The 71454-nt window shown below is 36.5% G+C and overlaps 6 protein-coding genes and 1 pseudogene across 6 annotated transcripts; 6 read left to right on the top strand and 1 right to left on the bottom strand.

The window, feature by feature from the left end:
* Positions 1-24425: 24425 nt before the first annotated feature.
* Positions 24426-27906, bottom strand: LOC137708401 (oxygen-dependent coproporphyrinogen-III oxidase, chloroplastic-like). Its single transcript, XM_068447464.1, has 8 exons — positions 27222-27906; positions 27041-27116; positions 26364-26458; positions 26144-26227; positions 25278-25365; positions 25041-25165; positions 24848-24946; positions 24426-24732 (listed from the first exon to the last, which is right to left on the bottom strand). The coding sequence occupies exons 1-8, from the start codon at positions 27750-27752 to the stop codon at positions 24664-24666; spliced, it is 1167 nt and encodes a 388-aa protein (XP_068303565.1). The 5' UTR covers positions 27753-27906; the 3' UTR covers positions 24426-24663.
* A 3634-nt stretch (positions 27907-31540) lies between these two features.
* LOC137708438 (uncharacterized) lies at positions 31541-35476 on the top strand. Its single transcript, XM_068447517.1, has 7 exons — positions 31541-31939; positions 32044-32191; positions 32356-32547; positions 33067-33195; positions 33818-33987; positions 34691-34821; positions 35169-35476. The coding sequence occupies exons 1-7, from the start codon at positions 31726-31728 to the stop codon at positions 35247-35249; spliced, it is 1065 nt and encodes a 354-aa protein (XP_068303618.1). The 5' UTR covers positions 31541-31725; the 3' UTR covers positions 35250-35476.
* Positions 35477-36362: 886 nt separating this feature from the next.
* LOC137749419 (non-specific lipid-transfer protein 1-like) lies at positions 36363-37165 on the top strand. Its single transcript, XM_068489513.1, has 2 exons — positions 36363-36767; positions 36916-37165. Exons 1-2 carry the CDS (start codon positions 36424-36426, stop codon positions 36923-36925), a joined length of 354 nt encoding a protein of 117 aa, XP_068345614.1. The 5' UTR covers positions 36363-36423; the 3' UTR covers positions 36926-37165.
* Positions 37166-39741: 2576 nt separating this feature from the next.
* Positions 39742-46790, top strand: LOC137708629 (auxin response factor 6-like). The gene is made up of 15 exons (XM_068447748.1): positions 39742-39882; positions 39958-40394; positions 40917-41029; positions 41687-41785; positions 41865-41921; positions 41999-42157; positions 42261-42345; positions 43022-43112; positions 43223-43387; positions 43462-43584; positions 43715-43790; positions 43944-44091; positions 44193-45409; positions 45603-45793; positions 46217-46790. The coding sequence occupies exons 2-15, from the start codon at positions 40340-40342 to the stop codon at positions 46419-46421; spliced, it is 2784 nt and encodes a 927-aa protein (XP_068303849.1). The 5' UTR covers positions 39742-39882; positions 39958-40339; the 3' UTR covers positions 46422-46790.
* Positions 46791-46881: 91 nt separating this feature from the next.
* LOC137708630 (wall-associated receptor kinase-like 2) lies at positions 46882-51145 on the top strand. Its single transcript, XM_068447749.1, has 3 exons — positions 46882-48467; positions 49242-49310; positions 49511-51145. The coding sequence occupies exons 1-3, from the start codon at positions 47579-47581 to the stop codon at positions 50716-50718; spliced, it is 2166 nt and encodes a 721-aa protein (XP_068303850.1). The 5' UTR covers positions 46882-47578; the 3' UTR covers positions 50719-51145.
* Positions 51146-57522: 6377 nt separating this feature from the next.
* LOC137709105 (wall-associated receptor kinase-like 1) lies at positions 57523-58768 on the top strand (annotated as a pseudogene).
* Positions 58769-63077: 4309 nt separating this feature from the next.
* Positions 63078-65781, top strand: LOC137709540 (protein DETOXIFICATION 41-like). Its single transcript, XM_068448623.1, has 8 exons — positions 63078-63392; positions 63645-64189; positions 64561-64647; positions 64784-64840; positions 64962-65200; positions 65300-65418; positions 65511-65597; positions 65692-65781. Exons 1-8 carry the CDS (start codon positions 63078-63080, stop codon positions 65779-65781), a joined length of 1539 nt encoding a protein of 512 aa, XP_068304724.1.
* Positions 65782-71454: the final 5673 nt, after the last annotated feature.

The following is a 71454-nucleotide window of genomic DNA, read 5'->3' as shown; positions in this document are numbered from 1 at the left end:
AAACGCTCGTAATTGCATCATCTACACTTAAACGATGGTTACATGGTTGTTTAGATTTTTAAAATCCTCCAAATCTCATGAATAGTGTTTTTTTATTTGAGTGCAAAATTAATAATTATTATTGTAGAGGTTTGAAAATGTAAAAAAAAAAAAAATATATATTGAACCACTCATAATAACAAGCTTTACAACTTTGTTGAAGGGGTCAACTCCGAAATCTGACACCACAATCCATAAACCTTAGATTTAATTTTAACCGTTCATTGTTATTTACGCTTTATTCTACTCATCGAATTTCATTTTTTAGATTTTCTTTTTTGTAAAGTGATCTTTAAGCTGATGTAGAAAAATGAACGGTTCGGATCGTTGATTTGACATTCCGATATTTACGGTTAACTAAAATATGAGAAGATGTTATATAGTTTCTAGAGACTTTTATAAACTTTGAGCTATATTTTCACTAATGGTAAAACTCTGAATGTAATATTAACGATCCGAACCATTCATCTTCTTGCATCTTCTAAGAGATCATGTTTTCAAAAAAGAAAATCCGAAAAAACAAAATTTGGTGAGAAGAATGGAGCATAAATGTAAACGACAATCAACGGTTAAATTTAGATCTATAGTTTTTGTGATTATAGTGGCGTATTTTGGAGTTGAGTCTTTCATGAAAATTGTAAAGCTTGTCATTACGAGCGTTTATATATATTTTTTATATTTTTCAGATTTTTACATTATTTAAAAAACCTTACTTAAACAATAGCCATAGATTTAATCTCATTTATATGAGATTAAATCTTTACCATTGGATTCTATCTCACTTATATTATTATATTTTTTGGGACAAAAATACCCCTCCCCTTTTCAATAGTTTCACCATCTAATCCCAGAAAAACCTAATCTTCTATAATCTCATCACATTTCACAGCCATACTCCGCAGCCGCGATCGTAGTGGGACGGAATCTCAACGTCTCTACATCTTCACATCTTCCTCACTTTGCCCCTCCCATCTACTTCATCTTCCTCGCTTCACCCATCCCACTAATCTTGTCTCGAGTTTTTCGCCCTTCGGAGAAAACCCAAATACCACAGCCCAATTGAAAATCGGCCTGCGAGATCAATAAAGAAGCAGAGAGGGTCGGTCGTCCTCAACGTTGAAGATCAGCAGTAGCAGCAGAAGCAGCAGCGGCTTTGCTCTCAACGTTGAAAGTATAGTTTTTGCTTTTACGCACAAGTGTTCAATCGTATTTTGATAGATTATGTTCGGACCCTAGATATCTAGGCTGATTACTGTCAAATGTTTTTGAAATGCAGAGCTCAAAGGCGGTGAAAAGAAACGAAGAAGAAACTATCTAAGTTTTCCTATAAATTTCCAAATCATGTTACTACGTTGTTGAATTATGATGAATCCCTGTCCGCCATTGTGTCCTGTCTGCCATAGTGTATATGGTGTGAGCAGGGCGTGTGTGTATAGAATTCTTCTTTTTTGTTTAGGAAATCCGGTCACCAAGATGGGTTAATTGTTCATCATAGTTCTTGTTATTTTGAATCAGGGTCTCTTTTTTTTTTTTTTTTTTTTTTTTTTTCTGGTTTGCAATACAGTGCGTGTGGAAGCATGGTCAATTTACTGGTTGAGATTCGAGACTGCTGTTTGCACTCATTTACAAAGTTTTCTGTCATAAGAAGTTGTTTGCCTTGATATTCTCATGATGCCTTTTGCTTTCTACTTACACAAATCATGGCTCTTGCTCTAATTGTTTATGAAAGAATATATTTTTCTTATCAGGTAACGAGTTGGATCATATTACCTAATAGTATTAACGGTTTAATTTCGGGTCGGGTTATATTACCCGTTTATTTTAACAGGTATTACACGACATGATCCGTTAAGCTATCGGGTATGGCACGAAAACGACACGAACACGAGAAACATGACACGAATGCCAAGGTTGACAAAATATAAAATCGTAAAGGGTAAAATAGGCATAGAAAAAATTGAAAGTCGGTGAAAAATTTATTGTGAAAATATATAATTTTTAGGTTTTCGCTAAATACACTATCATGTAGACATGACATTTGTGTCGTATTTTTCGTGTTCATGTCATTTTTGTGTTATACCCGATATCTTAACGGGTCGTTTCATGTAATATTTGTTAAAATAAAGAGGTATTATGACTTGATACAAACTTGACCCGTTAATATTAACGGGTAATATGACCCAACCCGTTACTCGTTAAAGAAATTATATTTTAAACCAATAAATAATCAAATGAAAAACATAATACTAAATTAGTATATATATACCACATTGTAAGATTAATATTACTTCAAAACATAAAAACACATTTGTCTTTCAAGTGTCACATAAATATTAATTAGTGTAGAAGTATGGAAAGTATTGAAAAATATATAACTGCTCGTAATGACAAAATTTACAACTTTCGTGAAAAGCTCAACTTTGAAATTCATCACTATAATCACATAAACTATACATAGAAATTTAATCGTTGATTATCGTTTACAATTACGCTCCATTCTTTTTAACAATTTTTTTTTCTTTTCAGAATTTTTTTTTTTTTTTTTTTTTTAAACATGATCGTTTAGAGGATGCAGGAAGCTGAACAGTTCTAACCGTTGATATTACGTTCAGAGTTTTATCATTAGTGAAAATATTGTTCAGAGTTTATAAAGTCTCTTGAACCTATATAACATCAACTCCTATTTCAGTTAATCGTAAATATCCAAACGTGATATGAACGATCTGAACCGTTCATTTTCTACATCTGCTAAAAGAACATGTTTTCAAAAATGAAAATCTAAAAAAACGAAATTCGATGAGTAGAATAAATGGTAAACAACAATTGACGGTTAAATATAAATCTAAGGTTTATTGATTATGGTGTCGGATTTTGGAATTGACCCCTTTACGAAAGTTGTAAAACTTGTCATTAAGAGTGATTGTGTGTGTGTGTGTGTGTGTATTTTACAATTTTCACACTTCTACAATAATTATTATTATTAATTTTGCACTCAAATAAAAAAACAATATTCATGAGGGTTTGGATGGTTTTAAAAATCTAAACAACGATGTAACCATTGTCTGCACTTGGATGTTGCAATCATGATCATTTATATATACTTTGACATTTCTCACACTTGTACATATATAATTATGATTTTTTATTTATTTTGAACTCCCCTAAAAATAATATTCACGAGGTCTTATAGGGTTTTAAAAATTCAAATGATGATGTACCCATCTCAAAGCATAAAAGATGCGATCACGAGCGTTTGCTTATTTTTCACATTTTTCGCACTTGTAAATTAATTATTATAATATTTTTTTAATTACTTTGATATTTTAATTTTTTAATATATTTTATAATGTTTTAATCTCACTTTTAAGAGGATAGAACATGTATGAGTCTAATTGTATAAGAGTGTAAAAAACTTTGTAAGGTTGTTGACTCTAAAATTAAAAGTCTGTCTTTTTGCCTATACTAATACTATACTAGTTGATTTGAATTTTGGACAACATGTCAAATAAAATTTATCCCAGTAACGATAGTAAGAAACTCTCATAATAAGAATAAATAAATAAAACTTAATTTTTTTTTAACTTATATAGAATAATAATATAATGATACATATTTAATATACAATATATAGACTATGGCGATTGTATTTTATAGTAAATTTTTTTAGTAGTTTAACTTTAAACCATCAAAATATTTTTTTTCTTAACGGGTTGAAACGGTTTACCTACGTGTAAACGCATTAAGGACTCATTATTAACGGCTACTTAACGAGTGACCCGATAACAACCCAATTAGTTATCGTATTGACTCAAAACCTAATATTTTCGTGTCTTTTTAATGGATCGTGTAAGAAAGCTCTAATACGACATGATATTTTCGTGTCATTTTAATGGTTCATGTAAGAAATTTTCAGGTCTACAAAATCAAGCTTTCTAACTTAGAGAATTAGAATGCCTTACAATTTTTCTATAGTTTTTTTTTTTTTTTTTTTTAGTACAAAGACATATTTTACACTTTTTTTTTTTTGGGGGGGGGGGGGGGGGGGAGATAGGGGTTCGGCTAAGCCACACAATGGGTAACCTAAATTGGTATCGAATTCGCTATCCACAAGATTTGAACTTAAGACCTTTCACTTACAAGTTACAAGTAAAGAGGAGTACTGACACACCCCGACCCAGAATGTCCACTAGGACTCCGAATCGAGCTGTGTTGGCTGACACCTAGAAGGTGACGAAGCCATAAAGTGTAGTGATGTGGAAAAATGTGAATAAATTTAAACCTAAAAGTGCCTAAATACAAGAGTGCGCAGTGAGCGGGAATGATACCATTTCACACGTAATGACAGAGCATAAGTATAGTACAGTAAAATAGGGTGAGAATCAGACCATCGATGGTAATTGTCTACACCAAGGTTTGCTAATAATCCTCGTCGGTACGAAACTCTGCTACTAGAACCTAGAAGGGCAAAAAACAAGGGTGAGTGGGCTTGAAAATAAAGTTTTAATAAAAACCTTTGAAAACATTATAACCCCTCACCGTAAAACAAGTATAATTTCCAGAAAAATCATACTACGTATAAGTATGAAATCAAATGCATGCTAACAGTAAATCAAGAAGTACGCCACAACACTGTAACTCAATAGCAATACAAATATAGGCATGTGCTCAACAATCTATACTACCACGCAAGTCGGAGTCACCTAATGTGACCATGAAGGATAGTACTATTCGTTGTCACATACGAGTTGGAATTGCCTATTGCAATATGTACAACAAGGTTAGCACCTAACTTGGATCCAAGGTGAGCGTGCAATGCTGATGTGAACATCACGTGAAGGACTAGCCTGGCCCTAGGCTGAGCACTAACACCTGGGTGTAGCAATGATGAGCCGACTATATGAATATAAGCATGCCATACAATTCAATCATTTCAACCAATACCATAAACTTACCTGAACTTACCTGCACGTCCCGTAGGATTACTTTTTCTTTTCACAACAATACAATATTTATGAGCAGGTAAAATTCATATGAAAATGCCATAATCAAATATAAATCTCAACTATCACATCATTTTTAAAATTAGGCAAATCATGGCATAATATGCATAAATCAATTTAAAAGCATTTTTAGAAATTATCAATCACATACACACACACACACACACACACACACACTATAAAAAGGAAAAAACCCACTCACCTGAGGTCCGCGCCACAACTCCCTAGCACGAACATCGAGGCATCACGAACGATCGGTGTTTAGAACAATTATCAAATCACGTTTCATAATCCTTATCGATAGAACATGTAACTTACATAAAACACATCCCCAAGGACATTCTAGAATGATTTGAAACCCATTGACCAAAAGTCAACCGTCAGTCAAAGGTCAACGATAGGGTCCATAACTCTACGTAACTCAATTCGGAAGATCCGCACCTCAGATTTCTGATATGTACTTCCAAAGATCCACATTATGCTTCTAGAACATCATACTAAAGTTTCATTACGATCCAACAGTTGGATCTTCCCAAATTGGATTTGTTTTCGTAAAATAAAACGTTGACCGCCAATTGAATTTGCAATCGTCACATTCCGACTCCGCTGTAGCACGATATTGTCCGATTTGGGCCACGTCCTCACGGATTTGTTCCTGGGCAAGAGAACCTCACTACCCAAAACGCGTCATGCTAGGAAGAGAGGGGCATGTACATATAAAGCCAAGGACTAACCCTCACCCCGCCGATGCGGGATACTACAATCCACCACACTTAGGGAGACCATCGTCCTCGTCGGAACATCTGAACGGACAGTGAGTCTGGCTCTGATAAGTACCACCAGACTGTAGTTTTGAGTGATATTTATCCCTTTTAAAGATTTCTTTAAGGTGCTTTAACCAATTGTCACCTCAATAACTTTCTTTTTCTTTAATTTCCATGTCATTAACTCAAATGCATTTATATAGAGGCATAGCTTAGCAACTAATTGCCTATAATATAAGAAGGTTTTAATATTAAAATGGTCCCTGTGTTTTAGCCATTGTGTCAATTTAGTCCCTATGTTTTTAATTTTGCAAATTTGGTTCTTGTGTTTATCTTCATTAGCCAATTAAGGACATTTACATCTAATTTCTGTAAAAAAAAAAATTACAAATAACCATTAACTTATTTATAAAAATATTTATTTGATGTAAAATATTTAAAAATGAAATAAAATTAAAAATTAAAAGAAAATTTATTCTTCTCCCAACTCCCCTACATCCTCCCTAACATTACTCCCTGTTATGTCATAACCTTAATCATTTTTCAGATTGAAAGTTTTATCTCTTATATGTGTTACTTCTTATTGATTTTCATTTTTCTATAAAGAGAAAGGGTAATTATATCTTATATAATTTTCCTTATGAATTTTTTAAAAAATATTGAATGAAATGTCCTTAATTGGCTAACATAGACAAACATAAGGACCAAATTAGCCAAATCGAAAACATGAGGATTCAATTGGCTATATAGCTATAACACAAGGATCGTATAAGAATGTTAAAATGTTAAAATGGTCCCTGTGTTTTAGTCATTATGTCAATTTAGTCCCAGTGTTTTCAATTTGGTCAATTTGGTCAATTTGGTCCTTGTGTTTATCTCTGTTAGCCAATTAAGGACATTTACATCTAATTTCTATAAAAAATAATTTATAAATAACTATTAACTTATTTATAGAATTATTTATTTGATGAAAAATATTAAAAATTGAAATAAAATTAAAAATTAAAAGAAAAATTATTCTCCTCCCAACTCCGCGACCTCCTCCCTAACATTACCCTCTCTCTTTTTTATGTCACAACCTTAATCATTTTTCAGATTGGAAGTTTTGTTTCTTATATGTGTTATTTTGCATTGATTTTCATTTTTCTATAAAGAGAAAGGGTAATTATATCTTATATAATTTTTCTTATGAATTTTTTAAAAGATATTGAATGAAATGTCCTTAATTGGCTAACATAGACAAACACGAGAACTAAATTGTCCAAATCAAAAACACGAGGATTAAATTGGCTATATAGCTATAAACAAGGACCATTTTGACATTTAAGCCATATAAGACCATCTCCAAAGGAGATGTCAAATTTTAAAATAAAATTTGAATTTGACAGCTTATGTGGCACTTTGACATCTTTTAAAATTTTGTTCTCCACCCGATATGTCAAATTAAACTATTATTTTACTACACTATTTTATTTTAATAATTATATTATATATTTTAAATTTACATATATAAATAATTGATAATAAAAATTATTCGAATTAGACTGCAAATATTCTAAAAGTGAAATCAAAACCCCAAATCTGAAGTCTTTGATTGTTTGATTCACAGGAGAAGAGAAAGAGGGAGAGAAAGCGTGACGTGATGAAGAAGGGAGCACAGAGACCAACTGATTCCACAACGATCTACAAAGTTTTAGGCCTTTGTGGCGTCGCGTTGTTTAAAAACAAAGGAAAGCGGTTAGAGTCTGAGAGGTGGGTGGAAATTCTAGGCTTCTAGGAAGAAGACGTTCTGGAAATTGGACAAGATTTAATTTTGAAATTGGATTTGGGTCATTGGGGTTTCTTGATTTTTTTGCACAAGATTAATTTTGACTGTGATTTGTGTTTTAGAAAGCGCAGAACACAGAAAAGGAGCCCGATCTCAATCCCTGTAGCTGTTCTCGATCTTGAGGATACGAATCGATAAAAAGAAATTCATATTAACCCAGCCACTTTCATTGCCATGTTTTAGATTGAGATCTTGAGGTTGATTTTTGGGTTTGGTTCTAAGAAAAGGGAAGAAGAAGGCGAGGAGAATCGAGTAAGAGAGGAGATAAAAATAATAATAAAATATTTGAAGCTGCTGTCAAATTTGACAATAACCCCCTTACTGCCAATCCATGTCATAGCCACATAGGAATTGAAATTTCGGTTGGAGAATATTATTGTGGTCTTTTTTTTTTTACTGTTGTAGCCTATGTGGACATTTTAACATCTCCTTTGGAGATGCTCTAAGAATTTAATTTCGTCAATCCTCTTCTACGCAATAAATGACTTTCGTTTTAATAAATAAGATAAATTTTTTATTAAATTTATCATTATCAGTACTAAAAAACAAAGAGAACTTTCTATTAAAAAAGTCTCAATGAACAAAAGTCATTAACACATATTTTTCCTAAAAAACTTCATTAACTTAGTAAAGTTTTACGTATAGATACATAAAAAATATTCAAAATTTATGGTACATTGTACATTTGAAATTTTTTTTTTTTATCAATTTTTGGTACGTTTAGATTCCAAATGTACTAAGAAATCAAATGTGCCAAAAATCTAAATGTACCATAAAAAGAAATGTGCCTATTGTCAGGTAACATTTTTGGTACGTCTAAATTCCAAATGTACCAAGTAACCAAATGCGCCAAAAATCCAAATATACCATAAAACCAAATGTACCCATTTTCAGGTACCCTTGCGTATGTACAGATTCTAAATATATCGAGAAACCAAATGTACAAAACATCCAAATATATCATAAAACCAAGGGAACTTTCACGAAAAGCTCTCGGTACTATTCACTTTAACGAAAAACCACATTTTTACACTAAAAAATCAATCCTGGTAGTATTCACTTTACCCTTTATTTTGACCTTATCGTTCAAACTCAAAGTTTTCAATTCTTTTTCATTAATTTTCTTTAAAACCAAATGTGTATGTTGTTAGGTAACCGTTTTGTTATGGTTAGATACCAAAAAACCAAATCTACAAAAAAAATCAAATGCACCATAAAACCAAATGTGTCCGGAACAAGACGTAGCTATTTAATCAAACATACTTTTATTATTTTTGGGGGTATTTTCATTTAGATAATCAAATCTACAACTTTTTTATACATATTCTACTCAAATCACAAAAATAAAAATTATAATAAACAACAAAAAGAATCTGCCAGCACCGTAACAAGAGATGGATAATAAATGGATATATATAGGGATAATAAGGAAAAAAAAATAAGAAAACAAAATGCCCAATGATTCAGTGAAGAAGTCGTGAAAACCGAAACTTCTAAACAAAATTGAACTCTAAGGCCATCTCCAACCGAGGACTGGCCAAATGACTCATTTTAGCCCTCTGGCCCTCTAAGATATTAATATTTTAATTAACAGTACAGGACCATATTTGCCTCCATCTCCAACCGAGGGCCAAAGGGCCAAACATAATTTATTATTTAAATTTAAAAACTACAACAACTTAAATTCAAATCCAACAACTTAAATTTAAAAACTACAAATCAAATTTTAAAAACAACATTAACTTGAATTTAAAAACTACAACAACTTAAATTTAGTATCCATAATCAACATCATCTTCATCATCTGCTATTGTAGGAGTATAGTCAGAGGTAAACAACTGACGCCAATTCATAATTTCTTTTTTTTTTTTCCTATCAAAATAAGCCTTACTCATTGGAGTGTAATTCGAAGTGTTTCTTTCCATATTCTTATCATCCATCTCTTCTCGTATTTGTTTGGACCGTTTTTCATGCCTACTTTTCCTTTCTTCCGCCTCAAGGGCATTTTGCTCCGCCATTAATCGCAATGAGGCCGCCACTTCATGTTGAGCAGCGTAATCATCATTTGCCTTGCCCTTTTTCCTTCAACCTTCGCGTCTTGTTTTGTCCCCTAGCCCTAGGTATGGAACCTTCACCTGAAGATAGATTTTCTACCCTTGTTTGTTGAATGGTTGGAGATCCATCTTCATCCATATCTACAGCTGAGGATGCAGTTCTGAACACCGGCGTAGGAGCTCTATGTGGTGGATCTTCAAATAACCCCCACCCTTTACAAATTTCCTAACAACTGTGAAACTGAAAAGTGTCGAGTTGCTCTCCATATACAATTCCTCTGCTTGGCGTACCTAGAAAAAAATTAAAGGAAATTAATTTATGAAATTAAATGTAATATAATTAAATATTTAAAATAAATTGTGAAAACAATTACTTCGTCGTAGTAATTAGCGCCGCTTTTATGTCTACTTGCGGCTGCTAACAATGCTTGATGCCATTTGTTCAAACTTGGCTGAAGATGTTTCTTCCATCTTGAAGAACAACTCTCGTGGTTTCAAATATTCACTGGAGTGGAGCCTTCATAGAACTCTAAGTATTTTTTGGACACATGAGTCCAAACACCGTCATTTGTTTGACAATTCCCCCTCACACTATCTTTCGACTGATAGGATTAAAAGCACACCACAAAGTAGCACACAAATGTCCTATTGATTTTCCTTATTAACACTAAGATTTGTCAATTGTAGCATATGAAAATAAGAGTTTTTCCCACAGAAGATTATTTTATCCAACTACTTAAAAGTCACAAAAACTGGGTTACTGTCCCTACTGACCAGCCATCGAAAAATAATTATTAGACTCACTTATAATTATCTAAAGTCTACGAAATTTTATATGCAGACAATAGACACACAGAGCTGCACTCACAAAAAAGTTTGGGATTTTTGGAGTTGATTTGCTATTTAAATTAAATCGAACAAAAACAGAACAAAAACAGATTTTAAGTAGTTCACATATTAAGAAAAACGAGTTAGGGGAATTGCTATCCACCACCAAATAATCATACAAACATGTTATGTTTCATTCAAATTCCTTTTATTCCAGATGAAGATGCTCAAGTTGGCTCAGTGTTAGAACTCAACCTATTACTCTTTCTTATGTAGTATGTTAAGAGAATGACATTTTCAACTTAACTTAGTCCCTAGCATGCAATCTAGAATGACGTGTTCATAGATTTAACAAGTAGAAATCATTAAGAACGAAAAGAGTTTGAGTCATCACAAGGCATCGTAAGTACTAGCGTTGTCTTACTTATCCTAGAAATTGATTCACATGTTAATCGCAGTTAACAAGTACTACTCTAGAACATGTGTAGGTCCTCATTCGACAAGGGCAGGCACATACATATTCATAGCATTAGAATCCTAGATATGCTTACTAAGTATGCATCCGTACAAAACACATAAAGAATTCATCAATGAGACAAATAGTGAACTAATTTTCATCCATTCATAAAAGTAATTCAAACGAAATGTCATAACAAACTTGCAATCATATTTGGGGCTTCAAAACAGCCCCTAACTACTAAAAATTAGTTACACATAATCCTTAAATAAAACCCAAAGAAATACATAAGTTTGAGAAGATAAAATCTAAAGAAGAGAATGCCAAGAATTCTTCCTTCCTCTCCTTCCTTCCCCAACGCTGCTACCTTGTCTTTTTTCCTTCCTTTCCGCTGCAACTTGCAACCTTCTTTTTTTCTTTCTTTTCTATTTTTTTCTCTCCTTTGCCACTTCAACCTGTAGCCTTTTTTTCCTTGCTTGCTACCCTAGTTTCTTCTCCATAACTCACCCCACTAACAGCCATTTAGTGATGACAATAAGTGAGGGGAAATGGGAAAACAATTGCAACTATTTAGGTAGCCTTTATACCCATTACTCCCACTTAATTTTCCATTCCCTCTGATATTTGAATAGGTGTCAGCTGGCTTGTTCTTGGCTGTATCTGTTTTGGCTGCTAGATTTATTGGATTTATTGCTTTCAATGCTTTCTTGTCAGTTACAAACTGCTCAGCCTCTTGGGAACCTTTTAGTGTTAAAACGGCCATAACGTCTTCTAGAAACATGATATTAGCAATCCGTAAAATTCTCCAGAAAATAGACATCCGTAGCTTTCCAAGCATATAAGGCTCATTCTCTAATTCATTCTGAGCTGTCCGCAATTTGCTTCCAAAGTTAGCTGATCCGCACAGGCAGTTTTGACGAATTTGTTACTTAAAATTCCACTTGTGCTATTTTTCTTTTCTTTGCTTGACAAATCCCACAAAACACAAAAACAAAGTAAATAGCTCAAAAATATAAGGAACTAACTAAGAAAGACAAGTGAATTTGATGTAAAATATATATAAATATTAGTTTATCACTGACACCCATCTATAAGCCTTGCAAAGAGTTTCATCTTGTTTTCGGGTCCAAGCCCTACCTTTCATTGCAAACGAGGCCATTTGAAAATTATTGAAAAAATTGAAGGATAGATTTTTGAAAGAGGAAAGAAAATATGAGAATTGAAATGGTGTAGGAATGGTGAAAATTTTGTGAGGAATGGTGAATGAATGGTTTAGGTGCTTATAAGAAAAAATTAGAATTTTTGAGAATTTAAAAAAAAAAAAAAAAAGGGCCAAAAAACCTATTAAAAAAAATTGAATCCAACGGTAACTAGTGTCAACTAGCTGTTGGATTCAAATTTCTTTTTAAGCATTCATGTCGATTATAACTGACAAGAATTAATGTTTTTTTTGGCCAACCCATGCAGCCAACCCTCCATTCCTTTGGCCCTTTCAGATTATGTGGGGCCCTCTGAGATTCCATGAGCCCTTTGGCCTAGCCCTCGGTTGGAGGTAATTTTCGAGCTATTTTCGGCCATCTAGCCCTCTGGACCCTTCGGTTAGAGATGACCTAATGTCAATAACGGAAATTAATCACCAAAATTTTAGGAAAATGTTTAATCAAATTTTCAAAAGAAGCATATGTTTAGTTTAAGAAATTAAAAAACGAGGTGCCTATTAAAACGCACCTAGCATTTGCCTACACACTTTGTGTGTATAAACACATTTGTTTAGAAAATGAGGGGAGAGAGAGAGAGAGAGAGAGAGAGAGAGAATGCAGGGGAGTGGGAGGTTTTTTTTTTTTTTTTTTTTTTAATATTGAAGGTATTTTAACATTATCTATAGGTGAGGCTTTAATAAAAAACAGTAAAATTTGGACCTATGAAATTACATTATTGCCCCATTATTTTATTTTTTTTGTGATAGAAGACTACGTAGTTTTTTCACCCTCTTTTGATTGACAAAGAGGATTTCATTAATTAGTAGTTTAAGAAATTAAAAAACGAGGTGCCTATTAAAATGCACCTAGGCCGATACAACTCAAAATACCTACCCATTTAACCCAGCAAACGCTCTAGCCTCCTCCTTTCTCCCATATTATCTCTTTATCGTCCTCCCTTCCTCCCTTCACCTGCCCTGCTGATAACCATAGGTATACGGTTTTACACATAAGTTGTTGATTCCATTATTTTTCTCTTCATCTTTTCTAGATTGTTTAGATAAATTATACCTATATTTTTTTTTTTTGGGGGGGTGGGGGGGGGGGGGGGGTGGGGGTGATGTTTCTGCGCTTTTTTTTGTTGCTAGAACACTATCATTGATGATTGATGATTATTTATCTGACTATTCTTTCCTCATCCCGATTGTCAGATTTTATGAAATTTTTGCATGAACAATAAGAAGCCCTAGCTCTCGCGGCATGCTGATTGTATGTATAAGCTTTAGGGATTTTCTACTTTTCTTTCAATTTTTATTCTAATACTTTTCGTGGATCTTTTGCAGTTACAGGAGAAAGATTTGATCATCTAATTAACATGGCAGAAGGTGGCCTGCCGGAGCGACAGACGCAACTGATCCCAACGGATCATGGTGCCTGTATTTTCACAAATGATATCATCATCGAGATACTGTCATGGGTTCCAGGGAAATCCATACTACGATTTCGGCGTGTATGCAAGTCATGGCGTAACTTAATCTCAAATCCTTATTTTGTCAGAAAGCAGCTCAGCCATGCAGTTAGACGCATCAACAACAACAACAACGACAACTTGAGGCTACTAACGTTTACAAGTACAAGCAATCTCAAGTCCATAGACTATGAATCTTTATTGACATTATTAGCGAAGAACAAGCACGAAAATGTTAGTCGTGTAGTTGTTCCACGCTGCAGAAAGCACAAATTACCACTAGTAGAGCATCAAAGAAGATTCGTGCAGATTATGGGTTCTAGCAATGGCTTGATATGTCTACAGATAAAACTGCTTGGACGTTGTCTTGTGGAACACTTGTACTGGAAATGCCAACAAGTTACCAAGACCTACCTCTTCAGTTCTTCTTCCATCATTTTATGGGTTCGGTTATGATTCTGCGACTGATGATTACAAGGTCATTTGTGAAAATCTAACTCCCAATCGTCAATATGAAAATTTTCTTTTTACACTGAAGATGGGTTCATAGAGGAGTGTTGAAGGCCTCAATCATGTTGAATTGATTGGACGGGGTTCGTTGTTGAACGGGGCCCTACATTGGCTAGACAGGAAACGCGGTGAAGGTAGCCAAATAGATTCAAAATTAAGAATGATATCTTTCGATTTGGCTGAGGAAAACTTTCAGGAGCTAGTGCGGTTATCCATTGTTATTGAAGAACAATCGATGATTTGGGCGGATGTTGGGGATTATAGAGGTTCTCACTTTTGTGTTTTCTTACCCATTTCTGCTGCAGAAACAGGAGTATGGAAATATTATTAGGATTTTTCCATGATGTGAGTAATAATAAACCCATAGTTTAGAGTATGTAAAGAAAACAAATGGACTTATATTAATATTGGACTTGTAGTAATTTAATTATGATAAATTACAGAGGAGAGAAACAATAGAACTTGAACTTTTGAATTAGAGTTGGTTTCAAACTCTAAAAAAACTGACATGTAACTGCTGCCATGATAGGAGGGGCAGTTATCATTTGAGACAATAAATATAGCTTGGTCCCTCTTCTCAGATTACCATGTTCATATAGCACTAGTCCTATTTAAAGTGAGAACTATTACGAATCTAAGAGAAGAGAAGAACCTTGCTGCTAGTTGTCATGGTGAATCCTGCAAGTAAGCTTATTGTCTTGTACACTTAAATGGAATGCTTTTACTGAGTGATGATTTTGTGTTGATGTAGTTTATGGTTTGGTTGATGATGTTGATAAACAATGAATGTTTACATGTGGTATCAAAGTAGGTCAATCTGAACCATAAACTCATACTGACAATGATATATTTCAATTTAATTCATGATCCGCTGCAAGATTATTAAATCTTTCCTTGTGTTTTATACTGTAACCAATATTACTGCAAATGGTCTGATGAATTAACTGCTACAATGAGCATTCTGTGTCATTATAATTTTTTTCCAATTGGTTGCTTGAGTTCCAATCAAATGAGAACAAATTGAAATTGTTCATTTGAGGGCAATATATAAATATTTATACTATCTGTTGATGAATTTGCAAACGACATGAATGAGTCACCAAAGTGATGTGCATACTATTAAGCTTTTACAATTTCAATGTAGTAAAGTGGTTATAATTTGTATGCCTTATGAAGTCGAGAACTTTCCAAAGAAATAATCTACTGGGACTAGCTATGAATTATTGTACAGTGAAACATGGAACTTGCAATGTCTGTAACCCTACTTGCCCAAAGGCATTGTATTTACACAACTTCCAGTGTTTATGTTTTGCTGTGCAAGATTGGAAATTCATCTTTTGTATATATATAGACAGTTTCATGCTCAAAAGTGTGACTGGTTCTATAGTTGTTGGATGACAAAGAATATTAAGTTTCTTTTCTTTGTCACAAAACTCATGAATTTCGAATGAAATTTCTGTCAAAAATTGCAGGTTTCAATATGCTCAACTTGATGAACATTGAGAAACTTGACGGCAATAACTTTAAGACTTGGAAGCAACAAATTGAAATGCATCTGGGGATGCTTGAACTCAGTGTTGCTTTCTCCCAGCCTCAACCAACAGCCTTGACTGAAGATAGTACTGCTGCAGAAAAGGAGACATTTGCCAAATGGGAAAGGGCTAATCAAATGTCGTTGTTAATCATGCAAAATGCAATGGAGGAGCATATTCGGGGTGGTATTCCAAAGTGTGACCTGGCCAAGTCGCACATGGCCAAGATTGAGGAAAAGTTTAAAAGGTCTGATAAGGTTGAGACTGGTGTTTATCTTTCAGAGTTAATTAATGCTAAGCATGATGGCGTTGGGAGTGTTAGAGAGCATTTGCTCAAACTTGTCAACCTCTCTAACAAACTGAATGCAATGGACATTGCCATAGCTGACCAATTCCTTGTTCATTTGGCTTTATTCTCACAGCCAAATGATTATGAGCAAATTAAGGTGAGCTATAATACTCAGAAGGAAACATGGAATATCATGTTGGATTTAGTGGCCAAATAATGTGCAATTTGCCAAGAAAACTTTCGGTGCATAAAATAAACAAAGAAAAGTTTGGTGGACATCATTATGAGTAGACAGAATGATGATGTTTGTTGAAAAAAGTTGCTTTTGAATAAAGAAGAGAAAAGAGAGCTCATAATTGAGCTCATTTTGGTTTTGAAGGATACGGGAGAGCTCAATTGGTTTTGGAGGAGGGAGAGAGAGAAGGCGGGGCCTTTTTTTTATATTAAGGCATTTGGTTATGCCTTTGGTTGTGGGGGAGCGGCAGATGAGAGAAACCAGGGAGAGCATTCGGCTCTCCCATTTGAATATGAGCTGCTCCTTCCCACCATTTGTAATAATCCCATTTTGTTAGTAATCACTCAATCAAAGATGTTGGTGCTACTTGTGTAGCTTTTGGGAGAGAAGGATTTTGATATGTGTTTCTTCTTCTCCATTTGTTTCTTAGTTTGAGTGAGAGCTATTGGTTGTATGTGGGATTTGGGTTTGAGAGTTAAAACTCTATTTGTAATCTCCTTTTGATATTAGTGGAATTTCCTCGCCGTCTCGAAACTGGATGTAGGCTTACGCCGAACCAGTATAAATCCTTGTGTCTTTTGGATTATTTGTCTTGTCATATTTTGCCGTATTAGCTTTGGTTTCATATTTGAAGCTTCCGCACAACATATCAATGAACTGATTTCCATCTACTACCAAGAAGAAAAGAGAATGAAGAAGTCAAAAATTGACAGCGTCAATCTGATTCATGTTGGAAAAGGAAAGAATAAAGCTACTGGAACTTCTAAGTTTGACAAAGGGAAGTCTAATTGCACAGGTTCCAAACCAAATGCTCCACAAGGGTCAAAGAAATATGGTTCAACTTCTGCAGGACCTAATAAAGGTGATACTCCTTCCACTAGTTCTGGTCTTAAGATAAATAAACCCCACCTCAAGAGGTGTCATCATTGCAATTCTGTCGAGCACTTAAGGAAGGATTGTGCAGGATTCAAAGCATGGCTCATTAAGAAAGGTATAAAACAAATAAATGTTTTTATAACAGTCGAACCAAACATGGTTTTTATTCCTCAAAATTCTTGGTGGTTTGATACCGGTTGTTCCGTGCATATAACCAATCCTTTACAGGGATTTCAAAGCCAGGAGAGCCAAAATAAAGAGCATTACAGTGTTTATGTTGGAAATGGAAGTCGTGTCAATGTTGAGTCTATTGGTCAAGTTATGTTAAAACTCTCTTCAAGTTGTGTTTTGGTGTTAAATAATGTCCTTTATGTACCTTCAATGAGAAGGAATTTGTTGTCAGCTAACAAGTTTGTACAAGATGGTTTTTCATATGTTGGTGATGACTTAAGTATTCGTTTTTATTTAAAGGATCAGTTGGATAATTTGTTGGGTTATGCTTCTCTTAATTCTGATCTTTGGCAAATTCAGTGTACCTATTTTCATGAATGTCATAATGTTAGCCATTCAACCCCAAAGAGAATGCTCACTAATGATAATTCTTCTATGTTATGGCATAGGAGACTTGGTTATATACCCCAGGAGAGAATGATGAGATTGGTGAAATTAGGTTCATTGCCAAATCTAAGTTTTCACGACTTGGAAAATTGTATTGACTGTTATAAGGGTAAAACCACTTCATCAAATAACAAGTCAAATTCGAAAAGAAGCAGTGATCTTTTAGAAATTATTCATACTGACGTTTGTGGTCCATTTCCAACTAGAACGATTTGTGGCAACTCTTATTTTGTGCTCTTTATAGATGATTTCTCTCGGTATACATATCTTTATTTGATTTCTGAAAAAACACAGGTTTTAAATTGTTTTAAAATCTTTAAACTTGAAGTGAAAAACAATTGGAAAAACACATTAAGGTTGTACGATCAGACCGTGGAGGAGAATATTTTGGTAGGTTTACAGAAGCTGGCCAACAAAAGGGACCCTTTGCCATGTATTTGCAGCAAGAAGGCATAGTTGCTCAGTATACTACACCTGGTACACCCTCCCAAAATGGAGTTGCATAACGTAGAAATCGAACCCTAAAGGAGATGGTTAGGAGTATGTTTTCCCATTCACAACTCCCTGAGTTTCTTTGGGGAGAGGCTATAAGAACATCTAATTACATACTAAATCGTGTACCAAGTAAAGCTGTTTGTTCAACTCCTTTTGAACTTTGGACAGGAAGAAAGCCCAGTTTTTCACATTTCCATACCTGGGGTTGTCAATGTGAAGCTCGTTTATACAATCCCCATGAGAAGAAATTGGATATGAGGACTACAAGTTGTTACTTTGTAGGGTATCCTGAGAAATCCAAGGGCTATCGTTTTTATTGCCCTAATGCACACACTCGTTTGGCAGAAAGCAACAATGCCAAGTTCATTGAAGATGGTGGAGCTTTGTACTCACATTCAAGGAATAGTTATGTGTTTGAACAAATGGAAGAGAATAATCAGTCATTTATAAATGGTACATAACCTTGCCAACAACTATTCCATCAAACAGTGCAGTTTCACAAGTCCGTGGGCAATTTACTCCATTGCATGAGCATCAAGATGTCATTCACGACACTGACGAAATGTTAATCCCTCAAGCAATTTCAAGTCAACATGCAGCAACACCACCAATACCAAGTGGACATGCAGAATCATCTAATCCAACAACACTGATGCAGGCAGCTGCTCCTTTTAGGAAATCACAAAGAACCAGAAAGTCAGCATTATCAAATGATTACGTGACCTATTTGAACGAAGTGGAGTATGATTTTGGTGATATTGATGATCTCACCACGTATAATCCAGCCATAGAAAGTCCACAAGCCTCCTTATGGCATGCTACCATGCAAGATGAGTTGAATTCCATGAAAGCAAACGGTGTCTGGAGCTTGGTTGAAGGAATAAATGATGTGTAGCCAATTGGGAACAAATGGGTGTTTAAGACCAAAAGAGACAGCAATGGGAATGTTGAACAGCATAAGGCCAGGTTGGTGGCTAAAGGTTTTACCCAGAAAAAGGGACTAGACTACACAGAAACGTTTTCACCTATTTCCACCAAGGATTCCTTTAGAGTTATCATGGTTCTCACAGCTCACTTTGACCTTGAGTTGCATCAAATGGACGTCAAAACTGCTTTTTTGAATGGCAATCTTGATGAAACCATTTATATGAAACAGCCACAGGGATTCGTTGAAAGGGGGAATGAGAGTTATGTATGCAAGCTCAATAAGTCGATCTATGGACTTAAGCAAGCCTCTAGACAATGGTACAAGAAAATTGATCAGGTAGTGACTTCACTTGGCTTTGTAGAGAATAAAATTGACAACTGTATATATATGAAGTGGATAAGATTAGATTTCATTTTCATGGTTTTATATGTTGATGACATACTTTTGGCTAGTTCAAGTGTTCAATTGTTTAATGAAACCAAAAGTATGTTATCCAATAGTTTTGACATGAAGGATTTGGGTGAAGTACACTTTGTTTTGGGCATTGAAATTGTGAGGAATAGGTCAAGGAGAACCATTGGTCTTTCTCAAAAGAACTATATTTACAAAGTTCTTAAGAGATTCAACATGGCAAATTGCAGCAATGGTGAGGTACCTATAGGCAAAGGAGATAAACTTTCCTTGGCTCAGTGTCCAGTTTCAAACCTTGAGATTGAAGACATGAAAAGTAAGCCTTATGCTTCATTAGTGGGAAGTGTGATGTATGCACAAGTATGCACTAGACCAGACTTGGCTTTTGCATTGAGTGTCTTAGGGAGATTTCAATCGAATCCCGGTGTGGCACATTGGAATGCAAGAAAGAAAGTTCTAAGGTACTTGAAGAAGACCCGAGATTATGTTTTGGGGTTTCATAGAGTAGAAAATCTGGAAGTGGTATGCTACACTGATGCCGACTTAGGTGGTTGTGTGGATGATAGGATGTCAACAAGTGGATATATTTTTATGATGTGTTGAGGAGTAGTCTCATGGAGGAGTAAGAAGCAAACTACAAGGGATGTGTCAACAATGGAATCAGAATACATTGGTTGTTTCGAGACAATGAAGCAAAGTAATTGGCTAAGAAACTTAATTCGTGAAATGGAGGTTGTAAGGAGCATTGAAAAGCCTTTAAAGATCTATTGTGACAATGCTGCAGTTGTTTTCTTTGCTAAAAACAATAGAAGATCAAAGGCATCAAGGCTCATGGACATCAAATATTTGAAAGTACAAGACAAGGTCAAGGAGAAAATAATCGAGATAGAACATATTGGGACTTTCAACATGATTGCAGACCCACTGACAAAGGCCTTACATGTGACAGCTTTCCAACGACATGTAACTAATATGGGTTTGCAAGGATGTCTTGATAATGTTTGAATGTGGGAGTAAGGTATGATAACTTTACTTATATTGATGATTTGATGTTTATAAAGCTATGATGTTTGGTATAGCTTCAGACAACATTTCTTATATGTACTCTGCATTTTTGGTTATTTCATGTGCTTCATGGAATGTTACGTAATGCAGAAATAATGAAGGATACATAAAGGTATCAAGAGGACCAATCGAATGTGGGAGCAATACTGGTACCATTTAGCTCTCTACTGAAGCTCTCCAATTTATGATGCTTTCACTTGATTTGATCAGTTTGTAATTCTGGAGTACTCATATGATGTATTATGTATGAAGTTTTCTTGAGTTCAACTGATGAGTTATGGTGGATGATTGTAAAAGTCATTATGATTAATAAAAGTCAGTGATCACCTTCGTTTGCTTGAACATAAATGTTGTGTATGGTTTAATTATACTCATGTGGGAGAATGTTAGGATTTTTCCATGATGTGAGTAATAATAAAACCATAGTTTAGAGTATGTAAAGAAAACAAATGGACTTATATTAATATTGAGCTTTTAGTAATTTAATTATGATAAATTACAGAGGAGGGAAACAATAGAACTCGAACTTTTGAATTAGAGTTGGTTTCAAACTCTAAAAAAACTGACATGTAACTGCTGCCATGATAGGAGGGGTAGCTATCATTTTAGACAATAAATATAGCTTGGTCCCTCTTCTCAGATTACCATGTTCATATGGCACTAGTCCTATTGAAAGTGAGAACTATTACGAATCTAAGAGAAGAGAAGAACCTTGCTGCTAGTTGTCATGGCGAATCCTGCAAGTAAGCTTATTGTCTTGTACACTTAAATGGAATACTTTTACTGAGTGATGATTTCGTGTTGATGTAGTTTATGGTTTGGTTGATGATGTTGATAAACAATGAATGTTTACAAATATGGGTAATGGCAGAATACGGATTCGAGGAATCTGGGACCAAACTGATAGTGCTGAACGACATACCCTATATAAATCCACAGCTTTTATATGTGTTGGAGGATGATAAAGTTTTCATCGGCTCAAGTAGCGGTGACTTAATATTATACGATGCAATGGAAAAATGATATAGGAGTGCTATTAAGCCTAAAAAGTCTCTGTCTCTTCAATTAGCTATGTATTGTATGTAGAGACTTTGCTTTCGCCGGTAACTGGGAGGTAGTGCAAGCATCCAAAACTCAGCTGAGGGATATGAACTACTGCTTGACAGAACATTTCATGCAAAAGGCTGGTCAGCGTGATCCTTCAGGATGCTTGCAGAATCTAGTAAACAGAAGGAACTCAAGATACTTCAGTAATGGCTAAGGATACTTCGTCACTTTTGTCGAATTACTTCGAAACTTTTTAAGAAGTATATCCATTAATTAACTTGTTATCAAGCTGATGAATTTCATACAAACAGAGGGGATAAAAGAGGATGGCAAAACTTGAGATTACAACCATGAATTTCATACCCATGCACATAAAAATGATCTAAATCCTATGTCTTCTTAGAATTAAGAACCCTAAAATACCTTGCGTTCAGAGAATGACCTTCCTGTCTACATATTAATTTCCCTCAATTTATTTCCCTCCTCTCTAACGAAGATGATTGATGGGTGGTAGACGGCGGATAAAGAGGGGAAATTTGGAAAAATAACCAAAATTTAGAATCCATGCAGAAAGGTTTTTATCACAAATGGTCCTTTAGATTGACTAAACTCATTAATTTGGTCCCTCACTTTCAAAATCAATCAATGTAGTTCCTGACATTCATTACCTCACATCAATTTGGTCTTTCAGTTAAGAATTCGTCAACTATTCTATTAGTTTGTATGTGGAACCCACAAATCCAATCAAATGCTGCACATGTATATTACACAAGATAAGAGTTTTTATCGCAAATGATCTCTGACATTGATCCAACTCTTCATTTTGGTCTTTAAGTTTCAAAAATCGATAAATTTGGTCTCTGACTTTCACTACCACGCATCAATTTATTCCCTCAGTTAATGTGGTCTCACTAATCCAATTATATGGCTCAACGTGGATTAACTATAAGAAACTATTTTTTTTTTTTTGGTGAACCAAAAGAAGAGTATTCCGCGTTGACATTTTTCTCGCATCCCACAACCCCAATTGGAAAATAAATTCAATTTAAATTTGATAGGATTTAGGATTATAACCAACTAGAGAGAATGAGGAGTGAGTTCAAGAGGCCAAGTATTTTAGTGGTGTCATGGTGCCTTCCTTTTAATAGTTTCTTATAGTTAATCCATGTGGCGCCATATGATTGGATTAGTGGGACAAAAAATATTGACGAAACTTTAACGGAATGATTAAATTGATGTGCAGTATTGAAAGTCAGGGACCAAATTTATCGATTTTTGAAACACAGAGACCAAAATGAGAAGTTGGATCAATGTCAGGGACCATTTGCGATAAAACCCTTATTTTGTGTAATCCACATGTCACCATTTCATTGGATTTGTGGCTCCCACATATAAACTAACAAAATAGTTGACGGAATCTTAACAGAATGACCAAATTGATGTGCGATAATGAATGTCAGGGACGACATTGATTGATTTTGAAAGTGAGGGACCAAAATGATGAGTTTGATCAATCTCATAGACCATTTGCGATAAAAATCCCATGTAAAATTATAGCCACAATTTTAAGTTTATGATAATTATAACAAAAAATTGATACAAAAATACTAATATACCCTTAAAATAGAAATTGACAGATAAGGAAAGTGTTTGAATACAAATCCAAAAAAACTCGAACGCAAGGATTTTCTTAGTTTGATTTGTGTGTGATAAACGAAACTTGTTATCTGGTTAAGATGGTGGGGAGGTTTAATTTGTTTATCCAAACATCTTGCTCTTGTTTTCGAGGCAGAATGTCCTAAACAAAGGATTGAACATCATGGGTATCCTAGTTTTTTGGACATGGTTTCCTCTCCTCGTTTCGTGTTTGCCCAGTGAGAGGGTTATGTTTGTGCTAGCAGCATTTGCATTAACATCGCTCAAGCACATCCAGTTCACATCGAGTCATTTCTCCGGCAACACCTATCGAACATCATTTGTTTCCGCGAATGCCTCATGGACAACTGAGGAAGATTGCTCCAATTGTGAATACTCATGTCTGATACCTCTTAGAGAGCATGTCTACGTAGATTTACTGCGGCACCACCCCACCACACACGTTGATTCGTTTACATTTCGCAATTTTTTTTACAAGTTTGGGGCATCTAACTAGCATAGAAAAGAAGATGATTATCTATAAGCTGGGTTTTGTCGATTTCAAATTTAGTGTAATTTTTTATTTGGCATTTCTCTGCATTATATGATTTCGGTATGTTTTGTCTTTGAACTTGTTGTGGAAATGGATTCAAATATCCATTTTCGGAGTTTTTATTTTGATACAATTGTTATGTAAGGGTATATTAGTACTTTCATATCAATTTTTTGTTATAATTATCATAAATCTCAAAAGATATCTATAATTCTATTTGAGGTCCAAATTTTAGTTATTTTTCCAAATTTCCCAATAAAGAGAGTGGTGCCTAACATTGACTTGCAATCGTCAAACTCGTTTGTAATCCCTCGACACCTTTACTAGAATCCTAGGAAATCCGGCAAACCATGTGAATGGAGTTGAAGCAAGGGTGGTAGAGGTGCACAGCGTTTGGAGAAACAGAAAGTTGAATAAGATATTCAGCAAGCTAGCTGTAAGAAGAGAAGTAAGAAGAGAAAGAAAATCTCACTAACAAGACATGGAGAGAAAATACCGTATTCATTTCCGAGCCTCGTTTCCATTGGAAAAACAGTACATCGATCAACTTGTATATATTCAGATTATATTGCAGGATGTAAACAAGTTCGAAAATGGTTAATCATCCCGAGATTTATTCAACAAGAGTTTCTAATCTTACAAAAGTTGACAATTCACAACTTACATTGCCTTGTACATGTATTACACTTTGATCAAGATACCGACTGCTAACCTCTAACTCTCAAACTATTAAAGAAACAAATCAAACGGATTATGATAGAAAAAAAAAAAAGGAGGCGTGGGGAGAAGTAAAAATCACAAGATCAGACAATTAAAGATAAATTTCAAAACATTAAACCCATTCCCTTGGGTTGATGCAAGCATCTAATAGTTTCCATTCTTCGCTTCCCTCTTCTGGTTTCTGCACAGCAAACAATAAATTCACTCCCTCAATGATGACTTCAAAACTTCAAACTGTTCCGTTTTTCAGTAGAATCAGAAGTAAAATATCGTAAAGAGAGATCCAGTAAGCTTACATGGTCATATTCCCATCGAGAAGTCAGTGGAAGAGAGACGAGAATACTCTCAATTCGACCTCCTGTCTTTAGTCCAAAAGTTGTTCCGCGATCATAAACCTTTTGTTTAAAAGAAAAATATGAATTAGACCTCATTTACTTCAGTCCTGATGATATGAAATTCTTCTAATGCCTTCAGGACTTATTTTCATACCAAATTGAACTCGACGTAGCGCCCTCTTCGCAATTGCTGCCATGCCTTCTGCCCATCTGTAAATGGCAGGTCCTTTCTTTTCTCTATAATTGGCAGGTAAGCAGGGACCACAGAATTTGCACATTCTTCACGTCAACATAAGTGCGCGCAGGAAGAGGATTTAGTCACTCGACTAGAAAGAAATAATTAATGGAAAATACACAAAGAGAAAGAACATTAGATATTTCTAAGCAATACCTGTGGCAAAGGAAAGAAGCATCTCCTGATCATAATCGTTTAGATCGTCAAAAAATATTCCTCCAAGTCCTCGCCTCTCATCTCGATGCTGCATACAGATAAGATTGTCAAATATCAAACAAAATAGTACCAGGAAAACATAGCAACTTGGCATCTGAACCGAGTCCAAAATCCCAAGTACTTTTATCCCATTTAGTCAGCATCATGATTATAACCAAATCAGTAGTTTAAGAGTAAATGATTGGGAAGTGGCGATAGGATTTTACTATTCATTTGATTGGGAAGACTGCCTGAGGGGGGAAAAAATCATAGCATGCATGACCATGTTACATGTTAGTGCACATTACACAACCCAAAACCAAAAGTTATAAACCTTGAGTTATTAACATTGAAGACATATAATACGCTTTGATACTATAAGGATATAGTTAAGCTAACCAGTAGCATATGATTACAACAACATCGTCAGGCAAGGAGCTTAAGATGAAACGTGAAAACATACAGACATCATACACTGAGTAGTTTTAGTATTGAATGTTTGTATGTGTCCATCAAGATCTTCGCGATGGGCAAACCTCATCCAAATTGTAACAATTGGAGTAATTTGACACACAACAACAATCACAATCCCACAATCAATTGCATTACGATGAGAATGTCAACATACTCATTTCACAAAATAATATCACCAATATTATATAAGCAAACAGGAACAAGAATGCAGTTATTTGGCCTGCAGGCACGTCTTTTGTTAGTTCCTAAGAAGTTATCCAAATTGACTGTTAAGAGTTTAGAAAACACCAATGCATCATCAACACCATATTATAAATTCATAACACAACAGTAAAACAGGTTTAGTAAAATACCTTGATATAGAAATAATCATCACACCATTTCTTGAACCGAGGATAGAAGGCAGGATCAAATTTGTCGCAAGCACTTTTCTGAACCTACAGAGTTTAGGCTAACATTAGTATGCAGTTGGTTAACGCCTCCCAGCAATTTTCATAAGAAATGAGAATGTTCAAAAAGCGGAGCTTTAATCACGAAACACCATGAGGAAAGTTGTCTGCTTTGAGTACATACTGAATGAAAATGCTTAACATCCTCCTCAAAAATATAAGCAGGTGTCAAGTCAGTTCCACCCCCAAACCACCATTGCCTAGGTGCTCCGGGAGCATCTGCACAAATGTGACAAATCAAGATAGACTCCAAACAGTGTTCCTTTTCATAAACTATTTTACACAAGTATTACTCATAATCTCAACACAAGTTTACGAATGTGACAAATCATGATATAAGAAACGTGCAAAATTTTCAGATGTTGACAATAAGAAATATCTTACCCCCGGTAGTAAGTATAGTAATTGTTTGTGCTATTGTAACCGCTAGCAGATTCAACGTTAATTAATCCATAAAAGGTATTACTCATACTATCAACATATCATTTCTACCATGTGAGCATAATCTAATGCCCAGTCGCAAGGCAGCAGGTTCTGGCTTATGGGTTTCGCAATTTTCATTATAATTCTACTTTTGCACATTTATATCCAATTCGACCTCATCTTTGGCAACACGTCAAATCCTTTCATTTGCATTATCCTAGACAAGTATGAGCTAAAATGCTATATCAATTTGAGATCATCTACTACATCAGTACTTTGAAAAACGATGGATTCAAGCCTGCCTACCAACTAACACCACCTAACTAAGCAATGTACAATCGACAAAAAAGTAATGAGCAATTAGATTCACATTCATACCTTGTGGAGCATCGGTTTCGAAATACCGATAATTGAAGTGCAAAGTAGGCGCAAACGGGTTCTTCGGATGCAAAACCTGAAAGCAATCAAAAACCAAAATGCAACCCCACATATTACAAACACAAAATAAGAAAACCCAACATTTCTTTGTTCACAAACAGAGCAGAACACACGAAATTACCGAGCTAACTCCGGCGGCGAAGAAGGGAACCGGGCCAGGCTTGTGATCAGCTGCGGCGGCGCCCTTGGCAGCTCGGTAGGCCTCGGGAGGCATAACGCCGTACACAACAGAGACATTGACACCAGCCTTCTCCCAAACAGCACCGTCCTGGAGAACCCTGCTGATGCCTCCGCCGCCGCCGGGTCTCGACCACACATCCTCTTTAAACGTGGCACCGCCGTCAGCCGCCTCAATGGCGGCGCAGACGGTGTCCTGGGCGTCTCTTATCATTTTCTCGAAGCGGCCCCGGACGGAGGACGAGGAGGAGTTCTCGCGGAGGAAGGTGTCGGGGCGGTGGGCCTCTGGAGTCTCTTTCTCGATGACGGCGCATCGGACGGCGGAGGAGGGGGCGGAGTGGAGTGAGTGGCGACGGGGGTTAATGGCGAAAGAGTGTTTTCTGGGGGAGAAAGGCGGGAGCTTTGGCTTTGGGGAGGGAGGTGGGGAGAGGAGAGTGAAGGAGGAGGAAGCTGAGAGCGCCGCCGGCGGTGGCATTGTGGGTGTTTGGAAACGACTTTTGGATCGGATTTTCTAAAGGCTGTGCGTTTCTGGCATTGGAAATTGAGAGGGAGGGATATGAATTGGGTGGGATAAGGCGGGTCAGTCAAAACCAAATCCAGATCGATCAGATACTATTTGTTCAGTGCCCATTGGATTAGATCATCCAGTATTACTGTGGGAGTTTGGTCTTTTACCGTTGGCTATTTAATTCAATGTTTGGACAAGTCAAAGAGAATGAAAGTTGAAATTGAGCTCCATTATCAAAGGAAAATGGTAGTAAATCTGCTATGCAATATTTATGTAATTTGTTAAATGTTGAATTTTGTATTGATAATGTATTAATTATGTGCCGATAGTATATCAATGATATGTCATTATATCTTAACATCACATGACAAACTTGTTAACCGTTCATCAACAACATGTTCACAAAATTGCTACGTGTCTCCAATTGTATGTGTGAGCAACACACACAACGAAAAAGAGAGCTTGTCCAAAATAAAATTGAAATATTCACAAAAATTCGTGTTTATTTTATTTTTGAAAAAGTAAGGCTCAACTTTTTAAGATTTTTATAACCTCGTTTTTATAATCAGAATCGTTCACATTATAAATTATTCTCTAATGATCATATTCGTAATTATTTTATCAGATCCATCCATATGTTTTTGTATAGTTTGTTAACTAAACGATTTCATATTTTGCTTATTTTCTGGGTAAATGATTTTTACATAGTAACGAGTAATACTATAATGATTTCGATCGTAAGCACGAAATTCTACGACTCAATCCTTAAGTATCTTTAGATGAACTCCTTAATTTTAAAGAAACAAGTTAATTCCTTTTTTAAGTATATATTTACACTAGGATAACTACCAATTTGCCAACTATGAAATGGGTCGACATAACAACTATCGAACTCGCAATACCATAAGTTGAATTTAAGAGGAGGCAAACTTAAGCCTCTCATTGACAAGTCGAACTTGGTAAAGAAAAAGAATAGGAAAATCATGTTTTAGATCATATTTTGTAAATTACATGATATCGCGGTTTATTGTTGGATACTTTTTTTAATGATTTAAACGAAGAATTTAATCATCAAATGTCACATCATATGGTATGCAAAATATAATTCAGATAGATGATCTCTCTACAATCACCTCTTACTCAAAAATCTAAAAAAAAAAAAAAAAACAAAAATTAAACGAAATAATTATCTCCGTAAATCCCAATCCGATACACTAATGGAAGCAGCAGCGGCGGATCCCATCAGGGTTCAAAGCCTGGCCCAAGCCGGTCTGACTCAAAATTAAGGAGATGGGCTGATTATAGTTGGTCAGAAAGAAAGGATAGTGAGAACTAAACAAAAGTCTCTCACAAATTTTCTTTATATTATTAAAGACATTTTGTTATTATAAGGCCAAAAAATAAAAGCGGAGTCACACGTCATTAGAGTTTTGAATTAAAATAACATGTCCTTAATAATAGGGAAAGTGTCCTTAATAATAAAAAAGATGTCCTTGACGATAACGAAAGTTGTCTTAAGAGTTTTTGAATAAAAATAGTCGTTATTTATTAATTTTCTATTTTTACTATGTAGTGTCAAGTTTTCTTGAGCAACGCTTTTTTTGTCTGACTTTCTGTAAGTCTATTCAAAGATTTCAAGGATTTTGTAGGATTAAATTTGGCGTCGAGAAGCGCCTTGTAGTATGCTTTTGTTTTATTAAAGAGATGTCAGCCGTTGTCAATTGATGTCGATGCCTATATTCATATTGAATATATGCAGTCCAGCTACCATGTCATTACGGAATTATCATTCGCTGAATGACATTTTTAATAGATAAGAACATTGCTTGAATCCCAGGAGACTCAATGACAGCGGGATGAATGTGTTGCATGGTATTCTTTTTGCTTTTACGTTTCTCAAATGATGCTGAAGTCAATCAAATGGTACCAGTCACAATATGTTATGTTATGTGTAGAAATATTAACTTTTTCACTTGGATAGTTGTGCTTATCTGTTGATCTTGGTCAACTGTCTGATCATTTAGTTTTCTGTTTACTCGACATATTGGTTTAGGGCATGTTGTTTTAGTAGGGAATTAATAATTCGTTTGTGGTGACTTGAAGACAAACTGACATAGGCACCTCATTTTGTTTTCTTTGGCTTAGTTTTTGTTCATTCCGGATCAAGTAGGGCGAGTGATTGGACACTAAACATTGGTTGATATGGTTCTAAGTTGTCTGGACGCGTAGCCAACCAAGTAAAGTCGTCCTGCTGTGGCATGCGCTTTTACTTGCAGCTGGACATAACACGCTAAAAAACGGACATATTGCTTGATCTGTCAATATACGAGAAGTCACATTGTCGATCGTACGCCTGCTTTTACAGTTTGAGCAAAGGGTTAAGCCATAATTTCCTAATCAACTTTGTCTTCGATCGAGCTGCTGAACTTATGATGTCACGGACGAACACTATTTCTGGATATTGGCATTACATCAATCCGCAGTTGTACTTGTTTTTTTTTTATCTCTTTACGTTGTTCTTATGTGTTTTGTTTAGGAATATATTAAGCTTGGGTCCCAAGGAACACAATGAAGCTTGGTCATTGTCCTTTCTGGTTTGTCTTAATAATTGGCTTTAACTGAGATTACAAACAACTGTGACATTGGGAGGAACCTGCAGTATTTAATTCAGCCACTATGAAACTCGCTTTCACTGCTGGGTTTGGCTTTGGATCAATACTCAAGGGACCGATTTAGGTTGGTCCGGATTTTGTGTAACTAAGAATGCCGTTCTTAGGGTTAGTTTTGAGTTCTGCTTCTCTGTAAGCTGACATCCGAATCGCCAACATGAGCTTACGTAGGATTCTTGTCGATTTGAAGTGTATTTCTTGCATTAGGAGTTGTTTTTTTTTCTTCTGGAATTGAATGAACCAGTCGAGCAAGGATATCGGTTTTGTATATTCTCTAACAGTTGATTATCTTGCCTGAATAACCAATGGAAAGTACAGAAGTGCCGTGCATAGGGCATCGATATTTCGTTTTCCTTCGCGGCTTTTCGTATACCATGACAAGACATGGTCTCCACCTTTGCATTCTTGTGGTAGAATGCAAACAGTGGCCTCGAAGATTGGTTATTCTCACTACCAATACTAGGATATACCCACAACCTTGAGTTGGAATGATTTACTCGTGACACCTAACTATCAGCTGACACAGATTTAAATTTACGTAAGAATTTACAGATCGCGCATCAACAAGAACTGCTGGTAGTAAAACTCGAACTTTGATGAGACAATACATAAGGTACCGTACCAACTAAGCTAACCCTCGTTGGCAACAATGGCCTCTATTTAGGAACCAAAATAATTTGAGCTTTTACATGGAAGGTACAGACGCATATGATTGTATACAACTGATATACATCTTCGGACGACAATTGTTTAAATAAATATTGAATTAAAATATTGGGTAATCTAATTTACAATGGGTTGTGAAACATGTTTTGAATTTGCAATTATTGAAAGCGTCAAAAATCAACGCACGATACGACTAAAATATCCCCAAAACAAATAATTAAACAAAAATATTTGAAAGAATTTGACACAAGTAAAGAAAAAGAATCTATCACAATTAGAAACCCTAAAAAATGAAGAAAAAATCTTCAACTAAAATCCACACTGTCAATAATAATCATGATTAGCAAATAAATTAAAATAAATTAATAAAAAAATTTGCCGTCCGAGAAAAAAAACAAAATTGTAAAAATATTTAATTTTTTTAACAGTGTCTCCCCGACCTTGTCCTCCTTGTTCTGTTCCGTTTATCCCCTTCTGTCTCTGACGCAGAGAGACCGAGCTCCCATTGGCGCCTTTTAACCCCTCGGATTCGTCCAGACAAACGCCGAATTCCAATCCCATCGGGTTCCAGTCCAATCCAATCCGACCCACAGTGAAAAATCCAGATGAAGCGCTACAGGAACGGAGAAATCTGGGACTTCGAGCACCAAATGCCGGTGGCCGCCGGCGCTGGCGGTGTTATATTGGGTTTGGACGGCGGAACCACCTCCACCGTCTGCATTTGCATGCCGATTTTGCCCTTCTCCGACCCTTTCCCCGACCCGGTTCCCGTCCTCGCTCGAGCTGTCGCTGGCTGCACCAACCACAACAGCGTTGGCGGTAATTGTTCTTCATTTCTTGGGGTGTTCAATTGATTTTTACTGTTTTTAAGTTTTGATGGTGGTTTTTTACCCAATTGGAATCACTTTTTGGTGAAATTGTAGAGGCCGCTGCGAGGGAAACATTGGAGCAGGTGATGGCGGAAGCGTTGGCCATTTCTGGTTCGAACCGATCGGTGGTTCGGGCTGTTTGTTTGGCGCTTTCCGGTGTCAACCACCCCGCTGATCAGCAGAGGATATTGGATTGGCTGAGGTAACACTTTCCAGTCTATAACATTTCCGACATTGTTCCCATTTGTGTGCTTTCCAATTGGTTTCTTCATCGGACCCTTTTGGCCCCTTCAGGTTTTTGACACATATCAATGTCGAACTAATGTTGTTTTGTACTAAGGGTTTGATTTTTCTTGGTGTGAACAGGGATATATTTCCCAGCCATGTGAGGTTGTATGTTCAGAATGATGCTGTTGCAGCTCTAGCTTGTGGGACTTTGGGGAAGCTTCATGGGTGTGTTCTAATTGCCGGCACGGGGACCATTGCGTACGGGTTCACAGAAGACGGTAGAGAAGCTCGGGCAGCCGGTGCAGGTCCTACCTTAGGTGATTGGGGAAGGTATAACCTTGTTGCTTTGTTCTTATCCACTTTATAAAAATTATAAAGTATACCTGGTTAATGCTTTATCCACTTTATAGAGTATACCTTATCGAGTATACCTTGTTGCTTGAACCATCCTAACCGTGAAGCATATAGAAATATATAAGGGTTGTGAGAAGAAAGCAATTAATGGGGAAGTTAAAGCGGAACCTTTTGGTCCTTATCTGACTTTTTTATCATATTCGGACTTAATGCTTAGTTTGAACTGTCATATAGCTCTTTCCGTATTTCATTTTTCATCTTTCCCTTTCCTGCTCATCATTTTGTTATCATTATGCTCATCCTATTATGTTTATTATATGTTGTCATGGCCGTATGCAAATCAGGTAGATATGCTAAATACACTTATCAGTTTTAAGCAGAATTTCTATAGTCAATAGCAATTAGGATGTGATCAGTAAGGATAAAGGTGTCTTGTTCTCCAAACCCCTTCTCTTTCCAGCAGTTTTATTGAAGGTAATATTTTGTTACTTGTAGTGGATACGGTATAGCTGCACAGGCATTAACTGCGGTGGTAAGGGCCAATGATGGTCGTGGTCCAGATACAAAGCTTACATCTAGTATTTTAGAGGAGCTTGGTCTTTCTTCTCCAGATGAACTCATCGGGTATCTATCTGAAACTTATAAATGTCATCATCACATACATGGGTGAAGTTACTAGTTGTCATTTTCCGATCTCACTGTCTGCAGCAAAACTTTTACTCAGTTTTGGCGAAAATAGATGACAAGGTTTGTTCCATCCCTTGAATGGTCCTGGTTATGTGATGCAAATATGTGAGACGGTTTCCACTCGTTGTAGCTAAAATCTAGTGTAAATGTATATGATAAAAGTCTTCTCGTTCTGTTGAAGTACAATCATTTCACATTTTGAGACTGATCTTGTTAGATAAATAATTACACGCCCTAAATGGTTGGGTACCAATCTATATGTGGCCAATCACTGCCTTGAAATAATTTTTTTTAAAAATTGGACAGTCTCTTGAAAATGCAATTATGTGTATTTTTTGTGTGCACTTGTCATGCATGCTTGGTAGAAGTACATTTTATTTAAAAGGAATTTTTGTGTTTTATGTATGTCTCTGTGAACCTTGTTGAGAAAAATGAATTGAGAACCCAGTCAGTCATACAACTGAAACGTAAAATACAAGATAGGTTGCTATAAATGAGTACCAGGGGTTTAATTGTATGGGGAATCAGATAACAACCATAATTTTCTATTGGATTTTAGGTGGACGTATGCAGACCCATCATGGGCTCGCATTGCAGCACTTGTTCCAGTTGTTGTTTCTTGTGCAGAGGCCGGTGATGAAGTTGCGAATAAGATTCTGTTTGATTCAGTCCAGGAGTTAGGGTTGAGTGTGAAAGCAGTTGTTCAAAGACTTGGCTTGTGTGGTCCAGGTGTGACATACTGAACAAATAACTTCAAATTGTTAAAGGAAAATCTTTCTTGCCAGCCGACCTCACTTAGTGGGATACGCTTGGTTGTTGTTTGAAAATCTTTCTTGGATTTCTTTGATGCATAATAAGCCATGACTCGTGAGGTTAAGCATGACCTCAAAGAACATTAATCATTTAGTGGTAGGGTAGTGATACTATTTAAATACCCCATTGCAGAAAAGAAAAGGATTAATACAGTGCATACTGGGAGCAAAACATTTTTTTCCCATGGCCTCTGATTATTGAGTGTGTAGGGCCTTGATGCGGTTCACTTTATGGGTTTAACTATCATTATAGTTGATTGACACCTATAGGTGTTATGTTCCTTCTCTCTTGGGCTCTATCGCTTCCCAGTAGCAGCGGTACGGCTTATTGAAATTACGCCTAGTCGACCTTCCATCTTAACATGCAATGTTTTTTGAAGTACGATGGTGTGGCATCTGTATGGTCATGCCTTGCTGCCTTATTTAATTTTTAAGTTTAATGCCTTTGTTCTATGCCCATTCTTTGTGCATATGGGGTTGTATTATTGCCGAGTTCATGAGGGATATTCTTTATGCGTTTCAGACTCAAGGAGTTTATGTATTTGCAAGTAATAATTGATTGGTAGGCAGTCCCTACTGTGCATGCTAATTCCATTTTTTTGTGTTAAAATTAAATGCAGAGGGAAAAGATTCTTTTCCGCTCGTCATGGTTGGTGGTGTTCTTGAAGCAAACAAAAGGTGGGATATAGGAACGGAAGTCATCAAATGCATCTCCAAGGATTACCCAGGGGCAGTTCCAATTAGGCCTAAGGTAAACACATCTTATGCCTCACTTCAATCAACTTTTTACATTTTCAGCAAATAAGATTTAAATGGTGAACCAACTACTTTCGGTTGATGGCTTCTTGAGTAGTCCCTAGTGTCGGGCTTCCCTCTCGTTGAATTCTGCGCTTTCCTCTGAATAAAATGTTAAAGCAGCTTCATCAAACTGATAACTAGAGAGTACATGAAAAATCGATAACACACAAGTAGTCTGCGGAAGGAACAAATTTCAGCTAGTAGATGACAATTGTTTCTCTAATACGCATATTATCTTGTTGAATTTCTAACATTTTACTTACAACACTGTGGTATTTGTTTTCGTAAATCAACCATCAGGTTGAGCCTGCAGTTGGAGCAGCATTGCTAGCATGGAATTGTTGCATGAAAGAATCTCTGAAGGAAGCCTTCAAGAGCTGACTGTTGTTGCTTTACCTAGTCTATGAATTGTATAGTCGAAATGATCACGACGAAGTGAAAGAGAAACAAGCAGATCAAAATTGAAAATGAAATCATCATCAATATTTTTTCGGGGTTAAGAAGTGATTATCAATTTTTTTATCCGCATAGAATTCGGTTTTTCATGTAAAAGTATCACTGTTAATAGTGAAGTAAAGAAAATTGTTGCAAGTGAAGCAAAAGCTCCTCGTGTGTTTATGTTGTTTGTTCAATTTTTTGTCTCCTAATAGCGGTAGGTAAGATTTGTTTGGCGGGTCTTATTTAATTAGAGAGATGATTTAAATGTGATTTTTGAAATATGGTCTCTCTAACATCATGCTTTTATAATACAAATGCAAAGCCTGCTCATCATTGGGTTAGCAGACTCCTTGTTCTGTAATTAAAAGCAGACCGCATACACGAAAACACAATAAAATCTTTAAATTTCCTTAACCTTACTCGGTTTGAAAATCGCATTCTATACATTCTGATTCGGCAGATAGTGTTTAGGGTTGGTTGAGATTGCTTTTGTACACTTTTGTTGAAAGTGCTTTTACTAGAAGCATATTGAAATTTTCATTAAAAATGCAAGTTTTTCTGAGAGAGTACTTAGCATATGCTTCTTGAATAAGCATCTGACAGCACTTGATTAGAAAATGCTTCTATGACACCTATGTACTTTTAGTATTATTGTCAAGAAAGTTTGTTTATAAAACGGAGTATTTTGGTGGTCAGAAAACTTTTTTAGCCATTCCATAAGCAATTTTAAACATGCTCTTACTTAACGATAATATGGATAATAAACAATTTGTTTAACACTTGTCAATAAAACCAAATCTACTCTCTTTTTCGAAGAAAATTGTAACGACCATGGCATGCATGAAAAGCCTAACACAGTGAAGATGTAGACAGCATGCAAAGGATGCTCAACCTTCCCATATCAGAGCAAGAAAAGCACAAGTTCATTCCTTAACAGCTTCTGATCTTCACACCAAAAATCCCGTCATCGTTTTGGATCATATCCTCCTTTGGCAGCTATAAATACCCCTCAAACCCTACATACCAAAACCTACATTAACAATTTAAGCTCACGATTAAGGTAACTAAACACTCTAGCACTTCATTAATCGATCTCGAAAATCAAAAGTACTGAAAAATGAAGGGCATCTTTATAGCGGCAGTGGTGGTGGTGCTGGCCATGTTGGTCTTTGCTGAACCGGGGCATGCCACGGTCACTTGCCAACAAGCAGTGTCATCTGTGACTCCTTGCCTTCAATATCTTACCAGCGGCTCTGGCACCCCTCCCGTGGCATGTTGCAGTGGTGTTTCGGGTCTGAGACAGCTCACTCAAACCACCGAAGATAGGCGCACAGCCTGCCAATGCCTCATGGACGCAGCAAATCAAAACCAAGACATTAAGGAAGCTGCTGCGGCTGGCCTTCCCGCGGCATGCCGAGTTCAGATCAACGTTCCAATTTCTGGGAGCGTCGACTGCAACAAGTAAGTAATTCATGTACTGTATTACAAAATTCTTACTAATAATTGTTGTGTAATCCGCCTGGCCATGTGATTAGGACGTGCTACGTGTTTCGATGTGTGATCATCACGTGCTTGCTACTGCTAATGTCTTTTGCTTTTGTATGAACAGTATTGAGTAAAATGAAGGCCGCAGATTAAGTTGAAATAAAGAGAGAGAAGCATGGGGGATGCTGCTGCTATCTTCTTCAACGGCTGCATTGGCTAGCTTTTGGTTGAATGTCGTCAAGTTATGGTTCTCACTAGAGAGCCATGCTATGCCTACTAGTTTATTCAACCTACTTGTTATGTACGAGATAACATTGTATTTAATAAAATAAAGAAATCTTAGTTGTCCGTTGGATATCTCACTCTATATATAGACACAGAGCTTTTAAATGAAAAAATTCTCATGTCTTGAAAAAATAGAGTTTAGTTGTTGGATCTACTCTTCATCGAACTTTAATTATTCAAACCAATTACTTTGAAGGCCCTTTATATATATGACCAATATTTAAACTGTCCCATATCACTTGCACATATGAACACTTTACCAATGAAAGTGAATTTAAGCGTGAAAAATAGTCAAACCAATGTATCATGCGTTGCATTCCATGTATAATTTTGTTACAGCAACGAACTTGTTTTGGGACACAGCAGGAAGTTTTCTTGTTTTCCCTAACATTGGGAAGTTTTCAGTGTTTTGAGATATGGATTCAACTAAGAAGTAGCTAGAGAGCATGCAATGCGCTCCCAAAATCACACCAATTGAACACATCCACCATTACCAACTATAAATACACCTCAAACCGACCTGCCAAAACCACAACTAGAAGCTCCCGTACATTAACAATTGAAGCTCAGGATTAGGGTAAACACTAGAGTACTTAATCGATCTCAAAACCCCTAAAAACTGAAGGGTGTTGCTATGGCGGCGGTTGTGGTGGTGGTGGCGGTGCTGGCCATGTTGGCCTTGGTTGAACTGGGGAAAGCCGAGGTCCTTGGCGTGGAAGCAGTGACTGTAAGTTCATGCATTCCATATTTCACCCATGGCACAGGTAGCCCGCCCGGCAGAATGTTGCCATGGTGTGAAAGATCTTACATGGCTGACTCAAACCACATATACAAGCGTGAAGCCTGCAAGTGTGGAATTAACGCGTGATGCGTTATTAATGACGATGGTTGTAAGGAAGATAATATTTTATTATGTTAATTTGAACCCAAGGCTACAGATTGAGTTAAAATAAAGGAAAATTAATGAAAAATACTTAAAAACTTTGAGTTTTAATGATAAAGATAAAATAAAGGGTAAAATGGATAGTACTATGATTAACTTTTTAATGTAAAAATATGATGATTTTTTTTTAAATAAACACTACCGGAAGTTTTTTGTTAAAATTCTTTTAAAATAAAGCAAAAAGCATGGGGAATCGATGCATCTATAATCTCAATGGCACACATAGCCTTTGTTGAATGTGGTCAAGATATGGTTCTCACGGGAGAGCCATGCTATACTTATTTTATGCCAAGCTACTTGTTAATAAAATAATTTTCTTTTAAATATCTGTTGCAGATCTCTTTTAGAATCATATTATATTGTAGCACATAAGACATCGTCAAATCTCTTATAATTTAAAAGAAATTCTTTGGGGTATAGGTATCATTAAACTTGCACACAGTGAAAAAAGCCTACCTACACTTACGTGATAAACTCTCATTATACACGTGTTCCTTGCAAAATACATAACTTCTTAAACAATTTTTACGATTGAAAAGCAATTTTCACACAAAAAATGAGCTTAACCAATGATCACGTTGAAGCTATATGTACCAAAACAAGGACATATAATTTGGTAGTAAAATACAAGAAGTCTTTCAAACATTAATTTGTGGCAGCTAGGATTGAATTGACAACTAAGGTTTTAAGTACTTGACAGATGACACATTGAACTATGACCAGCAACCATCACAAATTCACAACCATTTTTATTATTTCAGAACACTCTTTAAAGGAAATTGCCTCTTGTGGGCGCACAAGGAGAAGTTATATTAATTTATAAGCATTTAAACTCGATCCAAGCACAAATTAAGCCTCCCTAACCAATATTCATAGAAGTTGGATCCATGCTTTTGTGGAGAAAACAATAGGAGATAAGAGGCCTCCCTATAAATGTAATCCCATTTATTGAATTCATATGGACAACCAAATGATAACCTAATCATCTTTCTCCCCAATAATTTTCTTTTCTTCCAAAAAGTTAACATGAAAAAGACTGGCTATTTCCAAATGAGGCAAAAAGAAAAGGAATTGTTTGGAATTGGGCAAGATGGATATTCTCTTGTGTCACTAGATGATTAAGGATTGTTTATTTATTTATTTTTTTTAGAGGACTATTAGATCTATTGTAATGTCTTGTCTTTTTATTACATTATAATATCACCTGCTAAAAAAAGTTAAAAAATTAAGATGTTATTTTTTCACCCACTATTATTCCTAATCCAACCCTCCACTCACTATCAAGACCTTCCTTCACAATTTTATTCTGGTTAGAATTCCAGAATCGGATTACTTCCAAGATTATAACTCTTATTTCTTCCCTCTCTTCAAAAAATTCCAAAATCAAGCAGACCGCGCCTAAAACCACTGTTGAATCTAATATTATGAGTTAAGTAAAACACTAAAAACACGTTCATTTAATCTCCACGCTTGATATCGAACCAAGAGTTTAGTCACGACATGTATTGTGAACAAGAATGTAAAAAGAGGGAAAATGATATGATAAAACAGGGAAGGAAAGTGGGGTTAGATTTTTGGTCCTGTTTCCATTTGCTTTTTCTGACAGCTATCCCGATGAACATTACATTACCCCACCAGCAATAATTACCACTGTATTAATTGATCGTAGACCAAACACGCCCTCAACGAAGACCAATAAGGCTCTCTCTCTCTCTCTGACCTCCAACTCTCTCTCTCTCTCTCTCTCTCTCTCTCTCTCTCATCAGCAGCTTCTCAAGCAAGAGCAAACAAGCTCTCTCAAGCTCAAAGTTCATCTCTTTCGGCAGTCAAATCGGAGCTTCTGAAAATGTCGCTCTCAGCTCAGTAAGAGTTCCCCAATTCTCTGTTTTACTTCACTTGCTAAGTTGCTCTTCAATTTCTGAGATCTGGGTTGTCTAGGGTTTCTCTGCAGCTTGCTAAAGTCGATAAATTTCTGAGCTTTGGAGGTGAGAGTTAGGGTTTAGGGTTGCAATTAGAGTAAATGTGGAGGGTTTTGTTAGGGTAAATAAGATCTGGGGCGTATGAGGGTGACGGGAGTTGTGTTTTGTATTGGCACTGGCTTTGGATGAGATTTTCCCAAAAGGGTAGTTTAAATCTTCTGGTTTTATTTTGGGGTGGGGGTGGGCATTTTTTCTCAGCATTTGATGAAATAGTGGTGAAGGGGCTCAGTAATGGGTGTTAATAAGAAGTAAGGAGGGACCGGTACTTGAATCTTTGAGTTGGGTTTCAAGGGGGTTTCAGCAGGCGGTGAAAGGAGGCTGTTTTTTCGGCTTTTCAAACCATGAGGCTTTCGTCTTCGTCATCATCTCCGGGGTTTAACCATCAGCTTCAGGAAGGCATGCATTTTTTTCCCTTTATTTGCTTATTTCCATTTTTTTTCGTCTGAAATTTAATATTTTTGTCAAAGCGTTTGTTATTTCACTCTGAGGCATTGTCCTGCATGATTTTATGCTATTTTTGTTTGGGATTTTGTCTAAAGTTATTGACCCTACGTTTTAGGCAATCTTTATGAGGTCATTGAACAGACCTAGTCTGTATTTATTTCACCTGTGCATTTCTTAATTAAATAGTTATTTCAGGGTAAAGAAAGTGACATTCTATGCATGCATTACTTGTGTGTTTGAGAAATTAAGTTTGGTGACTTTAAACGAGGCGTAATTGTACAATTATCTTAATTTTCTTAACTGCGCATAATGCTTGATGGGGTTCGGAATGGAAGTTTTGTTCCTGTAAAAAGAATTAACAACATTGCTTTAACACTAAACCTAGGCTTTCATTTCTATCTTCAACGGTTTGGATTTTGATTATATGGATGTTTATGTCATGCATACTCACACAAGCATAGAACCTGTATGCAGGGGAGAAGAAGTGTTTGAATTCTGAGCTATGGCATGCCTGTGCTGGGCCTCTGGTGTCTCTGCCTCTTCTTGGAAGTCGTGTAGTCTACTTTCCACAGGGCCACAGCGAGCAGGTCAGCAACTGCATCATTATCTCACTTATTGTTGAATTTTTCTTTTGCTTTCTGAATGGTATTTGCAGAAAACAATTGTTTGGTTTGCAGTTTGTAGAATAGGGACGTTTGTTTGTTGATTTAGGGACTTAGCCTCTTGTTACCATTGTTTAGTTTTTGTCTAATAAGTTTGAATTGGGTGTCAACTCTGTGTTTTGTGTCTCCCTGTGTCTTGATTATTGAAAGCAGATCTTAAATTGAGTAATTATTCTTGTGGTCTGGAATCTGGATAATAAAATTACTATACATATGAATGTCAGCATGTTGTTTAATCTCATGTATATTTTCATTTGTAAAGGATGGTTTACTCCTATACAAAAATCAATAGATAAATAAATAAAGCTCGAGTTACAGTTTTTTTCTTCAGGTATTTGCTTCATTTTTGTTTGATATTGGGCATCCCGTATAGCTATAACTTTGTATTAAGCATTTTATACAAATCATTACCTCAATTACTATAATAGAGTCCATAATTTTTTTAGTACACTTGCTTAAACAGCTGAAATGTTTAATATCTAACTAATCATCTCGTCTAATATCTAATCATTTCGTCCTGAACACTAACTTTACAGAATGTATTCATTTTTTTGTTTTTAATTCTTGGTATTTCTTATACAGGTTGCTGCATCAACCAACAAAGAAGTGGATGCCCACTTTCCCAATTACCCCAACTTGCCTCCACAACTAATTTGTCAGCTACACAATGTGACAATGCACGTAAGTGTCAGCCTATTTGCATCTTCTCTGTACCAATTTCCTAGGCTGCTCCTTGAAATTTTAATTTTCTATGGTACAGGCAGATGTGGAGACGGATGAAGTATATGCTCAAATGACCCTACAACCATTAAATCCGGTAATGCACTTGGCTGTGTTTAAATTTTGATTTGTGAGTCAAGTAATTTTCATGTCCTGACATAAACTATTTTGTAGCAAGAGCAAAAAGATGTATACGTACTGCCTGCAGAGTTGGGTGCTGCCAGCAAACAGCCAACCAACTATTTTTGTAAAACTTTGACTGCAAGTGATACTAGCACGCATGGAGGATTCTCAGTTCCCCGCCGTGCAGCTGAAAAAGTCTTTCCTCCTCTTGTAGGTGTCCTTTTCTTCAACTCATTTGATCATCACTTTTCGATTCTTTATATTTTCATATCGTAAACTTGGTTTCGTTCATTTTACTCTTACTGTTCCTCAGGATTACTCGCAGCAGCCCCCTGCCCAGGAACTAATTGCAAGGGATCTACATGATAATGAATGGAAATTCAGACATATATTTCGAGGTGAGTGTGGATTACTTTAGATTTCTCTTTTTTATCTGCTGTTATTATCTTTTATCGTTTTTCACATATCATTCTTCAGTTACCTGCTCTAGCTTAGATGCCAAAGTAAGGTAACTGAGAGCAGTGGTACGTCATAGTTCAGACACTCCTTGGTTTTAAATGTCAAAAATGAAAATTTTGGAGAAGTGTTTTTATTTACGGGCATCAGCTGTATCCATGTCATATGATTGTATCACTGGAAATCTATAAAATGAACCAACCTGCTATACTAATTGCATATACACCAAATGACGATGTGGAAAATAAATAATGACTTGAAGTATCCTTCTTTCCTCCATACTTGTCTATCTAGCAAATCAGCGGGGCACATAATATCCAAGGAAATTGATGGGTAGGACCAGTGAGATATTTTTTTGGTCAGAGGAACAGTGACTTTAGAGCTTATTTTGTTTTAGTCAGAGGAATAGTGACTTTAGAGCTTATTGACCAATGATGAACTGTCTGTTTCTAATTGCCCTTATCATACTTGAAGGCAAGAATTTCAAAGATCTTGATCACATTGTTTCTACTTTCTTTACCTAGTTTCTCTTATTTATTTATTTATTTTTTTCCAACTTATACTGTTCTGAACATGTAATTATGGCTTCTAATTGCATTTTTCCATGTTATTGTGCAGGCCAGCCCAAGAGGCATCTTCTCACGACAGGATGGAGCGTGTTTGTTAGTGCTAAACGACTTGTTGCTGGTGATTCGGTCCTCTTTATCTGGTAATTTTAAACTGTTATTCTGTTATTGGAGGGGTGATGGGGGTTGTATTTATTATGTTAAGAATTTTTGTAATCATTTTTCTCATCACTAATATGTTGTCTTCAATCAGGAATGAAAAGAATCAGTTGCTCTTAGGTATTCGGCGAGCAAATCGTCCACAGACTGTCATGCCCTCATCAGTTTTGTCAAGTGACAGCATGCACATTGGTCTTCTTGCTGCTGCAGCTCATGCAGCTGCAACAAATAGTCGCTTTACTATTTTTTATAATCCAAGGTGAGTATCTGCAACTTCTCCAGATTATAAATACTACCATTTACATCTTATTCCTCAATTTTCTTACAACGCAGGGCTAGTCCATCTGAATTTGTGATACCCCTGGCCAAGTATGTTAAAGCTGTCTATCATACTCGGGTTTCTGTGGGCATGCGATTTAGGATGCTGTTTGAGACAGAAGAGTCTAGTGTCCGTCGGTAGGTTATGTTATCTTCTTAGTTCGATTTCAATATGTAGTTTATGGTTCACATTTAATTAACTGGTTATTCATACTTGTATTATATAGGTTATTGACCTTTCTTATTTATTTTGTTTGTTTTCCTTCAGATACATGGGTACAATAACTGGCATCAGTGACTTAGATTCTGTTCGCTGGCCAAATTCCCATTGGCGCTCTGTGAAGGTTTGTTGAGAGCATTTGCTGATTTTGATGTTTATTTGAATTCCACTATTTTTCTATTATAAGTTTGACAATTTTTTTTTGCAGTGGGGCCAGGTTTTTTTTAACTTTTTTCAAACTTTGTAAGGTTTGTAAACGTGTTTTCTGCTAATGCAGGTTGGCTGGGATGAATCCACTGCTGGGGAGAGGCAGCCAAGGGTATCATTGTGGGAGATTGAACCACTAACAACATTCCCAATGTATCCATCCCCATTCCCCCTCAGACTAAAGCGACCATGGACATCGGGCGTTCCCTCTTTCCATGGTATCTTTGTTCTTTTTTTGCTTGAAGAGTGCTTGGTGTCTTTTCTCAAATTGTTTTGTTTCTTTTGCCCCCTCAGATACTTAGTGGTATATTCATTTCAGGTCTAAAAGATGGTGATATGGGCATTAATTCTCCACTGATGTGGCTGCAAGGAGGGCTCGGAGATCAGGGGATGCAATCTTTGAACTTCCAGGGATTTGGAGTTTCTCCTTGGATGCAACCAAGGCTTGATGCGTCTATGGCAGGTCTACAACCCGATGTATACCAAGCAATGGCAGCTGCTGCACTTCAAGAAATGAGGGCAGTTGATTCTTCAAAATGTTCTTCACAGTCTCTTTTGCCCTTCCAGCAATCTTCAAGTGTTTCTAATGGGGCAGCTGCTGTGCTTCAAAGACAGGTCTTGCCTCAGTCTCAGTCTCAAAATGCTTTTCTTCAGAGCTTTCAAGAAAACCAAGCTCCAGCTCAGGCTCAGGTCTTGCAACAACAGTCGCAGCGTTACCATCCCTATAGTGATCAGAGGCAACAGCAGCTGCAGCAGCAGCAGCAGCATCAGCATCATCATCAGCAGCAGCAACAACAGCAGCTGAATCAGCAGCAGCAGCAACATCAGCTTCAACAATCCCGTCATATGCAACAATTGTCTGTTCAGCAGCAGATCCCGAATGCTATGTCTGCTCTTCCTAATTTTGCCTCAATCACTCCATCCCAGTCTGCATCTATGCAGTCTATCTCTTCGCAATCTCAGCAGCAGAGCTTTCCTGACCCTGTTGGAAATCCTATACCTTCATCTGATGTTCCCCCTATACATAGTATATTAGGTTCGCTATCACAGGATGGAACATCCCACTTACTTCACTTAAGCGGATCCAACTCTGCAATTTCTTCTTCCTTGTTATCTAAGCAGACCACTGGTGAACCGCAGCTATCATCTGGAGCTGCTCAATGTGTACTTCCACAGGTGGAACAGTTGAGAACACCACAGTCAAGTTTCTCTGAGATCACTACCTTGCCTCCGTTTCCTGGTAGAGAATACTCTGCATTCCAAGGCGGTACTGATCCCCAAAGCAATCTTTTGTTTGGGGTGAATATTGATTCATCATCTCTTATGCTGCATAATGGGATTCCAAACCTGAGAAATATTGGCAATGGAAATGATTCAGTGTCCGTGCCCTTTGGTGCTTCCAATTATGCCAGTGGCACAGGCAATGATTTTCCACTTAATTCCGACATGACTACATCAAGTTGTGTAGATGAATCAGGTTTCTTGCAGTCTTCAGAAAATGTGGACCAAGTAAATCCAACTGGAACCTTTGTGAAGGTAAGATGGGATAATTGTGATAGTTATTTACAAGCATATTTATCTTTAACATGATGGTCTGATGTATGGACCATTGTTGGCGATTGTATTTGGCAAGGAAAATGCTTCATGATCAGTGTTTGCTTTTTCAAACCTAGCACTTGTCATCGATAGCTCTTGTTTTTTTACATATTAAAATCGTGCAATTTGACAGGTTCACAAGTTAGGGTCCTTTGGGAGGTCACTGGATATTTCTAAATTCAGCAGCTATGATGATCTGCGCAGTGAGCTCGCACGTATGTTTGGCCTTGAAGGCCAACTGGAGGACCCTCAGAGATCAGGCTGGCAGCTTGTATTTGTTGACAGGGAGAATGATGTTCTTCTCCTTGGTGACGACCCTTGGCAGTAAGTACCAAATTGTCATGATTTTTCTTGTATTTGTCAATTATTGTACACTCTTGGCTGTTTGCATAAGCAGTCCTAAAGGTTGAGCTTCCCACGAGTTTCAATCATTACTGATAGTTTGTAAAATGTGTCATGCCAAATCACTGTGCGAATGCGAAGTTTTAATGTTAAGCAGCTACTATTAACATTTTATGCTGTATGTCAATTTGTAGAGAGCAAAAACGATAAATATTAGACCAATGCTTCAAGGTTCAAAGTGTCCTAGGACTAGTTTACATCATCTAAAGTCTTTGACTATTTTCTCACCTTTTCGAGATTTTAAGTCACTATTGTGCATTTCCATATGACATTTGGCTTCTGGAGTTTTGAAACTATTCTTGTCATGATTCGCCGGAGGTATAATGATTCTTTGTTTATCTTCAGGGAGTTTGTGAACAATGTGTATTACATCAAGATACTCTCGCCTCTGGAAGTGCAACAAATGGGAAGGGAAGGCCTCAACAGTGTGGCGTCTGTCCCAAACAATAAACTTTCCAATGGTAGCAACACCACTGTTGACTACGTGGGTCGACAGGACTTGAGAAACTCAAGGAATGGGATTGCATCTTTGGGATCACTCGACTACTAAATGCCAATGCTTTTGCTAAAAATGGAAAATTAAGCAAATTGGCGGTGAATGGTGAGTGTTCAACTATGCTGGTAGTGTTTTCGTAAATGGATCGGTAGCATTGTTTTACCCTTTTATGTGGTCAGTGAGATGTACTGCTTAGGCAAAGTCTATTTGAAGCTTGCGTGTCAGCGTATAATTATATACTGTAAATTATAGTAGGAAGGAACCTTGTTTCTGAAACTACCGCTGCAACATTTAGAACAACACACGTACTGTAAGAGTTTGATGTCCGATTCCGATGGCACTTTGTATGCTATCTTGTCCTGTAATTTATTATTTATTGAAGTCGAAAGCATATCATGAATCAGACCTGTTAAGTTCAATTACTATATTGAGAATCATGAGGTAGGTTTCATTTAAGTTGTGTGTGTGTGTGTGTGTAGCCGAAACTAGTTTATCGGTTTAACGCGAAGTCATTAAAGGAGTCTAATCATCAACTGTCACATTTGTGGTCTACAAAATATGATGCAAATAGATGGTCTCTCTTTAACATCATCCATCGAACATATTATAGTCGTGGCGGTATCAAACATCTTAAGAATCTGTCTTTTGAGATTTTTCAAAGTTGAGTGTTGACTGTAAAGACGGCTACTAATCATGTATTAATTAGTCAAGTATAGCTGCAACCATACTTGTCGTGTACGAATATATCCTTTTGTGGACAAATCTTCCTTGAAAAATTAAACATCACCGAGCACCTGGAAGGAACCAACAGCTTTCTGCGAAACATTGCAATTGAGAAAAACAAGCCTGCACCACCTTAATTCCTACTGTTATTTGTATGCACGTGTCATATTTCCTGATCAACCAAACAATAAAGTCTTATCCTACTAAATGAGATCGGCTGTAAGAAACTACCACCGTGCTCAATTTTGCGTCAAGTCTTCTGTTAGCGTATTTTCTCGTTTACCATTTCAATGAAAATAATGACAAGCTTATTGTTTTTTCAAATGACTCCAAAGACTTCGGTGGGTGTAGAAATACTAGTTCTCTGGATCTAAAAGGTTGAGACTTGGCTTATCACGCGGTTTGTTTATTCCAAGCTTCACCATACACGGCACGGCTCAATATATAGGAAGGTAAAGAAGAGAAGAGGAAGAACAAGCAGAAAAAAAATGGAGGTTGTGCAGTTTCTAATTCAAATTACGCTGTTTTTGTGGTCTTTGAGCAATGCAATACCAGCGGTAGCCTCGCAACCCAGTTTAGCTAAGCAAGGTTGTCCAACAGATTGTGGTACGGATACGATAAGTATCCCATATCCTTTTGGAATCAGAGCAGGTTGTTTCATGAACGAATGGTTCGAAATAACCTGTGACAATTCCACAAATAATTCCCCTCGCATACCCATACCTCGCTTGAACCATGCCAGTCTGAAACAACTTGAAGTGCTGAACTTATCTATGGATGGCACACTAAGTGTCAGAAACCCGATTACCCTCTTTAGTGATTGCGGAACTGGCAGGCCACTTGCAGAGCAAGCACCCAACTTGACAGGAAGCCCGTTCGTGTTCTCTAAAAGGAACAGGCTCGTTTCAGTGAGCTGTGGTGGAAATACCTCGATGAAGTTGATGAATGGCTCGACAGTTGGATGGTGCTCGGCGACTTGTGGTGACAAGGGTGGTTTACTTGAACAAGCTTATGGGCCTAATAACTGCAATGGTAGTAACTGCTGCCAGACCACCATTCCCGGCAATCTTACAAACTTCAACACTAGCTTTCAAGAAGTGAAGGATCCCTTGAAAGCGAGTGATACCACCTCTGGATCCGGAAGTTGCAAGTATGCATTCTTGATAGACGAAGCATGGGCGTCTCCTGTTGTTGACCCATATAATTTGGTAGGCGTCCCTGCAGTGCTCGAATGGAACTGGAGTCGATATACGAAATCGGAGATATATGGAACCTTTTGCGATGCTAATAACTTGACCACGGTCTGCACAAGTAACAACACTTGCTCCTGCGCAAAAGGCCTTGAAGGAAACCCCTACGTCGTTGGTGGATGTCAAGGTATATGTCTAGCTATCATTTTATTCAAACTTCAAAACGATGTACAAACTTCTTTTCTTTTCTACTTTCTAGACATCTAGGCTATGTTTGGGTGTGGGATTTCCAAGACCCAAGAGATTATTGATGTCAAATTAGTAAGAGATGAACCTCAAAACGTTAGATACGAGGGATTAGAAATGCCCTTCATAATTATTATAAAAGCGTGGAGGATGGATTTCCTCCCCGTTAGGATTTGCAAATCCCTCTCACATGCCTTTTAATACTCATGAACAGCCTTTTTAATCCCCTCAATCCAACATTTTGTGATTCATTCTTCTCTAGTTTGGCCTCAGTTCCTTGGGACTCAAAAATTCCTCACCAAAAGATAGCCCTAAGGTTCTATTTGATTTTTATTTCAGTTTTTATTTTTAAATTTTAAAAAAGCAGGAAGCTTAATGTTTGGTATATGTTTTTACCTTTCAAATAGCAAGAACATTGAATAGTACTTGAGAGTTGTTCGGTAACAGTTTTCATTTTTGATTTCGTATGAAATTCTTTTTGAAATGAAATTACACTTGGAATCATAATTTGAATTTGAGGTTATAAATGAAAGGGAATGTGACAAAGAGCCCGTAACATTTTTCCGGTGAATATGACGCATCAGGATGAATTTTTTTGGTGAGCTTTGGGTCGGACCTTCCGGACAAGAAACACCTCGTTGAGGCTTTCATTTGAAATTATATGAATTTTACATCCCCATTGAACTTTTTATGTTCCTCTGTCTCTGAAATGCAGATACTGATGAATGCAAATATCGGTCTGGGTCGATTAAATGCCTATCACGGGCTAATGTGGCCATTATAGGTACAGTGTTACTCTCTTCAAATCCAAAAACAAGATAACCTGTGATTATGGCAGCTGGTATTAGCATTTCTAGCGTTTGCTCCTCCAATATTACACAACTTTTTTTTGTTTCAAACCATCCCTGCATTAATTAGATTATATACGAGAAGGAACAATGTATCTGACCAATTTTTTTTTTTTCTTCCAATTGAGCTATTCAGTTACCAGCTGCATTGTTGGCCTACTGTTTATACACATTGGAGCATGGTGGTCGCACAAAGTCATAATGAAAAGGAAAGACATCAACCGCAAGCAGAAGTTTTTTCAACAAAATGGCGGTTTCTTGTTGGAGCAGCAACTATCTTCCGGTGAAGCTAACGTTGATAAAGTTAAATTGTTCAGTGCAGAGGAGTTAGAAAAAGCCACGGACCTTTTCAGTGTAGAGAGAATTCTTGGTCAGGGAGGCCAAGGTACCGTATACAAAGGAATGTTAGCAAATGGGAGAATCGTTGCTGTCAAGAAGTCGAAAAGTGTAGTTAGTGGAGACGAAGTGAGACAATTCATCAATGAAATTGTCATTCTGTCACAAGTTATTCAAAAGAATGTGGTTAAATTAATGGGTTGCTGTTTGGAGACCGAAGTACCCCTTTTGGTTTACGAGTTTATACAGAATGGAACACTCTCTCATTATATTCAGCACCAGAATGAGGAGTTTCCTCTTACATGGGAGATGCGGTTACGAGTTGCAACCGAAGTTGCAGGAGCACTATCATACTTACACTCGGCAGTTTCCCGTCCTATTTACCACCGAGACATCAAATCTTCGAACATACTGTTGGATGATAAATACAGAGCCAAAGTGGCAGACTTTGGGACATCAAGATCTGTCGCCATTGACAAAACACACCTTACCATGACACAGGTAAATGGAACATTCGGTTATTTGGACCCGGAGTACTTTCAGACTAGCCAATTTACGGACAAGAGTGACGTTTATAGCTATGGAGTGGTCCTTGTTGAGCTATTGACAGGAAGAAAACCAATTTTTAAGACAGAGTCACAAGAACCCATGAGCCTATCACATTATTTTCTTCTTTCCATGGATGAGAATCGTTTGTTCGATATTCTTGATGCCGGAGTTGTGAAAGATGCCAGGAAGGAAGAGATCATGGTAGTTGCTAATCTTGCAAAAAGTTGCTTGAATTTGAATGGAAAAAAGCGTCCTACTATGAAAGAAGTAGAAGCGGAGCTGCAGGGAATTCAATTATCATTGAAAGATTTTGACGTCCAACAAAATTTTGACGTTGATCATGTCCAAACTCGAATGAACGAGGTTTGGGATGTTGATTCGGCATCGACCCATGAACCTAGCACATTATTTTCTTCACCATTTGATGTGGAACCGCTTTTGTTTATCAGGACAGAGTGAAAAATAAATGTTTTTTTTATTGCGATCTGTGTGTATTAGATGTAGGGTTAGTTTGAGATTGTTGTGCTATTTACAAATCTCCCTAGCATTACCCTTAAAAAAAAAAAAAAGCTTCTATTGTGCTTTGAGAATAGTCATTTGTAAGATAAAACAGTTTAAGGGTTTGATAAACTTTATTTTGAAAAGTGTTTAGAGTAACAAGTCGTCACCTAATATTTGTTGTTAAGTGTGAGGGCTGGTTTTGTTCAAAAAATAAAATAAAAGTAGTGTGTGAAGGCTGCTAAAATGTACTTATTTTTAGGGTATGAATCTCACATCGGAGACAAAAAAAGATTTTATTTATGTTTTTAGGTAATTGAGCTACTCCTCATATTGCCAATTAATTTTATAATAAAATATCAACTTTCTCATGTATAAAAACGTGAATGATAGATTTTCACTGGATTTGGATCCTCTCCTGAGCTCAGGGAGGTATAATAATTGTAGCCGTTAAATCAAAATCCAACGGTCCATTTTTACTTACTGTTCCAAGAGAGTTTGTCACATTCCAGTCTGCATAGTAAGATATTGTCCGCTTTGGGCCAAGCCCTCACGGTTTTGTTATTGGGGTTCCACCCAAAACGCGTCTCACTATAGGAAGGTGGACATGTACATATAAGGCACATCACATCTCCTTCCCGTGATGTGGGATCTTACAGAGTTTCAAGATTACAATGTATTGTATCATTCATGGAGACAATCCTTCCTTAAAACTTACTAATAGAAAATAATGTAGAGATTATTTACCTGTATGTGTCTCTTTCCATTCACCCCTTATTTTTGTAATGTTCTAAGAAAATGGAAAGTAATGAAAAAGTCTAGGACATAATGTCTTAGCCAATATTATTAATCAAGTAGTGGCTTATGAGACACAGCCCACAAGCAACTATTTCAACAAGAATCCTTGGCAATCATGTGCACAAAGCATATACTGAAGCAATTAACAATATTAAATGCTAAAGCGTTAAAAAGGGTTAAATATACTGAAGCATTTTTAGGTGATTCCTCTCTCTGTGTGCCCAACTGTCCTACAAATTAATCAGCACAACTGTTTACCTACATAATATAGAATTATTGCAGCCGCCTCTTGAATAATCAACTGGAAGAAGAGGTTTGCATGCATCCCTGGTGACCTCCTTCTAGAGAGATTCTTTTTCATGTACATAAAACATAAACTAGTATAACACGTGTCATTGTATAAATAAAGATAAGATTATACTATTCAGTGCCTTTCATTTGTAATATGACACGTAATTAATTTACGCATCGGCTTATGTTTCAAGTATATTGAAAAATCTCTCTTCCCTCTTACCAACAAAACAAACCTCCGTCTTGTCACGCCAAATAAACGACCCGACCCAAACATTGTGCTAAGTTCAAACCCTTCAGGGGTTTAGGTTTTGTTTAGGGTTCAGGATTCATGGATTTTAAATTTATATTCCCTCTAATCAGGGGTAACTTGTTTCTCTCATTCATCAATAAAATCTCCATCGCGATTTCTTTGTTAGAAAACAAATGGAGCCCCTTTGAAACAATAATTACAAATAATTCGCTATACAATTCTTACACTCACCTTCGGACCTTCTAACTAACAAAATAATTCCTTTCTAGGTTATTGTATCTTTATTTCTTCTTTTTCAATATATTCACAATAATGTTTTTTCCATGATAGCATTAATGCTGGAGTGAAAGCACTTGACATTTTATTGTTTTAATAAAAAAAAAAAATGAAAAACTAACAAAATAAACCTTGCTGATCACGTTAGGTCAAGCAAATAATGGACCACGTTTGGAGCACTAGTCCAAATAATTAGCAATACAATTTTTCAAAACAGTAGCCGCCCGTTGAAAGACTATGCACAAATAATATAATATGATATCATAATCTGATCCCAATTTTTAATTAGGGTCATTTTGGTTCCGGTCCCTAATCAACCTAGTTGTTATAATGAAACCTTATTTATTTATTTATTTATTTTTGAAGAATGAAACCTTATTTGTTTAAATAGTTTGATCAAGCTATTTACAAGTGATGCTGATGTTGTTGAGGCGGTGCTGGATTTAACTCCATTGCTAGTTGTTTCCGCTTTCTTGAATGACATTCAACCAATACTCTCAGGTATCGATATATGATAGAAGATGCAGTGCAGATGAACAATCCAGGTATTCTCATACAAATGTTTACAATCATTTCTAATTTCAAATGTGTGGAATTTAGGTGTGGCAATTGGAAGCGGATGGCAAGATGTGGTGGCTTATGTCAACCTCGTTTGTTACTATATAATTGGTTTTCCAGTTGGATGTCTTCTTGGCTTCAAAGCTAGTATGGGAGTCGCGGTAAGTTCACTTGCTCCCCCACTCATTCCGTACAGTTGTTACTTTGTGAGGACTGCTGATAGAACCTGATGCATTTTGGCCTTTTTTTTTTCAGGGGATTTGGTGGGGGATGCTTATCGGAGTTTTTTTACAAACAGTAGTTCTAATTGTTCTCACTGCCAGAACAAATTGGGATGCCGAGGTAATTTAACTTTGATGAAAGTAACTATATATAGCAGCATGAATCGCATTTGGTCAGTTCGTTATCAATGAATTTTATCATGGTTTTTTGTAGGTTCTAAAAGCCGCTGATTGCTTGGACAAGTTTGCAAATGAAGAAAACATAGACTTGGTGGTCTCCGCGAGTGTTAGCCCAAGGCCATGAAAGTGTTCAAACTCATTTACTTAAGCAGGTTTTCATGTGATGAATTGAAATGCACTTCAAAACGACGATGAGTGTAGATGGTTAATTTTAATTTTAATTTTTCCTCGTCTTTGTTTTTTTTCTTTTTAATTTCTTTCCATGTTTTAGTCGGTATCTTTTTTTTCTTCTTTGGTTTCACGATTTTTGGGAAGGCTGGAGAAATAGATAGTACCTAAATGTGGTTACACTGATTTTTGGTTCTTTGTTATCAGTTTGGAGTTCCATATGTATTGGCTCTGTAATTGTGGCAATTTGTCTAGGTACTGAAAGACAAAGATAAAGACAAAATGCAGATGGAGAAAAATTAGTGAGAAAAAAAATTTCACCGTCGATTTTTTATTTATTTAAAGTTCCAACATAATCACTTTTTGACACATGTATTATCTGGGCAATATAATACGTGGTCCCATATTCAACTAGAACATCAGTGACTGCTACTGTTTGAAATGCCAAATTTTCTTTCTGTGTATTTTCATTCTTCTTATCTTGGTTTGGGAATTGTCAATTAATTGTATTAATAATCTGTGCAATATTAAATCAAATATTTTGCTTCTGTAGTTTTTAACCAAATTATTGCCTTTGTGATTATACAGCAATTGTAGTAGTTCTGACTGAATCAGTATCCACTTCTCCTACAAATCATTATTTGCAAATTGCTTCGTTTTTTGTTTTTTGTTTTTGTTTTTTTGTTTTTTTTTTAATTTTTTTAATTTTTTGCTGATTTTTATCATTTTCCAGTTCTTCTTTTGTTCTAGTAATATATCTATATGCGAATACCCAGGTATCGTTCATCACATCTTATAGTACAAAGAATATTTTAATCAACAACTGGTTATTTGTATAAATTGAGGGTATTTCTGGCTATTTAAGTACGTGGGATTTTGTGACACACCCCGATCGAGATCAGGGCATGCTGGCCGTCACGTGGAAGTGACGTAACCATGTGCACAGTGCGGAAGCTAATAAAATAATAATAAAAAATAGTACGAATAAATAAAATCCGGCTTTACACGAGGTAATAACAAACATGTGCAAGCGTAAGTGTGAACACAAAGTTCAGAGCACGAAGACCTAATGCAATCCGGGAGAAAACGACACTACAAAAGCACACCCAAAGGTGGTCCTACACTGGTAATAGTCTGTCAGATATGCCGGGGAAATCCTCAGGGAAGCCACCAGAAGTGCTAGCCAACTAGAACCTGGAGGGGCGCAAAACAAAAAGTGTGAATGGGCAAAAACAAAGCTTTTCAAAAACCATTTCATAAACAAGTTCTAACCCCTCGCCGTAAAACCTGTATACTTCCTAGAAAATATAATATACATATATATAAATCATGCTCGGAAAATATACTATGCCAAATCCTCGTAGTAAAATGCAAGTGCTCAGGTAATATCACATCAATGCCATAAAATCTGTCAATCGGAGTCACCTAACGTGACCTGTACGGCTGAATCTAGAGCTCAAATCTCCATCTCACTAACTATACCTGCACACGAGTCGGAACCACCTAAAGTGGTCTATACGACAGGACTGTGCACCTAAATTGGATCCAAGATGAGCGTGTGGTGCGGCAGGTGAACATCACATGAAGGACTGTGCCCGACTCTGGGCGGGAGCGCTAACACCGGGGGTGCAAGTTATGAGCTCTCTATATGCATCTCAATTCACTACTGAATGTAAACATAAATCATAACTCACTTGGCACTTACCTGTGCGTCCGCAGCACCAACATATATATATATATATATATATATATATGCAACTAACAATGCATAAACAAACAGCAACATAATGCATGGCATATAAACGAATAAACGTTTCATTTCACTTTCTGGGAAAAGTATAAGTATATAGGTATATACGGAAAACCAAAAGCCCACTCACTGGTATGTAGAAGGGTCGTAACCCCCTTGCCTCGAGTGACCGCGCTCGTCCTCGGGATAGGTCTCACCTATATGCGAAACAACTATAAAAACGTTAATTTTAAAACACATAACCAACCTTATGAAATAACTTCTCATACAATGCTCAAATGGGGTGTATGAATACACCAACGTGATCTACTCAACCTCAGGAACATCCCTATATTTTTAGAAAAAATTTTCACCGTCGCACGCGCCCCCACGCGCCGGCCACGCGCAAGCACGTGCCTGGCACGCTGACGGCGTCAGTTAACGCCGTCAGGAATATTCCGTTAACTTTAACGGATTCCGTTAACGCTGTTAGGAATATTCCGTCCAAACTGACGGAATATTCCGTCGTCTTCTCTGCCGAGGCTCCGGCGCCGGCCCCGGAAAATCGTAAAAACTTCAAACCTTCATATCTTCTTCGTTTTTCAACCAAATTTCACAAAATTGGTACCAAAATGAAGCTTACAACGAGAGGAACAAATCCATACCACTTTCAAGTGCTAAAATCCACGGAATCTCGCCGGGAAAACACCACCAACTCCGGCCAACCTTGTAACTCACGATCCCGACGTCCAAAACCTTCAAACGAACCACCCCGAGCCTCCTAAGGACCTCACCAAGCTTCCTACAAGCTTGAAATTCTCATAAACACAAGAATTAACGTGTGCATGAATAGTGACAAAATCAGGGTATCCCGAGTTCGACGTGAAAACGAAGGTATCCTTACCTGAAATGGGTATGGTTGAACTCCTACGGACCTCACGAGCATGAATATGTACTTTGTTTCTTCGATTTGTGAAGATTTGGAGAGATTTGGGGTGTGTCCGTACAATGGGAATGGAAATGGGAGAGGGAAATGGCTCGGGACAGGGTGCATGGCAGGGAAAGGGTGAGTGTGTGTGTGGGGAAATGTGTGTGGTCCACAACCAGCCCAAACCAAGCTCAAAAACAACCACACAACGAAAATTCATACTAAGGGCAAAATCGTCCTTTCACACTTACGGTTTGAAAATTCCGCAACGGGTTGTCACATTTTGGATGGAATTGAATTTTGTTTTTTTTTAATAAAAAATAACATTTTTGAAATTAAGAGCTAATTTTTTTGCTATTATTGATTAATTAAAAAAAAACAGTATTAAAATATTTGGTAAATTTTTATTACAAGTACTTTGACTATGTAAAATGACTGAAAAGGACATGATCTTAGGTATGCTGTTAGTTTTATAATTTGACAAAATAATAGTAGATATAACTCAAATAATAAATAATTATTAGAGAAATTTGCATAAACACCACCTAAGTATGCGTTAGGGTGTGTACATATACCAGTTAATTTCTTTTTTCAATTCCCAGCTAGCCTCTGGTGCTAATTTATACTTTCTTATGAGTTTTTATTTTTTATTTTTTTTATTTTTTTTTATTTTAAAAAAATTAAAAAAAAACAAGGAGAAACTGTTTGCTCATCCCTGATTCCTTCTCCAACAATGATGGTCTCTCGTCCCCCACACTCACACAACACCACCATTAAATTTCATAAAATCCAAACCAATCTCATGCCCAGGAAAAAGTGTTGAACCTTCTATCCCAACACCGATCTCTGCCTTGCCCCCATCACCTTACATCCATCATTCCAATTTAAATTAAACAAATGACTGAAATCAATCCAATCTGGTACAAAGGGTATTGGAGATTTGAAGGCTAATAAATGCACAGTCTGAGTCGAGAAAATTGGATTCGAGCTATGCAGCCATTGTTATGAGAAATTTTTGAAGGTGACGGGAACTCTTGCTGACTTGGAGTTTCACCAATCAGGTCTTGACATCTGTGCATTTAAGGTGGAATTTATATCAACGGTCTGGCCCATCTTTAAAGCAATTAAAAAAACTTAATATTTAATTAACGTACCTCTCTCTCTCTTCCATCATCCTCCGTTGTCTGGGTATGGCAGACCGAAAACCAAGCATTTTCCGACTAAAGGGTCACCAACACTTGCACCAAAATTTCTGTCCTCCACCCAACAACCACGTCACGCCCACCACCATGAACACCCACGAAAGCTCCAGCCTCCATCACACAACTAAAATCTCAATTTGGCACCATCATCTTCTTCTATCATGTTGCTTCATCATCATGATTTGAAGACGCCGGTTCTTGATCACCAGGAGAAAGGTGGTATGAAAAGAGATGACGACACGGTGGGCCAGAACAGAGAGGAGGAGGAGGAGGGGGAGGAGGAGGGACAAATTGAGGGTTTTTTTTTAATTTTTAATTTTTTTAATTTTTAATAATTTTTTAATAATTTTTTTTTTAATAAAAAGTAGATTCCGAATCAAGTCACATCAACATTTAACTGAAAAGTAAACGGTCAAATAACGGAAGGTATAACATTAGACCAAATTCTAAAATGAGCTGTGAAAATGTCGTGACACTAATAGTTGAGGTAGTTTTTTGTACTGTACCCAAAATAAATTGTTCAGTGCATGCAGAGGAGATAGAAAACGCCACGGACCATTTCAGTGTAGAGAGAATCCTTGGTCAGGGAGGCCAAGGTGCCGTATACAAAGGAATGTTAGCAAATGGGAAAATCGTTGCTGTCAAGAAGTCGAAAAGTGTAGTTAGTGGAGACGAAGTGAGCCAATTCGTCAATGAAATTGTCATTCTGTCACAAGTTATTCAAAAGAATGTGGTTAAATTAATGGGTTGCTGTTTGGAGACTGAAGTACCCCTTTTGGTTTACGAGTTTATACACAATGGAAGACTCTCATTATATTCAGCACCAAAATGAGGAGTTTCCTCTTACATGGGAAATGCGGTTACGAGTTGCAACCGAAGTTGCAGGAGCACTATCATACTTACACTCGGCAATCCAGTCCTATTTACCACGGAGACGTCAAGTCTTCGAACATACTGTTGGATGATAAATACAGAGCCAAAGTGGCAGACTTTGGGACATCACGATCTGTCACCATTGACAAAACACACCTTACCATGACACAGGTAAATGGAACGTTCGGTTATTTGGACCCGGAGTACTTTCAGAGTAGCCAATTTACAGACAAGAGTGACGTTTATAGCTATGGAGTGGTCCTTGTTGAGCTATTGACAGGAAAAAAACCAATTTTTAAGACAAAGTCACAAGAACCCATGAGCCTATCACATTATTTTCTTCTTTCCATGGACAAGAATCGTTTGTTCGATATTCTTGATGCCCGAGTTGTGAAAGATGCCAGCAAGGAAGAGATCATGGTAGTTGCTAAACGTTGCTTGAATTTGAATGGAAAAAAGCGTCCTACTATGAAAGAAGTAGAAGTGGAGCTGCAGGGAATTCAATTATCAGTGAAAGATTTTGATGTCCAATAAAATTTTGACGTTGATTATGTCCAAACTCGAGTAAAACAGGTTTGGGATGTTGGTTCGGCATCAACACATGAGCCTAGCACATTATTTTCTTCTCCATTTGATGTAGATCCGCTTTTGTTTATCATGACAGAGTGAAAAATAAATGTTGTTTTCATTGTAATATTATGTATGTATTAGATGTAGGGCTAGTTTGGAATTATTGTACCATTTAAAGAAAAAAAAGGCTTTTGTTATGCATTGAGAATAATCATTTGTAAAATAAAACAATTGAGTATTTGATAAACTTTCTTTTGAAAAGTGTTGTGAGTAACAAATCAATGGAAAAAAAATGCATTTTTAATGTAAAAGTATTATAGTTTTGTATAATACCAAAATAGACATAACAGTCACCTAATATTTGTTGAGTATGAGGGCTCTGCTAAAATGTACTTATTTGTAGGATATGAATCTCACATCAAAGAAAAATGACTTTATATGTGTTTTTAAGTGGTTGAGCTACCCCTCATACCATCAAATAATTTTATGACAGAATCTTGACTTTTTTTTTATGTATGTGTAGAAATATGAATGATAGATTTTAACTTACCCTTCCAGGAGAGTTTCAAGATTACAATGTATAGTATCCTTCATGGAGACAATCCTTCCTCAAAACTTACTAATAGAAAATAATGTAGAGATTATTTACATGTATATATCTCTTTTTTTTCTTTTTTGAACGAGAATGATTTGAAATAGAAAGTTGGAGGTACTAAATCTGACAATTTCTTACACGACCCGTTAACACAACACGTAAATGACACGAAAATAATGGGTTTCGGGTCAACACGATAACTAATCAGGTCATTATCGGGTCACACGATAATAACCCTTTAATAGTGGGTCCCTAACAGGTTTACAGGAAAGTGACATGGTAACCTATTTCAACACGATAAGAAAAAAGTTATTTTGATGATTTTAATTTTTTAAACTACTAAAAAAAACTTACTATAAAATACAATAGATATAATGAATATGTATTTATTGTTTATTAATTATTATTCTATATAAATTTTAAAATTTAAGTTTTATTTATTTCTTTATTTTTATAGTATATTATAGACAAAGATTGAGATTAAAAATCATAAAACACATTAAAAGACATTAAAAGATTGAGATTTACACGAGAGTGATGTTTCAGGCCTAATTAGGCTTTTTGGTGGCAATAACGTTTTTGGGGGAGTAGACCTTGGTTTAGAGCGATTTTGATGATTTGTTTCGAGGGTGTTTTCTATCCTTTCTTCTTAATAATATTTTGCTTTTTTATTATAATTGTGTGTAACTAATTCCTTTTGTTAAGGCGAGCCCCGACCATTAGCATAAATATGTAGTATTTATTGGAATGCTTATGATATTATGCATGGATATTTTGAATTGTTAATCACTATGTTTAAACTGTCTACACATCATGATGCCTAATCACCAATAGGATGTTTAGACAAATAAGTTGATGCAATTGCTGTTGCAACACACCCTGGAATCAATTAATGGTTCTTGTGATTAATATATAATTGTAATTTCACTTAAGGTGAATGCCACATCTTAAGGGTTGCATAATTTTTTAAAAGGTTTTCACAAAACTTAGCGAGTCTTGCATGTTTAGATTTGATCTGAATACTATAGACATATTGCATGTATGATATACGTTCTACCTTAAATGCCACAAGTACAATATGTAAAATTACATAGGAAAACCTAACCTTCAAAGTTGCATATGTAATTCATAAGTAAATAGTAAAATTACATAGAATTGTTAACGGTGACGGCTAAACCTTAATGCATTTTACGAACGAATTTTCTCAAATTGTTTTCTTTCCTGCTGCCGATTTAATTTACAAAAACAATTTCAATTATTTTATTTAATATTCTGTATTCATTAGTTTAATTCATAATATCAAATCCTTTTCTAAAATAGGTTCTTAAATAGTTAATTAAGGATTAATTTTAAGTAGAAATTATTTATTCAAATTTTTTGGAGAACAATCTTGAATGAGAATTTATACTATGACTATTTTGTGCTCTTTTAAGTATTTTATGTAATTTTAATCCTATTTGAATAGGGAATAAAAATCCTATCATTGGCCAAACAAATATAGTCAATTTAGGCCTAACAATGGACCACCTTTGGAGCACTAATAATCACAAATAATTAGCAATACAATTCTTCAAAACAGCAGGCGCCCTTTGAAAAACTATGCACAAATAATATAATTAATCTTGTTGGCATGGTCTCGATCAGGAAAAGAGAGAGACACCGAACTCCAACCTATCTAGGAGACAACCCTTCCTTAAAACTTACAAACTACATGTATATATCTCTGTTCAGTATCCCCTTATTTTTTTAATGTTCTAAGAAAGTTGAAGGTAATGAAAAAGCTCATGGCATCATGTATAACCAGTATTAATTAATCAAGTTGTGGCTTTTGAGACAATGACATCGAGTAAAAATTTCAACAAGAATTCTGGCTACAATCTTTAGCAGTCATGTTCACAAAGCAAGCAATTAACAATATTAAATGCTAAAGTGTTAAAAAGGATTAAATATTTAGGATTAAATATACTGAAGCATTTTTAGGTGATTCCTCTCTCTGTGTGCCCAACTGTCCTTCTACAAATTAATCAGCACAACTGTTTACCTATATAATATAGAATTATTGCAGCCTCTTAAGTAATCAACCGGAAGAAGAGGTTTGCATGCATCCCTGGTGACCTCCTTCTAGAGAGATTATTTTTCATGTAACTAAAAACATAAACTAGTACACCATGTGTCAAAATATAAATAGAGATAATATTATATTATTAAGTGCCCTTCACTTGTAATATGACAACGTACATATTGGCTTGTGTTCCAAGTATATTGAAAAATGAAAATCTCTCTTCCCTCTGACCAACAAAACAAACCTCCCTCATCACGCTAAACAAAGTTGATGTTCCATCATGAAACATATTGACAATATAGAGAGTAACTCATCTTACTTATAAGCACATGCAAGATCTCTCATCTCATCAATGTGAGATTCATTCTCAACAAGCCCCCTCACGTGTAGCGGATTTTCAAGCTAAACATGTGGACAACACAAGGGATAATGTGGAGCACGTGTGACCATTGGGCTTTACACATCAGACAACCTGCTCTGATATCATGAAGAAAGTTAAGAGGTTTCACCATAAAACCAATTGGCAATATGGAGAGTAACCCAACTTACTTATAAGCACATACAAAGTCGCTCATCTCATCAATATGAAATTCATTCTCAACAACCCGACCCAAACGTTGTGCTTCTTTTGAAAGTTCATACCCTTCGGGGGTTTAGGTTTTGTTTAGGGTTCAGGATTCATGGATTTTAAATTTATATTCCCTCTAATCAAGGGTAACTTCTTTCTCTCATTCATCAATAAAATCTCCATCGAGATTTCTTTGTTAGAAAACAAATGGGGCTCCTTTGAAACAATAATTACAAATGATTCGCAATACAATTCTTAAACTCACATTCGGACCTTCTTCTAACTAACAAAACAATTCCTTTCTAGGTTATTGTATCTTTATTTCTTCTTTTTCAATATATTCACAGTAATATTTTTTCCCATGATAACAATGCTAGAGTGAAAGTGACATTTTATCATTTTAATAAAAAAAAACTAACAAAATAAACCTTGCTGATCACGTCAGGTCAAGCAAATAATGGACCACGCTTGGAGCACTAGTCCCAAATAATTAGCAATACAATTTTTCAAAACAGTAGCCGCCCGTCAAAAGACTTTACACAAATAATATAATATGATAGCATAATCCGATCCCACTTTTTAATTACTAGACCAAAATTCTACCTAAAATTAATTAAGATACCAAAATTCTGTTGACCTGTAGCTACACACGTGTTTGAGAAGAAGAGACACATCCTGTAATCTTGTTGGTATGATTTCAATCTGAAAAGGAGAGACACCAAACTCTAACCTGTCACAACAGAATCATCTGTAATAAATTCTAAAGTACAACTTCCAGTATTGTTTCCAATGACTTGGAATTTGCAATCAAGGAAAGTTGTTCTCATTCTCTTGCGATTGTGGTTATTCTCTTGCAAGGTAGCACATGAATACAATGTCTGTAAAGTACCTAACTTCTGTGAATGGTAGTTAAACCTGACGGTTTCATGTACAATTATATATATCCAATTTGTCTGGCCAGACTTAGTACAAGAAAGTCGGCCCTTGCCTCTTCCAAGTAACACACACTTCTAGAATCCTCAAGTAGTGGTGGCACGGCTAACCAACCATGGGATCGGTGGAGGAGATCCAGCAGCCGTTGCTTCTCGGATTTGACACGCATTCTCAGCTTGCTGATTTGTCATCCCCTGCTGTTGAAGAGTTTCTAGGGCACCGGCCAGTGTCACTCCGATGGTGGCCTAGGCTGGTGGTTTGGGAGTCAAGACTCCTATGGATTTTATCTGGTTCATCTATTATTGTTTCCGTATTCAACTATATGCTCAGCTTTGTCACCCTCATGTTTTGTGGGCATTTGAGTGCCTTGGAGCTTGCCGGAGCCTCTATCGCTAGTGTGGGAATTCAGGGTCTGGCTTATGGGATTATGGTTTGTAGCCAAATAATATAACTAATTAATAAAAAATGGGAACAGTATTAACGTTCCAAAATAGTCATAATGCATTCCTTCTTTGTTTTTTTTACCTTAAGGGGTTCATGATGATTATTTTGAAGTGTCAATAACTCTCTCAATAATTCATGTAGCGCAATTTCATATCTATGTTTTCTTCTATTTTTCTTTTCGGTGGTTGAATTAATACTTTCTGGTTCTTGTTTCTTAATTCTCGGTTTGGAATCAAAGTTGGGAATGGCAAGTGCTGTGCAAACTGTGTGTGGGCAAGCATATGGGGCCAAGCAATTGCCAGCAATGGGAATCATATGCCAAAGAGCAATCATCTTGCACTTGGGAGCAGCAATCCTCCTCTCATTTGTGTATTGGTGGTCAGGTCCTATCCTCGTAGCCATTGGGCAATCAGAAGAAATAGCAGTGCAAGGCCAAATCTTTGCAAGAGGAATTATTCCTCAGCTTTTTGCATTTGCCATAAACTGCCCCCAGCAGAGGTTCCTTCAAGCTCAAAACATAGTCAACCCCTTGGCTTACATGTCGGTTGGAGTTTTCATCCTTCACATTCTTCTCAATTGGGTGGTGGTTTTTGTTGTGGATTATGGCCTAACTGGGGCTGCTCTTACACTAAGCTTCTCTTGGTGGCTTCTTGTCATTATATATGGGCTTTACATTCTTTTGAGTCCCAAGTGCAAGGAGACTTGGACTGGCTTCTCTTGGAAAGCCTTCAAAGGGATGTGGCCTTATTTCAAGTTGACTGTTGCCTCTGCTATTATGCTCTGGTAGGTGAAACAATAATGCAAAATTACAAATGCGACCACCTTGGCTTTTTTAGACCACATTAGTTAACGATCTTAATTATGTAGAAGCTGATGTATCAATTACTCAGCAAATAAGGCGGTTTGCTAATGTGGTCTAAAAAAAATGTGGTGTCTATATCATTACTCGTGTGTAAATTTTGACAAAAACTATTTAGACACACAAAGTTGACTACGTTGCTAACACACTCTAATGTAGTCCTATATATAACAGTTCGGCCCATCTCTATTGGAGAATGTGTATATAGCTTTACTAAATGGTTAAACCCTTAGTTCCCTATCTTTTCTGAAACCTTCACATGCTAATATCTTTTTCCTTTTGTGAATGAATGTAGTTTGGAGATATGGTACAACCAAGGGCTAACACTAATATCAGGGCTCCTCCCCAACCCTACAATCTCACTAGACTCCATTTCTATTTGGTAAGTACGGATTTTTTTTTTTTTTTTTGTTAACTGGGAACTTCATTACCAGTTTAATTATTTCATGAGTTATTGAACCATGATTGCTATTATTATACCTAACTTTTACATGTTCTTATGTGATGAACAATTCCAGCATGAACTACTGGAACTTCAGTTTGCAATTTATGTTGGGCCTAAGCGCAGCGGCCAGGTTTGTGACAAAAAAAAAAAAAAAAAAAAAAAAAAGCTGCTCATAAGAATTCAAAATTTTCCTTTACAGGTCCAATAATTGGAAGTGATATAATCATAATAAGATGACTTGGCTTATGCAGTGTCCGAGTCAGTAACGAGTTAGGGGCTGGTCATCCAAAGGTGGCGAAATTTTCAGTGTTTGTAGTGAACGGAACTAGCATCCTGATTAGTATAATCTTCAGTGCGATTATATTAATATTCCGAGTTGGACTTAGCAAGCTATTTACAAGTGATGCTGATGTTGTTGAGGCGGTGTTGGATTTAACTCCATTGCTAGTTGTTTCCGTTTTCTTGAATGGCATTCAACCAATACTCTCAGGTATTGATATATGATGGAAGATGCAGTGCAGATGAACAAACCAGGTCCTCTCATACAAATGTTTACAATCATTTCTAATTTCATATGTGTGGAATTTAGGTGTGGCAATTGGAAGCGGATGGCAAGATGTGGTGGCTTATGTCAACCTCGTTTGTTACTATATAATTGGTTTTCCAGTTGGATGTCTTCTTGGCTTCAAAGCTAGTATGGGAGTCGCGGTAAGTTCACTTGCTCCCCCACTCATTCCGTACAGTTGTTACTTTGTGAGGAATGCTGATAGAACCTAAAGCATTTTGGCTTTTTTTTTCAGGGGATTTGGTGGGGGATGCTTATCGGAGTTTTTTTACAAACAGTAGTGCTAATTGTTCTCACTGCCAGAACAAATTGGGATGCCGAGGTGATTTAACTTTGATGAAAGTAACTATACATAGCAGGCATGAATCGCATTTGGTCATGTCGTTATCAATGAATTTTATCATTGTTTTTTGTAGGTTCTAAAAGCCGCTGATCGCTTGGACAAGTCTGCAAATGAAGAAAACACAGACTTGGTGGTCTCCGAGCGCGTAAGCCCAAGGCCATGAAAGTGTTTAAATTCATTTAATTAAGCAGGTTTTCATGTGGTGAATTGGAATGCAACTCTAAGGGAAAAAAGTTGTCGCCAAATAGCAACCATGTCTATTACTGTCTAGCCTTTCGACATTGTGAAGGCAAAAGCTGTAGATGGGCAGTGGGATGTTGCTTCATTTCATGTTCAACGACAACTTTTGAATTTCTTAGCTTTTCTTGGTTATATACGTAATAATAAATCCATAATTTTTAATTTTTTTTCCCTAGTTTGATTTTATTTTAAAAGTACACAGTTTTATCCAGACTTGCCTGAACGATCAATTTCTAGGAATTGTCAATTAATTGTATTAATAATCTGTGCAATATTAAATCAAATATTTTGCTTCTGTAGCTTAACATAATTGCTTCTGTAGTTTTTAATCAAATTGTCTTTGTAATTATGCAGCAGTTGTAGTAGCGAATCAGTATCCACTTCTCCTACAAATCATTATTTGCAAATTGCTTTGTAGTAGTTTTTTTTTTGCGGATTTTTATTATTTTTCAGTTCTTCTTTCGTTCTAGTAATATATATATATATCTCGTCTATCATAGCTTATAGTACAAAGAATATTTTAATCAACAACTGGTTATTCGTATAAATTGAGAGTATTTCTGACATTTAAGTGAGATTTTGGATAGAATTGAATTTTTTTTTTATAAAAAAATGACATTTTTGAAATTAAGAGCTAATTTTTTGCTATTATTGATAAATTTCCAAAAAAGACAGTGTTAGAGTGTTTGGTAAACTTTTATTATATGTACTTTGCCTATGCAAAATAACAGTACATAGAACTCAAATTATAAATAATTATTAGAGAAATTTGCACAAACACCACCTCAGTATGCATTAGGGTGTGTACATTTACCAGTTAATTTCTTTTTTTCAATTCCCAGCTAGTCTCTCGTGCTAATTTATACTAAAAAAAAACAAGGAGAAACTGTTTGCTCAACCCTGATTTCTTCTCCAACAACGATGGACTCACGTCCCCCACACTCACACAACACCCCCATTAAATTTTCATAAAATCCAGATCAATCTCATGCTTAGGAAAAAAGTGTTGAATCTTCTATCCCGACACCGATCTCTACCTTGCCCCCATCACCTTACATCCATCATTCCAATTTGAATTAAACAAATGACTGAAATCAATCCAATCTGGTACCAAGGGTATTGGAGATTTGAAGGCTAATAAATGCATTGTCTAATTCGAGAAAATCAGATTTGACCTATGCAGCAATTGTTATAATATAGGAGATTTTTGCTGCTTTGTCTACGAGCTGGGAGGGAGAGAGCTAGCTAGAGACGAGAGTGCGAGCTGTGAATGGTGCAAAATTAGGGCTGACCCGATTCGTGAGGGCAAAGAACGAAGAAGTAGGGAAAGAAAGGAGGGTAGAGTTGTCGTTTAGAAAGTTTCATTAATGCGCATTATTCACTCCACCTCCTAAAAAAAAAAAGCTCTTTTTAAAAGCATGGTCTCACCTAGGGCTGAGCACGGGCTGGGTTGGGCCCAATTTTGGAGGAACATACCTTATTCGTTTTAAATAGTAACGGGGCGGGATGAGCCGGGTAAAGGGGTTTTGAGTTTTGGAACGGGAACTAACTCGGCCCGTTTGATTCGCAGCGAGTCCACGGGGCCCAACTCTTATATATATAATTTATAAACTGCAATGCACAACAACACTGCAACAACACATGAGCTATTTCACTACATGGAAGTGAGAGACGTAGAGCGAATCCACATCAAGCCCTTTTACCTACAAAATACGAAAGCAGCTTAGTTTGCGTTCATTGCTAATATAAAACATTAAGCAAAGAGGCGAAAGCCATGCCAACAAACGAGAAACATTTACCTCAGCATTCTTGAGCAAATCAAGAATGAAATTAGCAGACTTAACCGGCCAATGTCCCTGACCATTGGACTGGCGATTCTTCGCCTGAGCAGTTCGACCAACATCGCGAAAAAAGCGGCGGAAGGGAATGGCTTGCTTATGGGCTAAAACATCTTCCAAGCACCTTTTAGCCTTTTCCAAATGCATCTTCCTAATGGCATAGGCAGTCTCTCTTGTGTTCTAAAACAGATTAACAAATCCAAATTATAACAATCGAATTGAACCAGTCCAAGCATAACACAAACAATCTAAGATAAATAGATTTGAAAATTACAAGAGCTGTTTTTTAAAACTGAGGTTGCATTGCACATCAAATCTTGCGTAGATCACTAGTACAAAAACACACTTGTGCGATGGAGCAAATTTCGTTGTGCGAAAATGTTTTGCACAACATTGACAACTAAGCGTCACGCAAGGACATTTCGTGTGACGGGACTTTGCATGACAAAGCACTCTGTCGTGCAAAACTGTTTAGCGCAACGTAGGTGGACCTTCGTCGCGCAATGTTGGAAAAAAAAAAAGCAGTAAAAGGCTTTGTTTGGTGCCAGAAAATTGCGTGACGGACCAACTGCATTGCGTAAAGGCCATTTGCACGATGTATTGGTTCACTGTTGTGCAAAGGGTGTTTGTGCGACGGACCAGTTGCGTCACTCAAAGGACATTTGTGTGATGTATTGGTTCATCATTACGCAAAGGGTGTTTGCACAACGGACCAACCAATGCATCACGCAAAAGATGTTTGTGTGACGGAGAAAATGCGTCGCGCAAAGGCCATTTGCACGACGTATTAGTTCACTATTGCGCAAAGGGTGTTTGCGCGATAGACCAACCAATGCATCACGCAAAGGGTGTTTACGTGACGAAACAATCGCGTTGCACAAAGGGTTTTTGTGGTCCACTTGTTTAAATATTTTAAATTGACGATCGAATTAGTTTATTGTATTCATATAGGATTAAGGAGTGTAGTTGTAAACAATCATCCAAATCCGAGTTAAAATAATCGTTAAATTGTGATTTTTTTGTTTATAACCGCTGAAAAGTTTTGTCCCATTACTTGATCTTTGAATGTTTGTGTTTTGCAATTTTTTGCGTATGCAATCTCGAAGTATATACGAATAAGTTTGACAGTTGGATCATTGAAATTAGTCTTGTAGAATGCGTATCCCATCAAAACAATAGATTCACTAACACTTATAATTTATTTATACTTTCATTAACTATAACATAAGATTTTGTGTAAATCTTTTTAAATTGAAGATCAAATTCATTCATATAGAATTAAGGAGTGTAGCTGTAAAAAATCATCAAAATCGGAGTTAAAATAACCATTAAATCGTGATTTTTTGTTTATAACCGTTGAAATTTTTTGTCCCGTTACTTGATCTCTGAATGTTTGTTTTTTGTGCTTTTTTTGTATGCGATCTCGAAATATATACTAACAAGTTTGATGGTTGGATCGTTGAAATTAGTTTCGTAGAATGCGTATCCCATCAAAACGATAGATTCACTAACACTTAGAGTTTATTTATATTTTCATTAAGTATAACATAAGTTTTTGTGGTATCCACTAGTGTAAATATTTTAAATTGAAGATTGAATTCATTCATTGTATTCATATAGGATCAAGTAGTGTAGCTGTAAAAATCATCAAAATCCGAGTTCAAATAGCCGTTAAATCGTGATTTTTCGTTTATAATCGTAAAAAAGTTTTGTCCAGTTAGCTAATCTCTAAATGTTTTTTTTTTTTTCTCGATATTTTGCGTATGAGATCTCGAAGTATATACAAACAGGTTTGACGGTTGGATCATTGAAATTAGTTTCATAGAATGCGTATCCTATCAATATGGGTCAATGTTATATAGTTTATTGAGACTTTATAAACTCATAGCAATAATTTCACTAACTGTAAAAATCTAAATGTGATATCAATGATCCGAACCGTTCAAGTTTCTGAATTCACTAGAAGATTATGTTTTTTGAAAAGAAAATTTGAAAAACGAAATTATGTGAGAAGAATGGAGCGTAAACATAAACATAAACAACAATCAAAGGCTAAAATTTAATCTAAGGTTTATAGGATGATAGTGGTGAATTTCGGAGTTGATCTCTTCACAAAAGTTGTAGAGATTGTCATCACAAGCATTTGTATATTTTTCTTATATTTTTCACACTTCGACATTAATTAAAAAACTTTACTACAATAATAACCATAGAATAGGATTTAATCTCACTTCTATGAGATTAAATCCTTACCATGTGTTTTGGAGAGTTGCCAAAATTTTGGCATGGTGCCTTTATTTTTAGCTTTCTATTTTCAAAATTTTGGCATGGCGCCCAAAAACTTATGGCGGAAAATTTTGAATTTTAGGAAATTGGCATGAAATTTGGTGGTTAGGTTACAAGGAAATAGGGAGTAGGTGATGCTGTAGAATTGGGGAGGAAATCAGGGGTGGAAGGAATACCCTATCTCTCAGACTTTTCCCATCTCTCATTCACTTTCCTTTTCTCTCTGTCTCTCAGACTTCTCCCTTCTCTCCATTGTTAGACTATGAGTTAGTAAGTGTAGGATTGCTACACTTGTCACAAGATTAGAAGCTGTGGGTTGGTTGCGTAGTTAAGTTTGTTATGTATAAATAGTGATGTACATTGCATTATTTGATGATTAAGTAAAATCATATACAACTTCATTCTTATCTCTCTCTCTCTCTCTCTCTCTCTCTCTTTCTAAAAATGTTCTACATAGATTACAGATCTTCCATTGATATTGGTTAATATGATATCAATCGCCTCTGATGCTTGTGTGTGATACTTCGATCCGTCTTCTTGCTTCCGCTACCTTCGATTTTGTCTTCGGTTGCCTCTGATTTCTGTTTCTTGATTCTCAAGGATTTCTTCATCTTCGTGCACCCTCATTGTTTAGGGTTTGGCTCGGTCTTGTGCTGTGATCGATTTTTCTTCTATATCTCTCTGGCGTGTGCACTCCAAGTGTTTGCGATTTGTTCTCAGTGAAGTTCTTCTTGCACATTGATCTAATTTGGTTGTTTTCTGCAACAATGGTGATTGCTGCTCAACTTATGATTCTTCAATCTCTAATTACGGCCCTTATTTCTACAATCTCTATGTCGGTGAACATGAAATCAGATGATTCCAACTACTTGAATTGGCATTTTCAGATACAACTCATGCTGGAAAGCAATGGCATTATGGGATTTGTTGATGGTTCCAATCCCTGCCATGTGCCTAATGTCTCTACTGAATCTAGTATCAATTCTTCTGACTATTCTACTTTAGATGTGTGGTTAGGGGTAGACAAAGTGTGATTTCCCTTAAAGAGTTTCGATCACAATTATTGGCTGAAGAAAGTATTGTGGACAATGTTTTTGTGGACAATGTTTTTGTTGCTCCTTCATATCTCACTATTATAACTACTAACTCTGGACCTACTATATCTCAAGCACCACCACTTCAGCAGTCTAATGGTTCTCATGGTCAATCTTCCTATCTTAATGGTGGCTATAAGTCTTTCAATAGGAACAAGGGTAAGGGTAAGTTCAATCAAGGTAAGAGGTTATTCAACTTAAGACCCCAACTTTACACACAGACTTATGTGTGGCCTACACCAACTCCAGGTATTCTTGGTCAATCTCCAAGTTAATACTATTCTTCTCCATCTGCCCCTCTTATTCCTACATGTCAATTGTGTAACAGTGAAGGCCATACTGCACCATTTTGTGGTTCTAAGCCTCCTGAGAGATCCA

This window comes from Pyrus communis, chromosome 11, assembly GCF_963583255.1.
Source record: "Pyrus communis chromosome 11, drPyrComm1.1, whole genome shotgun sequence".
NCBI lineage: Eukaryota > Viridiplantae > Streptophyta > Magnoliopsida > Rosales > Rosaceae > Pyrus > Pyrus communis.
This window is presented reverse-complemented; position numbering and strand designations above follow the sequence as displayed.

Bases quoted from the DNA above. Each gene is read 5' to 3' on its own strand.
- LOC137708401 (XM_068447464.1), bottom strand. From the start codon at position 27,752: ATGCCACCGCCGGCGGCGCTCTCAGCTTCCTCCTCCTTCACTCTCCTC. The intron at 26,459-27,040 runs GTATGAATGTGA...ACATTTGTGCAG, and splicing joins CGAAACCGATGCTCCACAAG to ATGCTCCCGGAGCACCTAGG. The intron at 25,166-25,277 runs GTATTGCTTAGA...GTTGACGTGAAG, and splicing joins GCTTCTTTCCTTTGCCACAG to AATGTGCAAATTCTGTGGTC.
- LOC137708438 (XM_068447517.1), top strand. From the start codon at position 31,726: ATGAAGCGCTACAGGAACGGAGAAATCTGGGACTTCGAGCACCAAATG. The intron at 33,196-33,817 runs GTATCTATCTGA...ATTGGATTTTAG, and splicing joins TCTCCAGATGAACTCATCGG to GTGGACGTATGCAGACCCAT. The intron at 33,988-34,690 runs GTGTGACATACT...AATTAAATGCAG, and splicing joins ACTTGGCTTGTGTGGTCCAG to AGGGAAAAGATTCTTTTCCG.
- LOC137749419 (XM_068489513.1), top strand. From the start codon at position 36,424: ATGAAGGGCATCTTTATAGCGGCAGTGGTGGTGGTGCTGGCCATGTTG.
- LOC137708629 (XM_068447748.1), top strand. From the start codon at position 40,340: ATGAGGCTTTCGTCTTCGTCATCATCTCCGGGGTTTAACCATCAGCTT. The intron at 41,922-41,998 runs GTAATGCACTTG...ACTATTTTGTAG, and splicing joins CCCTACAACCATTAAATCCG to CAAGAGCAAAAAGATGTATA. The intron at 43,791-43,943 runs GTTTGTTGAGAG...CTGCTAATGCAG, and splicing joins CCCATTGGCGCTCTGTGAAG to GTTGGCTGGGATGAATCCAC.
- LOC137708630 (XM_068447749.1), top strand. From the start codon at position 47,579: ATGGAGGTTGTGCAGTTTCTAATTCAAATTACGCTGTTTTTGTGGTCT. The intron at 48,468-49,241 runs GTATATGTCTAG...TCTGAAATGCAG, and splicing joins CGTCGTTGGTGGATGTCAAG to ATACTGATGAATGCAAATAT. The intron at 49,311-49,510 runs GTACAGTGTTAC...TGAGCTATTCAG, and splicing joins GGCTAATGTGGCCATTATAG to TTACCAGCTGCATTGTTGGC.
- LOC137709540 (XM_068448623.1), top strand. From the start codon at position 63,078: ATGGGATCGGTGGAGGAGATCCAGCAGCCGTTGCTTCTCGGATTTGAC. The intron at 64,648-64,783 runs GTAAGTACGGAT...GAACAATTCCAG, and splicing joins CTAGACTCCATTTCTATTTG to CATGAACTACTGGAACTTCA. The intron at 65,201-65,299 runs GTATTGATATAT...TGTGGAATTTAG, and splicing joins CATTCAACCAATACTCTCAG to GTGTGGCAATTGGAAGCGGA.